General features: G+C 38.7%; 2 protein-coding genes and 1 pseudogene across 6 annotated transcripts; all 3 read right to left on the bottom strand.

Moving 5' to 3' along the window:
• Positions 1-27,250: 27,250 nt before the first annotated feature.
• Positions 27,251-34,691, bottom strand: LOC107808740 (cytochrome P450 71AU50-like; annotated as a pseudogene).
• Positions 34,692-36,411: 1,720 nt separating this feature from the next.
• On the bottom strand, positions 36,412-45,824 carry LOC107808741 (uncharacterized). 5 transcript variants are annotated; one of them, XM_016633308.2, is made up of 12 exons: positions 45,628-45,824; positions 45,183-45,282; positions 43,728-43,855; positions 43,504-43,654; positions 43,259-43,368; positions 42,423-42,506; positions 42,123-42,171; positions 41,921-42,012; positions 40,155-40,287; positions 38,928-39,948; positions 37,207-37,317; positions 36,412-37,106 (listed from the first exon to the last, which is right to left on the bottom strand). In XM_016633308.2, coding segments are annotated over exons 1-12 (2,583 nt in total). In that variant the 5' UTR covers positions 45,630-45,824; the 3' UTR covers positions 36,412-36,504. The 5 variants fall into 5 exon arrangements, with proteins under 5 accessions (XP_016488794.2, XP_016488792.2, XP_075084286.1 ...); XM_016633306.2 differs by having other exon boundaries at positions 37,207-37,320; positions 45,628-45,819; XM_075228185.1 differs by lacking the exon at positions 45,628-45,824 and adding an exon at positions 45,551-45,569 and having other exon boundaries at positions 37,207-37,320.
• Positions 45,825-50,677: 4,853 nt separating this feature from the next.
• LOC107808742 (membrane steroid-binding protein 2-like) lies at positions 50,678-53,596 on the bottom strand. Its single transcript, XM_016633309.2, has 2 exons — positions 53,164-53,596; positions 50,678-51,188 (listed from the first exon to the last, which is right to left on the bottom strand). Exons 1-2 carry the CDS (start codon positions 53,436-53,438, stop codon positions 50,855-50,857), a joined length of 609 nt encoding a protein of 202 aa, XP_016488795.1. The 5' UTR covers positions 53,439-53,596; the 3' UTR covers positions 50,678-50,854.
• Between the last annotated feature and the right edge of the window lie 18,493 nt (positions 53,597-72,089).

Genomic DNA, 72,089 nt, shown 5'->3' with positions numbered 1-72,089 from the left:
GGCTTGCACTTAATTTAGTTGGACCTTTTCTAGTTGAGTTATGGTAGTGGTCATTTCGGCAATGGATTGCACGTGGTCTTGCAATTCTTTGTGAAGGTGGATCATATTCAGATCACCTTGTGGAACATTGGCCCGGAATTGCCAAGCTGACGACATTTCCGCCATCTCATCTAAGATTTCACACACCTCTGCATAAGGCATAGTCATAAAGTTCCCACCGGCTAGTTGATTCACTACATATTGGTTGGTTTTGTTAATCCCACGATAAAAGGTTTGTTGTATCATATTTTCCGTCATATCGATGTTGGGACATTCCTTAACCATTGTTGTATAGCGCTCTGATATTTTGCGTAGTGTTTCATTCGGCTCTTGTTTAAATGCCAAGATCTCATCTCGAAGTATAATCATGTGCTCGGAAGAGAAAAACTAAGAAGTGAACTTGGCCGCCAACTCATCCCAAGTGTGAATTGAATGGTTCGGCAATCGTTCCAACCAATCTAAAGCTTTCCCCGTAGAGAGAAGGAAAAAAGCCTTAGCCTCAAAGCATCCTAGAAAATATTAGTTTGCTTGCTCCCCCAACATGTATCCACAAAGCCTTTCAAATGTTTGTAAGCATTTTGAGTTGGAGCATCGGTAAAGAAACCCCGTTGCTCAAGCAAATTGAGCATCACATTGGTGATTTGCAAGTTGTACGCCCTAATACCGGGAGGGACTATTGCACTAGCATAACCTTCGTTGGGAATATCCGGTGTGGAGCCGCTTGTGGTGGACGTGGTGGAGATGGGGGTGGAACGGGCATATTATCTTGTGGTCCCTGACCTCTTCGTTGTGGCACTTGAGGTACCTCATCTACTTGTTCCTCCTCGCCATCCAATTCCCCCAAAGGAAAATTTCCGAGCTCATTGTTCACCATGTTTGTACCTATAATTTCTTAAACAAATTACTAACACGGAAGGGAAAGAAGATATTCCAAAAAATACTCAAATATATAGCTAACACCGTTTTAACTCCCCGGCAACGGCACCAAAAATTGATCTACTCCCAATCCACACTCAACAATAAGTGGAAGAGGTCGTTGGAAGAATAGTATTTAACTATGAGTCGGGATCGATTTCCTCAGGGATATAACAATGGGTGTTAGAGTGTATACTTGATGCGTGAAGACGAAACAACTTAAATACACTTCCAATCAAAGTGGTTTGCAATTTACTTCTATAAACTACACTATCAATGCTCAATAAGAGAAATGAAACTAGCAATTGACTACTTATTTTTAGTTGTTTTCAAATAGGTAAAAAGCCTAGGGATGTAACCTTCACCTAGGTGTTCGCCTAATGGGTTAAGTACGTTAACACTTATTTTATTGATTGGGGTGTATAATAGCTCTCAACTCTAAGTTACCCACTCAATAACTCTCGGTAATAGAGTGATTTTGCCCAATTTGGCTTTCTCAAGCCCAAATAGGTATCAAGCTAAATAGTTGATATGAGCTCAAGTCGGATTTTACCTATCTCTAGTTCAAACCCTTTAATTAGGCTAATCAAATCCTTAAGTAGCCCAATTTCTTATTAGCCAAGTTTTTCTAGATTAGGACCCTCTTTCTCAAGTAAAGACCAAGTCAAAAAGGTATGAATCAATATTTGCAATCATTAATTCTAACATTAAATCATGAACAAGGCTAAATAACAAATACCCAATCATATACAAGCATTAAATTAAACCTATAAGGTTCATACACTAGGGTTGGGTCACAACCCTATTAAATGTCTAGCTACTCATAGTAGAAAATGAAGAAAACAAAGAAGAAATACTAATTAAACCCATAATATAAAATTAAAATGATAAATTATGATGTTTTGTCCTAAAATGGTCACTAATTTCCTAAAATAGTAAACTACAACGGCTACAGCTGAGAAAACTTCAAAACTTGACCTAAAAATGTGATTCCCGTCTATTTATAGTGGCTCAAAATTCGCTGACAAAAATATCCCTCGGGAGGTTCTACGGCCGCACAATTCCATGTGCGATCCGCACATTGCTTGAGTTTGCAGGGGAATGGATTCTGCAGCAGCACAATTTGGTCTGCGGCTACAATTCAGCTTTTGCGGCCGCACAATTTATGTGCGGTCCACACTTCAGGCAAGGCTTTAAATCTTGGTCATTTTGCACTCTCTCTGAACTTTTTGAATTCTTGTCTGTGAGGACCTTGTTCTGTGGCTGCACAAATTGTGTGCGGTCCGTACTTCTCTTCATTCCATCTCTGAGCGTCAGCAATAATTTTGCGGCCACAAGGAGAATTTTGCAGTCCGCACTTGCTTTTGCGGGCCGCACATTTGGTCTGTTGTGCCTCTTTTTGCCTTGTAAATCGGAACACTCCCTTTTGAGTTGGATTTCTTTATTTTAGCCCAAATCTCCAATATTCCTGCAATTTTTCCACTTTCATTAATTTTGGGAACATAAATTAATACTTTCGAACTAAAATAAAAGTAAAAAGGTACTAATAAGTGGTCAAAATCCACACTTATCAAGCATCCATGCTATACCACAGGAAAATAACTACATCACCATTATGCCCACACTGCAATGCTATAGAGGACATGGAACATATCTTCCTCCATTGCCCCAGGAATAACATCGTCTGGGATATACTACATATCAACTACAACCCACCTGACTTCCTTGAGTGGGTAAAAGCATTGTGTACATTCAAATTCTCAACCACCCTCCCAAAATAGATTCAAGTCCCATTGTCCATTATCACCCAAATTATCCTTTGGAACATATGGCTAAACCATAACAATAATATTTTCAATAAAACCTCTGTAACTATTAACAGCAACAAAATTTTTGTCCAAGGAACTGAATACCATTGCCTCACTAACCAAAGACCAAACTAGCAGCAGTTTAGCAAAATTCAAATTCAGTGGGAACCACCACCACCAAACATCTATAAGACAAATATAGATGGTGCACACAAAAATAACTCCAACTACGGAGGAGCAGGAGGAATCATTAGGGATTCCCTTGGCAACTGGATAGAAGAATTCTCCAGCCATATCATGGTAGTTACACCATTTCAAGCTGAAATTACAGCCCTACTCAAGGGATTGGAGCTTGCTTTTACTAAGAACCTATTTCCACTCATATTGGAAACTGATTGTCAGGTATTGTCCCTACTTATACAACCTTCTATGAATAATGCTTCTTACACAAATTTAATACATGATTGCAGGTTCCTCATCGCAGCCATGGACCATCCACCAGTCGGGCATATCTACCGTGAAGCCAACTCGGTAGCCAATGTTTTAGCAAATTATGGAAGTACATGGATACCAAACGAGACTACTGAACGTGAAGACTTATTTTGGGCCGCAGTGCCTTTCACAAAGACCTTTCGGAAACTGCATCGATAAGATCAGTTCCATGGTGTAATAACTCCCTTTATTTTCTGCTCAATAAAATTTCGTTGTTTTAGCCACACAAAAAAAAAAGACAACATTTAATTCTTCCTTTAATTGCAAAGGTAAATTAAAATCAAGCACTCCACGGATATATAAATCTAGTCAAAAGTACCCTAAGGTTCTCACTTAATGCGTTTCCATGTGAACTTTTGACATCCTCAATCCATTAACCGAATATGTCTTTTCTTTTATAACCACTTTTTGGCTTTGAATAAGTCTACATCATTCAGATCTTGTAGAAGTGGTAGCTTGTCTGGTTAAATTTTCAAATTTTTTTTATTCTTAAAAAATATTTTTTTTATCAAAAGTACTTTCAAGCTGTAACAACTTGTATTTGGTTAAATATTTGAGAAATGCTTTTGTTGGTATTAAAAATAGTAGTTTATATTGACCAACCTTTCAAGAAAGTTCTTTAAGCATAAAATTTCTAAAAAAAAAAAGACATGTACACGATTTAATTTACAACTATATTATTTACAAAGAAAATTGGTTTCAGTTATTTATTAGTAGAGATTTTAATTATGTTTTTCAAATTCATTTAATTAAATTATCTCATCTTTTGCTTGAGATTTGGTGAGACCTGCGGAAAGAAAAAGTTGGGAGATAATGGAGAAAAGCCATGCAATGAAGAAGGAGAAGGGGATTTCCTAATGGTTGATTTTTCTTTTGAATTAATAAGAGGTACTTTTGTAAATAAAAATCTGTTTATGGATTTATAGCTTCTCTCCCACAACACAACTACTACTGTCATTCTAACGTCCTATTTTTATTTTGGTCAAACACCTCAAATCATAAAAAAAAAAATAATAATAATAATAATAATAAATAAAGTATTTTATTTTAAAGAAAATTATTTTTACTTTCAAAAAAAGCTTGGGAAAGAGGCTATTAGTTTGAAATGCAACAAGTACTAGGCACCAGCTGCACACGCAATTGATGGACCAGCCTCTAAAGTAATAAAATAAAATTGTAATTAATTGATGCGGCTATGCAACGGAATGGATCAGATTCACCTGCTAGTTAGGGATGTGGCAAAGAAAATAATTAGCTATTCAGTCTACTATTTCTACCTTAATCTCATTAGAATTCATATGGTTTAGCTAAAATTAAGTCCACATGTCACTAAATTAACTTTTAGCTTTATGTTTAAATCAAATACATATCTTGCAAAATGATTATTTGGTGATAATATTAGAAAAGTTCCATATTGAGAGCTTGTTAATCATAGACAACCAATCGTTTGACTAGACGGATTAGGGTCTAAAAACAACGAGATTTCAAGATTAACCTACCACTTTTAACTTAATCATATACAGTCTTGAAAAACTACTACAAGTTCAATTCTTTTTCTTTCACACTGTTCAGATTTGGAGTAATAACGTACATCGGAAAATTATGGTTAGAGGAAACATTAAATTTAATTTCGTATGTGTATATTTTGTACCTTAATGTATATTCTTTTAGAATTAATATTTTATATTATATTACCAGAGCTTGTGGGATATATTGTGTTTGTTGTTATTGTACCAGAACAATCTTTTAATATTTTGATTGGTAAATGGAAAATGAATAAGAAAATTGAACTATTGTACAATGAGTGATTCATTTATTTTTAATTGCGGAGATCATGGTATAAATTGTGGATTCGGAAAATTCATATTTGATCTGTAAAGTCCCTAGAGGAGCTTACAATTTCCTATATGTAGTAGGAGCATTAGATTTATATGAATGATTTTTCCATAAAGGACTCAGAGATGAGGATATTCATCCTTAATCTTCCATTTATGACAGATTATGTACCCTAGATCATTTAGACTTATTAAACTAAGTGGGGTACTATGACCAATAAGATGGAAGATCCTCCTGTGGTTCGAATCATCCTGAATGAAGATGTAACGACCCGACCGGTCGTTTTGAGTATTTTAGCCTCGATTCCCTAATTTATGCTTTCTCTATGTTATATTGTGGTTACGTGACTCGCCGGAGTATTTGGTTTTGGTTTCGGGTGAGTTTCGGAGTGACATGAGACGTATAGTCCCTAAGTTGGAAGTTTAAGTCGTAGGAGTTTACTGTAGTTTGTCTTGTGTGAAGATGACTCCAGAATAGAGTTTTGACGGTTCCAATAGCTCCATGGGGTGAGTCTGGATTTAGGAGCGTATCCGGATGTTGATTTGGAGGTTCCTAGGTCGTTTCGGCGTGATTGGCTGAAGTTGAAAATTGGAAGAATTTGGGAAGTTTGACCGGGAGTAGACTTTATTGATATCGGGGTCGGATCCTGATTTCAGAAATTGGAATAGGTCCGTAATGTCATTTATGATTTGTGTGCAAAATTTGGTGTCAATCGGAGTTGTTTTGATATGAATCGGCGTTGGTTTCGGAATTCGGAAGTTCATAGTTTATAGGCTTGAATTGGGGTTGCGATTCGTAGATTTGTGTTGTTTGATGTGATTTGTGGCCTCGAGTAAATCCGTTATGTGTTTTAAAACTTGTTGGTATATTCGGACGGGGTCCCGGGGACCTCGGGTGTGAATCGGCTGGAAATCAGGTCATTTTTGGACTTAAGGAATTGTTGAAGTGCTGCTGTTCTGGTGTCTTCGCACCTGCGGAGGGTCTGGCCGCAGGTGCAGTCTCGCAGGTGCGCCTTGGTCATCGCATAAGCAGAATTTGAGAAGGGGGCCTGGGACAGGACCGCAGGTGCTGTCTCCTTCTCCGCAGAAGCGGGCACGCATGTGCGAGCCATGGTCCAAAAAAGCAAAATTTTGAGTCGGAAGTGTTTTCCGCACCTGCGATGGTTTTTTCGCAGGTGCGGCGTCGCAGATGCGAGGATCGCTAGGCAGAAAAAGGGAAATTTGAGGGTTTTACTTTATTTTCATTTTGGGACTTTGAGAGCTCGGATTGAGGCGAGATTTTGAGATATTTTCAGAGAAAGTGTTAGGGTAAGAATTCTTGACTCGTTTTTGTCTAAATCCCATGAATCTACTGTTAATTACGTCTTCTAATTTGTGTTTGGGAGTTTAAACTTGGGGGAAAAGGTGTAGAAGTTCTTAGACTAAATTCTTGAGTTTTGAAAGAAGAAATGAGATCGGATTTGAATAATTATTGTATGGCTGGACTCGATATCGAATGGGTGTTCGGATTTTATAATTTTTGTAGGGTTCCGATATGCGGGCCTGGGTCGACTTTTTGGGGCAATTTTTTAATTCCTTGCTAAAATCATAATTTCATTATTTAAATTACTTTTCTATAGTTATATTTATAGTATGAAATTATTTTGGCTAGATTCAAGCCGTTCAGAGTTGGAAAATCGAGGGAAAGGCCTTCTAGTTGATTGATTTAACGTGGTTTGAGGTAAGTGACTTGTCTAACCTTGTAGGGGAGGGGGGGAATTCTCCTTAGGATTTGGTATTATTGTGATAATTATGATATGTGGAGGCCGTGTACGTAAGGTGACGAGTGTGTGCACGGGCTAAATATTGAAATTTCAGTTTTAGCTACGTAGTTTCCTTTTCATGCCTTATTTGAGTTACTTTAGAAAGTTATAGTCATCATGTTTAGCCTAACTTCACATGTCTACTTGTCTTATCTTTTATTTACAATTTGTACTACATGTTTAGTTGATTTACTTGCTTCTTCTTAATTCCGTATTCATTATTTAACTGTGGAATATTTTACTTGAAATTGCTATCCTTGAAATATCTTAATATTGAGTTTGGTGTTGAGTTGCAAAGACCGTGGTTTCTACTGAGGCAAGTTATAAGTTGTGAAATATCATTTTACTTAGTTGTTATGTTTCGCATTCGTGTTATTGTTGAGGTGATTGTTTGGTTGTTTGCACGAGCTTTCTGTCGTGTTGTTGTTATTGTTTGCACGAGCTTTCTGTCGTGTTGTTGTTATTGTTTGCACGAGGTTTTTGTCGTGTTACTGTTGCTATTTGCACGAGGTACCTGTCGTGCCGTTGTTATTATTGATACGCATACGGTGGTATAAGGTCTGGGTATTGAAACGCATACGGTGAGATAAGATGGGCTTGATACGCGTGGCTAGTAGGGGAACTACTAGAAGTCATGTGGTATGATAAGGTGGGCTAAAATGCGGGGTGTTATTTCGGAAAAAATAATTTTTAAAACTAAATATAAAGGCACCCACGGTAATATAAGAAAATTTTGTGAGTTGCTTTTATGATTTGGGACTACGAGGTAGTACCTTAGGGAGTGCCCCTGTTGATCTTTTCTCTATTTATTGTATTTGTTTGGTTGTTGTTTCTTTAACATATAAAATCCTCGTCTTCCTTTCGTGTTGTATTGATTGCCTTAATTCCGTGTTGTTAACTTTCCGTAAATTCATTATTATTTCACTTCCTTTCCCATTATCATTATATCACTATGTCTTCTATCTTGTTTTTTATTATCTCCCGTAGGGCCTTGACCTGACCTCGTCACTACTCTACCGAGGTTAAGCTTGGCACTTACTGGGTACCGTTGTGGTGTACTCATACAACGCTTCTGCGCATGTTTTTTGTGCAGATCCAAGTACATCCTATCAGCCCCGGTATTAGCGCGCTGAGTTGCTTACTTTTGGAGACTTCAAGGTACACCTGCCCACGTCCGCAGGCCTCGGAGTCCCTGTCTACCATGTCCTTCCTTATTTCTTTAAATCTTTATAGACAGTGATGTATAGGATTGTTAGGTACTGTATCTAGATCTTGTGACTTATATCTCGCAAGATTTTGGGATTGTACGTATTGAGTTTTTGGTAGATTCTATTTCTGAAATTGTTGGGATGTTCAAGTTTTAATCTCTTATTTAATGTTTTCGCATATTGTTAGGCTTACCTAGTCTTAGACACTAGATGCCGTCACGATATCCACACCTTGCGGCGGTACTTGCACGACGCTCCGTCATTCCGTTGCCAAAAACCAGTTGCTGCCACGAGCGGTGTCGCCACCCGATATTGCCCACAACAACCGATGACATTCAACATGTACTGAGCTTAGCCCCATACGCATGGCACCTTGCAGCGCTACTTGCACTACGCTCTGTCGTTCCGTTGCCAAAAGCCATGAGCTTCTACGAGCGATGCCACCACCAGACATACTACGAGCACACACGAGTACTTGATGACACGCTTTGCGAACACCGGGGACGTAGCATGGACAAGCCGTGCATGCCCCCAATGCCCACGCCGCATGCCAGCGTCCCCCATGCATGCTCGCCTCAGCCTGGAAGCAAGCACCTTGAGGTGCCTTCAACACCTTTACCCCCCTTATATATGTCTTAAAAAAAATAAGTAACATGAGTAGACATGTTTTGGCCAAAGAATCATAATAGACATGTACAACACCAAATTGCACAAACCAAAGTACAACTTAGCTAATACATTCACAAATGACTTTTAAACATTGTAAATGATATTTTTTACGAAAAATAATGTTTTTTTGAAAAATACATAAAACAACTACTAAAAATAAGAAAAATATTATAAATATAGAAAAAATAATAGAGAAACTTTCCAATACATCTAGTAATAATATAACACATAAAAGAGTAAATATTTTTATAAAACAAAGTAACATAAAAACTATTTAAAATTATAAAAATGCATAAATATTAAAAAATGAATAGGTAAAAAATAGCTAAAACATATAATATTATTATAAAAACATATAGATGAGCAACCACCAATAACCATGATGCACTTCCATTGTGACAACCACCATAAGTGATTCCGATTTGAAATCACCGTCGCAAACCACCAAGCATCAACCAATCGTCGCCGGTCACTACCGCTCGAACCACCGCAACTTTCCACCACCGCCACCCACGACCACCAACATCATTGTGCTTGATATGTTGCTAAGCATTGGCTAGCACTAAACATGGTGCGACACCGAGCGACATGGTGCGACATGGTGCGACATGGAGCGACGTGGTATGACATGGTGCGACTTGGTGTGATGTCGTGCCATGGCCATGCCCTTCCATGTTCTGCGTCATGCTATGACCTTGCCACGCCCGACGTCGTACCATGGCCATACCTGACGTCGTGCCATGGCCCTGCCCTGCGTCATGCTATGACCTTGCCCTGCGTCGTGCCATGGCCTTGCCCTGCGTCGTGCCATGACCACGCCCTTCCATGTCTGACATCGTGCCATGGTCGCATCCGATGTCGGGCCATGGCTACGCCCTGCCACGTCTGACATCGTGCCATGGCCATGTCCGATGTCGGGCCATAGCCATACCCTGCCACGCCATGTCCTACCTCGTGCCATGGCCACGCCCTACAACGTCCGACGTCGTGCCATGGCCACGCCCTGCCATGCCCGACATTGTGCCATGGCCACGCCCTGTCTCATGCCATGGCATCCTGCCATGTCCGACGTCGATCCATGGACACGCCCTACCACGCCCGACTCTGTGCTATGGGCAGGTCCTGCCTCGTGCCATGGCGTCCTGCCATGCCCGACGTCGTAACATGGCCATGCCCTGCCACGCCCGACATCATGCCATGGCCGCGTCCGACATCGTGCCATGGCCATGCCCTGCCACGTCTGACATCATTTCAGGAGTTGTTAGAGTTGCTTAAGGACTATGATATCACTATTGGGCAGCTTAGCATATCTACCGGTAGCAGAGATGCCATTAGCCTTAGATGTTCAGGTCTTGGTCAACCAGTTTGTTAGATTGGATGTTTCTGAGCTGAGCCGAGCCGAGTTTTGGCTTGTGTGGTTTCTCGGTCTTCTCTTTATGACTGTATCATAGAGCGTTAATATGACGACCCCCGTCTACTTGTCCTCAAGGACACAGTTCAGCACGGTAATGCCTAGGAGGTTACTATTGGGGATGATGGTGTATTACAGATGTAGGGCAGGCTATGTATGCCCAATGTAGATGGCTTGTGTGAGTTGGTTCTCTAGGAGGCTCACAGTTCGCGGTACTCCATTCATCCAGGTGTCGCGAAGATGTATCAGGACTTGAGGCAACATTATTGGCGGAGGAGAATGAAGGAGTACATAGTGGAGTATGTAGCTCGGTGCCTAAACTATCAGCGGGTGAAGTATAAGCATCAGCGGCCTGGTGGATTGTTTCAGAGGTTAGAGATCCCAGAGTGGTAATGGGAGAGGATTACTATGGATTTTTTTGTTGGGCTCCCACGGACTTAGAGGAAGTTCGATGCGGTTTGGGTGGTTGTGGATAGGTTGACTAAGTTAGCTCATTTCATTCCAGTGATGACTACTTATTCTTCAGAGTAGCTAGCTTAGGTTTATATTCGCGAGATTGTTAGGCTTCATGGCGTGTCAGTATCTATCATATTTGGCCGGGGTACGCAGTTTACATTGCGGTTCTAGAGGGTCATATAACATGAGTTGGGCACGGGGGTGGAGTTGAGTACAGCATTTCACCCTCAGATGGACGGACAGTTCGAGCGCACTATTTAGATATTGGAGGATATGCTTCGTGCGTGTGTGATGGAGTTTAGGGATTCTTGGGATCAGTTCTTGCCGCTTGCGGAGTTTGCCTACAACAACATTAATCAGTCGAGCATTCAGATGGCCCCGTATGACGCTTTGTATGGTAGGCGGTTCCGGTCTCCGGTGGGTTGGTTCGAGTTGGGTGAAGCTAGGCTATTGGGTACAGACTTGGTTCAGGATGCTTTGGAAAAGGTTAAATTGATTCAGGATCGACTTCGTACCGCCCAATCCATACAGAAGAGTTATGTGAATCGGAAGGTTTTCGACGTTGTATTCATGGTTGGGGAGCGGGTCATGCTTCGAGTTTCTCCCATGAAGGGTGTTATGAGGTTCGGGAAGAAGGGCAAGCTGAGCCCTATGTATATTAGACCTTTTTATATTCTTGAGAGGGTTAGAGAGGTGGCTTACAGACTTGCACTACCACCTAGTCTAGCTGCAGTTCATCCAGTATTCCATGTTTCTATGCTCCTGAAGTATCACGGTGATCAGTCTCATGTGTTAGACTTCATCTCAGTACAGTTGGACAAGGATTTGTCTTATGTTGAGGAGTCGGTGGCCATTTTGGACAGGCAGGTTCGAAAGTTGAGATAGAAGAACATTGCTTTAGTGAAGGTTCAGTGGAGGGGTCAGCCAGTCGAGGAGGCGACTTGGGAGACCGAGCATAATATGTGTAGCCGTTATCCTCATCTTTTCTCCACTTTAGGTATGCCTCTATACTCGTTCGAGGACGAACGTTTGTTTTAAGAAGGGGAGGATGTTACCACCCGGGAGATCGTTTTGAGTATTTTAGCCCCGATTCCCTAATTTAAGCTTCCTATATATTATATTGTGGTTACGTGACTCTTTGGGGTGTTTGGTTTTGATTTCGGGTGAGTTTCAGAGTAAAATGAGACACATAGTCCCTAAGTTGGAAGTTTAAGTCGTAGAAGTTGACCGTAGTTTGACTTGTGTGAATATGACTCCGAAATGGAGTTTTGACAGTTCCAATAGCTCTGTAGGTTGAGTCTGGATTTAGGAGCGTGTCTGGATGTTGATTTGGAGGTTCCTAGGTCATTTTGGCGTGATTGGCGGAAGTTGGAAATTGGAGGAATTTGGGAAGTTTGACTGGGAGTAGACTTTATTGATATCGGGGTCAGATCCTGATTTTGGAAGTTGGAATAGGTACGTAATTTCATTTATGACTTGTGTGCAAAATTTGGTGTCAATCAGAGTTGTTTTGATATGAATCGGCGTCGGTTTCGGAATTCGGAAGTTCATAGTTCATAGGCTTGAACTGGGGTTGCGATTCGTAGATTTGTGTTGTTTGATGTGATTTGTGGCCTCGAGTAAATCCGTTATGTGTTTTGAAACTTGTTGATATATTCGGACGGGGTCTCGGGGGCCCCGGGTGTGAATCGGATGGAAATCGGATCATTTTTGGACTTAGGGAATTGTTAAAGTGTTGCTATTCTGGTGTCTTCGCACCTGTGGAGGGTCTGGCCGCTGGTGAACCTTGGTCAACGCAAAAGTAGAAGAGCCAACCCAGTCCTAGGTTTGTAGGTGCGAACTTTTTAGCGCAGGCGAGCTTTCGCAGGCACGGCCCTTTTCTCCGCAGAAGCAGAATTTGAGAAAGGGGCCTGGGATAGGACCGCAGGTGCGGTCTCCTTCTCAGCAGAAGCGGGCTCGCAGGTGCAAGCCATGATTCAAAGAAGTGGAATTTTGAGTCTTAAGTGTTTTCCACACCTGCGATTATTTTTTCACAGGTACAGCGTTGCAGAAGCGAACCTAGGGCAGCAAATGCGAGGATCGCTTGGCAGAAAAAGGGGAATTCGAGGGTTTTACTTCATTTTCATTTAGGGACTTTGAGAGTTGATTGAGGTGAGATTTTGAGAGATTTTTAGAGAAGTGTTAGGGTAAGTATTCTTGACTCGTGTTTGTCTAAATCCAATGAATTTATTGTTAATTACATCTTCTAATTTGTGGTTGGGAATTTAAAATTGGGGAGGAAGGTGTGGAAATTCTTAGACTAAATTCTTGAGTTTTGAAAGGCGAAATGGGATCGGATTTGAATAATTCTTGTATGGTTGGACTCGATATCGAATGAGTGTTCGGATTTTATAATTTTGGTCGGGTTCCGAGACGCGGCCTAGGTCGACTTTTTGGGGTAATTTTTCAATTCCTTGCTAAGATCATAATTTCATTATTTAAATTACTTTCCTATAGTTATATTTATAGTATGAAATTATTTTGGCTAGATTTGAGCCGTTTGGAGTTGAAAAATCGAGGGAAAGGCCTTCTAGTTGATTGATTTAGCGTGGTTTGAGGTAAGTGACTTGTATAACCTTGTGTGGGAGAAATTCCCCTTAGGATTTGGTATTGTTGTGATAATTGTGATATGTGGAAGCCGTGTACGCAAGGTGACGAGTGCGTACACAGTCTAAATGTTGAAATTTTAGTTTTAGCTACGTAGTTTCCTTTTCATGCTTTATTTGAGTTACTTTAGCAGGTTATAGTCATCATGTTTAGCCTAACTTCACATGTCTACTTGTCTTATCTCTTATTTGCAATTTGTACTACATGTTTAGTTGAATTACTTACTTCTTCTTAATTCCGTATTCATTATTTAACTGTGAAATTCTTTACTTGAAATTGTTATCCTTGAAATATCTTGATGTTGAATTTGGTGTTGAGTTGCAAAGGTCGTGGTTTCTACTTAGGCAAGGTATAAGTTGTGAAATGTCATTTTACTTAGTTGTTATGTTTGGCATTCGTGTTATTATTGAGGTGATTGTTTGGTTGTTTGTACGAGGTTTCTGCCGTGCTGTTATTATTGTTTGTACGAAGTTTCTGTCGTGTTGTTGTAGCTATTTGCACGAGGTTTGTGTCGTGCGGTATTTATACTCATGCGGTGGTATAAGGTCTGGATTTTGAAATGCATGCGGTGAGATAAGGTGGGCTTGATACGCATGGCTAGTAGGGATACTACTAGAAGCCATACGATGTGATAAGGTAGTCTAAAACATGGGGTGCTATTTCGAAAAAAATAATTTTTAAAACTAAATGTAAAGGCCCCCGCGGTGTTATAAGGAAATATTGTGGGTTACTTTTATGATTTGGGACTACAAGGCGGTATCTCGGGAGTGCCATGTTGATCTTTTATCTATTTGCTGTATTTGTTTGGTTGTTGTTTCCTTAAAATGTAAAATCCTTGTCTTCCTTTCGTGTTATATTGATTGCCTTGATTCCTGAAGTTAGGCTTGGCACTTACTGGATACTTTTGTGGGGTACTCATACTACGCTTCTGCACATATTTTTTGTGCAGATCCAGATACATCCTATCATCCCCGGTATTAGCGCGCTGAGTTTCTTGCTTTTGGAGATTTCAAGGTACACTTGCCCATGTCCGAAGACCTTGGAGTCCCCTTCTACCCTGTCCTTCCCTATTTCTTTATATTTTTATAGACAGTGATGTATATGATTGTTCGGTGTTGTATCTAGAGCTTGTGTCATATATCTCACCAGGTTTTGGGATTGTACGTATTGAGTTTTTGGTAGATTCTATTTATGAAATTATTGGGATGTTCAAATTTTAATCTCTTATTTAATATTTTCGCATATTGTTAGGCTTACCTAGTCTTAGAGACTAGGTGTCGTCACGATATCCTACGAAGGGAATTTGGGATCGTGATAGAAAAGTGGGCGAGCAAGATGACTCCCCCATAATTGACCCCTAAGCTCGGGGCATTGTGTTGCTAGGTGAAGCTGCCCGAATGTTGCATCCTAGATGGCGAAAGTCCAGTGTGGGAGCTAGATTGGTCCAATTTTGAGTTAAGTATTTCACCTGCGGTCTTAGTCGTTGAAACTTAATTATTCAAGAAGCATTGTAACAATGGTACAAGATGGTAACACTTGCTATTCTCATTTGATTGAAGTTTGCATGTTAATGTTGCATGAGGCTGACCCAGATATTAAACACATTTTCAAAGAAGAAAACCAATTTGTTGATGACTTGGCAAAGTATGAATTCTACAAACTGAAGTTTACTGAGAACTTGAAAGTCTACTTTTAACGAGGGAGAATTACACATAAATACAACTCACGCACATATATTACAACTAAATGGCCCATATTTAACTTGGCAAAGTTGTAGCCCAAAAATAATAGGCTAAGATTTAACATTCAACTCCAAATAGGTTCTTGAAATTTCTATTCAATATTTAAAAAAAACAATTCCCAAGTTTTTAATCTAATTTTTGAATCAGTAATTGTGACTCAAACATTAGTTCAACAAATCAAATCTATTTGGTGGCGAAAATTAGATTTTTAAGATAATCCACCATAGTCAAACACGCTTAAATAAGTGGATTTAAATTTTGAATATGGTTTTATGAGAAATTTGGAGCGGATGTTGTTTAGACTTGTTAGAAATAGTATAAAGAGGTTGTATACAAAATTTGAAGTCATTTAATAAAGATTTGGACTGGTCCACCATTGTTGGACAAGCTTAAATTAGTAGATTTAAATTTTAAATTTGGTTTTGTGAGAAATTTAGAGGGGGTGTTATTTAGACTTGATAGAAATAGTATAAGGAGGTTGTATATAAAATTTGAAATCATTTAACAGAGATTTGGACAGGTTTTGAACAAGAATTGCGACTGAAAATTGTGGAAGAAGTTCGTCTACAGACACTTGTATAAAGGTGTAAAAAAGTGTACAATAGTGTATAAGAGGCGTTTATACACCCATACACACAATTTTACAATATTATACATCATTATACAAAAACTGACTTCGTCTTCTTCCTTGCATCATTTATGAAATTTAACTCAAATTTTGCTCAAATCACTTCAAATTTAAATTTTGAACTCCTTTTGATGCGGAACAGCACCCAATCCAAACAACTAACAAACTTGATGTTTCATGTCTACATTGCACATAGGATGTAGAAGCAAATCAAGAAAAGATTAATTAATAGTTACTAACCTTTGATGAAACTCAGTGTCGAATTCAACTGGGCATTCATTTCTTTTTGAGAGATTACAAATTTTGTGACTAATTTTCCAGAAAGAAAATTATTACCTCAACTTCAAAAGAGCTTCAATGGAGTTTTCCAACTATAATATTCGATGTTCTTTACTCCAACAATGGTGATGTCATTTTCATTTTATTCCTAGAAGATTTTTGAAGATATATTCTCCGTAATATGATAAGTTCAAAATCTCTCAGATTAGCCACTATGTACATAAGTTATTTGAGCAGATGCTTTTTTTCATATTGTAGTCGGTGGTGGCTAAACCAAGTAAGAACCTCAAATAAGGGTTAAACCGGTTAAGGTTTTTCTCCCAATTATAGCGTAATTGCTCCTTTTAACAATCAACAAATGTACTACAACCTTTTGTTAATGAATGTAAAGTGGTTATATCCCAGAAAAAACAAGATGTGTAATAATTTATAGTTTTAATGGAGTATAAGATAATAATATTTTCTATAAAAAGAAAGGAGATGGGAGGCCTAATGTAATAACCCGACCGGTCATTTTAAGCTCTAGCGCGTCATTAGGCAGTTTGAGGCCATGAGCAGCTTCACTTCAAGTATTATGGCTTGTACATGTGGTCGGAATTGAGTTTCGGAAAAGTTCGGAGTTTCATTTGGAGAGAAAATTCTAATTCCAGAAGCTTTAAGTTGGAAGAGTTGGCTACCTCGGAATCGGGATTGGAAGGTTCCAACACATTCGTATGATGATTTTGGACTTGGGCGTATGTCCGGATCGAGTTTTGAATGACCCGGGAGCGTTTCAGCGCCTATTGTGGAAGTTGGCATTTTGGAAGAATTTCATAAATTTGAGTTGAGGTGCATTTCAATGTTATCAATGTCCGTTTGGTATTTCGAGTCTGGGAATATCTCTGTATGGTGATTCTGGAATTGGGAGTGCATCCGGAAGTGGATTTGGAGGTTCGTAGGTCATTTCGGGGTCATTTGGCGAAAGTTAGAAGTTTGAAGGTTTTTGAGAAGTTTGACCGGGAGCGGACTTTTTGATATCGGGGTCGGATACTGATTTGGAAGTTGGAGTAGGTCCGTAATGTCGAATGTGACTGGTGTGCAAACTTTGAGGTCAATCGGATGTGATTTGATAAGTTTCAGCATATAATGTAGAAGTTTGAAGTCCTAAAGTTCATGAAGCTTGAATTGGGGTGTGATTCATGATTTTGATGTTGTTTGATGTGATTTGAGACCTCGAGCAGGTCCGTGTTATGTTATGGGACTGGTTGGTATGATTGGACGGGGTCTCGGTGACCTCGGATATATTTCGGGGTGGTTACGGATCAATTTGAGCTGTTTTGGAACTGTTGTTACTGGTATCTGGTTTCCTTCTTCGTGAACGCGAAGGGAGTCACGCGTTCGCGAAGAGGAACTTTGAGGTTGCTGGGATTTGGCCTTCGCGAATGCGAGGCAGGGGACGCGAACGCGAGGAAGTAGCTGGGAAGGCCTTCGCGAACGTGGCCAAGGCCACGCGAACGCGAAGAAGAGAGAGGGAGCGGAGGCCTGAAGCCATTTAGCCTTCGCGAATGCGAAGCTTCAACCGCGAACGCGAAGCAGTAGGGCCTGGAGGCATCGCGAACGCGAAGAAGGGGCGATTGTGTTGGGCAGAATGTTTTAAAAAGCGGGATTTATCCCATTTCACTCATTTCTCTCTTGGTTGGGCGATTTTTGGAGCTTTTAAAGAGGAGATTTTCATCATCTATGTCAAGGTAAGTGATTCTCACCTATTGCAAGTTAAATACTTGGATTATATATAGATTTTAACATGGAAATTCATAGAAAATTAGTAAAAATTTGGGATTTTAGTAGAAAACCTAAAAATTTATATTTTTGGATTTGGACCACGAATTAGGGCATGGAATTGAGAACAAATCATATATTTGAGTTAATGATGTTATGGGTAATGGTTATCTTCAAAAAATTTCGGAATCCGGGCACGTGGGCCCGGGGGTGAAATTTAAGAATTCCTCAATTTGGGTTGGAAAATCTCTTTAATTAGCTAAAATGTGAACTCTTGAGCATGTATTGACTATTTTATATAATATTTGACTAGCTTCGATCGTTTGGCACCGAGTTGAGGATTTAAAGCACGATTTTGGACCGGAAAGTAAGCTTTGAGACGAAGTAAGTCTCCTGTCTAACTCTATGAGGGGGAAAAATACCCTTAGGTGTTGTATGTTGATGTGTGCTACTTGTTGTGGGGGGCTACGTACGCGCGAGATGATGAAAGCCCGTACGTAGCTACATTCATGTTATTATCCGGGTAGGCTTAGGTTCACATCATGATGTAGCTGCACTATTTGAGCATTTTCTCGCCTAGTAAATTCCTCTGTTTTACATTTCTACTTGAGACTAGACTTGCTATTGTAGAGACTTTACTCCTCTTACGGCATGTTTCCGTGATATATATACTTCATTAAAAGGTTTTTGTTAAAGATATTACAACTCACACGTTTATTCGTGAGTGTGGTCAAGGACCCGTCAAAGCTTTTTATTCTAATGGGATCGGACCGTTCTCCTCGGCAGGATTATGTATTTCACTCTTATGGGATCGGGCCGCTCGCCTCGGAAGGATTATGTATTTCACTCTTATGGGATCAGGCCGATCGCCTCGGCAGGATTTATATACCACACTCTCATGGGAGCGGGCCGTTCGCCTCGGCAGTTTAGCAGATGCATCTATGGTTCATGCTGTTCGACCCTCGGCAGTGCACAATTTAAATATTTATGTTGGATCGAGCCGTACGCCTTGGCATTTCTTATATCATATCCTCATGAAATCGTGCGTAATATTTGGCAAGAAGCCAGTGTATCTGTGAGTTTTTCCGATTTGAGTTATGACAATCTATCTGATGAGATCCACTATATCTATATATATGCTCCGGTTAAGGAGGGAATCTCTAATGGAGAGTTTGAGTTCCTCGGAAAGAGGGAGATATGTACCACGTGATTTATACTTGTTTATCTCACTTATTTACTCTGCCTCATATTTACTTACCTTTTTACTGTACTTGATATTGTTGGACCACTAGTGAATGTCGATGTCGATCCCTCGTCACTACTTTTTCGGGGTTAGGCTAGATACTTACTGGGTACACGTTGATTATGTACTCATACTACACTTGCTACATATTTTGTGCAGGTACATATATGCCTAGTGGCCTTGTGAGAGCAGAGGTGTGTATGCATGCGGGGACTTACGTGAGATGCATTCCATATTACGACCCGCAGCCGGCAGAGTCTCCTTCAGAGTATTTATATTTCGCTTATCTGAATTTGTATTCCGGACAGATGTTGTATTTTATCTTACATTCCTAGTTGATGCTCATGCACTTGTGACACCGGGCTTTGGGGTGATTATGGGTTATTTTGTATTAAAATTGTTAAGAATATTATTATTTACATTGTGAATTCTATCTTTTACTCTTTAATTGAAGGAGAATTCGATTTTAAAATACTAAAATGGATAATTAAGTTAAACTTTTATTGTTGGCTTGCCTGACATTGGTGTTAGGCGCCATCACGACCTTTAATGGATTTTGGGTCGTGACAACATGGTATCAGAGTACTAGGTTTATTTAGGTCTCACGAGTCATAATCAAGTCTAGTAGAGTTTTGCGGATCGGTATGGAGATGTCTGTACTTCTCTTCGAGAGGCTATGGGATTGTTAGGAGCACTTCCCTTCTTGATTCCTCATCGTGTGATTTGATTACTTTGAGGCTTATGCCTTCATTTCTTTCCTATTCAATCTTATGCGACGTGAAGCGCTTGTTATCAATTGGGAATCAAAGAATTTTAATGGTATTGTAGAGGTGGTGCAAGATGTGTCTCCCTGCGCATTCGAGCAAGATATTATTGTCTTTTTGCGGAAGGGTGTTCTGTCATTTCAGCTCAGTAGCTATATTTCTGATGGTTTTGAGGCTATGCGTAGGTTGCCATGATGTTTGTAAGTTGTTATCTCACAATAATGATGTAATGGTAAGATGTTTGTCTAGGTTTCGAGGCAGTAAATGACCTGAAAGGAGGTTTTACTCAGTGCATGATTCAGAGATTCAGTATTTTATTTCAGGTGGAGGAAAGGCAATCGGACTAAGAATGTTCAGATTTGGGTTGACAGAGTAACGAGACTTGGTATTTTCGAGCGTGGTGGAATTTTCATCGGTGATGTGGTGTCGTTGTCCTTGTTGAATGTGCTAAGTTCATCGGTACTATGATTTTCTTCAATTCGCCTTTGGGGCGGGGTATTGTGAAATGGTGCTGGGGAAGCGGGTGTCAGAAATCGCGGTGTGCAGTGGTTTAGAATAGAATCGGTGTTCCTAGTGTTGATGGCTCAAGAAAGATGATCTTCGGGGAGGTTTAAAGTTGGTAGCGATTTATTGATCCAGGTGCTATAGAGATGGATTTTTTATTTAAGGCAACAACTGGGCAGCGAAGGATGAGGAAGGACATTTGGGAGGCGTCTTGCGATGGTTAAATTTCTAGAAGGCCAGGTGTAAGAAACAGGAGTCGGGTAGTTGCTTAAAGGAGAGGGTTTGACCAAAGTGGCAGAGTAGCATATGGGTTCTGTGGTAGGATAGTTGCACGCCTTGGGGAAAGTTTAGAGAGATTTGGGATTTATGGTGGACAGTGACTGGGTCTACGGACTAATTTGGAATATTGGTTGCTATACTGAGGAATATTAGATACGACAGGAAGGAGTTGCTTGATATGTAGAGGGATGCAACATGACTTCGGATTGGAATGTATTGTCGCACCTATAGTTGATGTCAATGGGGAGTGAACGGACTTGCACAGCTGGTGGAGGAGCACGGGCTCAGAATGGTTTATTGATTTTGTAGCAATTGTACCCAGAGCAGCATCGTTGGAAGATATCGGCATAGAAATTTCCACAGGTGGGTTATCTACTGTGAGCAGGTTAGCGGTTGTGTGGTGTTGACGAAGCTTCTACGAAGAATTCTATTAGCTACCCGGTAAGAGGTCGAACATGTGAATTTGGCTAGGGATTCAGAGCGTTCATGAAATGGTTAACAAGAAGATTTCGAGGAATTTTGCGAGTCGACTGTGCGAGGTCATGTCAGTGAGAAAGAGGGAATTTTGGTAGGTTCCAGGGTCATGTAATGGTAGCTTCAAGCTAAGTGGGAGAGCCTCACTGCCTACGATTGGATTGCATGGTTGTCTACTTGTGAGGTTTCTGGTTATCGGCATATTGGTAGGTTATTACGACTAAGGAAAGAGAACACCAGTGGTGATTCGAGCAAAGGATCTGAGGAATATGTGTGCTACAATTGGCCTGATCGATTCATTTTCAGCCTTAGGGAAGACTCAGAGTTTATGCTTCGTGTAGATATAATGTGCGAGGAAAGTGATTCAGCCGGGTGCTTCTTTGAGAGAGTGATTCATGTGCTAGCAGAGCCTTGTAGTTGATTATAATTGGGACCAAGTCGGAGTGGGTGACTCTCAACAACGGTCCTAGTGGATTCAAAACTTTAAAGTGCGGTGTCTAAGGATTTCGAGTCCATAGTATGGTTAAGTATCGAGCATTTGCAGCGGATTATAAAAGGGGCTTGGAGTGTTCTATGTTATCTTCGGTCTGCGGTGTAGCATTGGAGGAATGGAAGAAAATGACTTCGGATTCATAAAGGAAATATCAGAATGGGTGTACCAGTTGAAGACGCGAATGTGCGCACAAGGAGGGTATGAGATTGTTTGTAGGTTTTGAGACAACGTGGTCTCGGGAAATAGGGTCCTTCCGGATGAGTGCAAATTGGGTTCGTCGTGTTTTGAATGGAGTTATTATTATTCCTAAGGCAAGTCCGGAGTAAACTAGGAGAAGTCGGATCGGTTAGCAATGGTTGAATCGGCATGAATGATGTGGCAATGATCAGTTCCTTCAACGTGTTAAGTTTTACTGGTGGTTGTGGCAGTACGTGTGAGGCTTGACGGCAACCGTAATTGACTTTACTTGGAGGCATTCAAGTTGTTATGGCCTGTTATGTGTAGATGGATCCCAGAAGGGTCATGGTGGTTTAAACCACTACTTGGGGTTGTATTTCCTGCTATTTGAGAATTTAGTTGTGTGTTGCATTGGTTCTTCTGAAATGAACTAAGTAAAAGGTTTCTATATGATGAAGTGTTTATTATATTAGTGGATCAGGGGTTATTATGGAATTCTGGTACTCTCACGTATTGGCATGTAGGTGCAGAGAGCGGCATGGGAAATTGGAAACTGAGGATCAAGGTTGTGGTTCGTTGTTGATAAGAATGTTACGAGCTTGGATGAGCATGAAAGAATTCAAATATTTAGAGTAAGCTTGTATTGTCTTTAGCGTCATCTGAGATCGATGTCTCGTGTAAGGGGCTTTGTGTATTGATTTGCAGATTCCCGATTTGCTTTACGGCATTGTATGGCCGACGGTATGGATGTGCAGACTTTGTTACCTGGTGCGGAAGGTCGTGGGAGCGTATCCCATGGGAAGATTATATAAGGGTGACATGTAGTCACTTGAGTGATTGAAGATTGAAACCAAGTGTAGAGATTATGGTGCTATCGCTAATGTGAGAGTTTAGGCCCGGAAGGCACTCTATTCATTTGGTTGCGAATTGTAGATGTTTGTTCCGGATTGACGACTGTTCTTGTGTGTCATGGGAAAAAGGGTTAGTGTGGATCCTTGAGAGGTTATTAGCCCAGTGCAGTACGGTCAGAATCAGCTTGAGGTCCGTGGATGGATCTAAAGGTGATATGGGCTTTATATCAGGCCAGATGTGTTCATTTCATCTTAGCCTTGTTTACGGAGGAATCTTTGGGTCTTGGAAGTTATTTCTGTCGTCAGCCATTCCGTGTAATCTCTATTGTGCCTTGTGGGTTGTGAGGCGGTTTGATTATTCACACTCGTGTTGAGATAGTGTTGTGAGAGCAGGATGGCTCTCGAGATACAGGTCATTTATTGCACCTTAGTTGTGCTTGAGTTTTATAGCGCGCGACGCTACCCGTCTCCCCAGGATTTGTATTATGCACTTGGCGTGCTTATGGTCGATCTTCAGGCATTTCGTGAGTATAAACGTTACAGCTCGATGTGTATTTTCTTTAGATTATTATGTGTGGATCGGGTGGCACGTTGCCACGGATATGTTGTTTGGATCGGGTGGCACGCCGCCACGGGTATCATGATTGGATCGGGTTGCACGCTGCAACAGTATCATGTGTGGATCGGGTTGCACGCCGCAATAGTGTGATATTGAGTACAGTTTCCCATATCTATTATTGTGTGTTTTTCTTCTCGTTTCCTGAGAAAGATTCATAACATCTTTTCAGTTGTTTAAATTAGTTGCATGGGTTGAGTAGATCTTTCCAGAGTTCGTTTCCTTATGTATCACATTCGAGTTGGTAGCTTGTTGGCACATTATGGCATCATATGAGACTTTTGGCAGTGTCTGAGGTGGCTTATTACCTGAGCAGCTTGTACTGGGTGAGATGAGATTATTGGATCTTCGATCAGTGCGATTAGATTTATATGAGGCATATTAAAGAGTAAATATTGTTATTCAGTCTAGAATGAGGTAATGGTTCTTATCGGGAGGAGAGACTCCATAAATTGTGATTCGGCCGGTGGTTATGAGTTCTACACATCTTCTCTATCGTGGTAGTATTGCGAGAGTTAAAGCAAGGCTTAATTGGTCATGAGGTACACTATGGCCTTCGGGTCAGTGGAAATTTTAGCTGTTGTACTTTGGAAAGATTGCCTTGGGCAAATGAATTACGCGGTGCATGGTAAGAATTTAGTAAGGGTATACAATCGTATTTGGTGCAGTGTGTAGTGATTGATACGGTATTTGTATGTTGAGAACAGACCTGGTAGAGAATTTCAGATATTGGAATTTGGCTCCAAGGCTAACTTGACTAAATAAAAGGAGAATCTTCAGATTTGCTCGAGCCAATGTGCTCAACTGGGTTGTGGTAGCACAGGTAGGTGCACGAGGTGTTAAACAGTGATTTCAGACAACTCCAGAGCAGTTCTTAGCACATTCGAGGACGAACGTATGTTTAAGTAAGAGAGAATGTAACGATCCGATCGGTCGTTTTGAGCTCTAGCACGTCGTTCGGCGGTTTGAGGCCATGAGCAGTTTCACTTCAGGTATTATGACTTGTACGTGTGGTCGGAATTGAGTTTTGGGAAAGTTCGGAGTTGAATTGGAGAGAAAATCCTAATTCCGAAAGCTTTAAGTTGGAAGAGTTGGCTACCTCGGAATCGGGATTGGAAGGTTCTAACAGGTTCGTATGATGATTTTGGACTTGAAAGTATGTCCGGATCGGGTTTTGGATGATCCCGGAGTGTTTCGGCGCCTATTGAGGAAGTTGGCATTTTGGAAGAATTTCATAAATTTGAGTTGAGGTGCATTTCAATGTTATCAATGTCCATTTGGGATTCTGAGTCTGGGAATAGCTCCGTATGGTAATTCTGGTATTGGGAGCTCATCCGGAAGTGGATTTGGAGGTCTGTAGGTCATTTCGGGGTCATTTGGCGAAAGTTAGAAGTTTGAAGGTTTTTGAGAAGTTTGACCGGGAGCGGACTTTTTGATATCGGGGTCGGATACCAATTCCGGAAGTTGGAGTAGGTCCGTAATGTCGAATGTGACTGGTGTGCAAAATTTGAGGTCAATCGGACGTAATCTGATAGGTTTCGGCATCGAATATAGAAGTTTGAAGTCCTAAAGTTCATGAAGCTTAAATTGGGGTGCGATTTATGATTTTGATGTTGTTTGATATGATTTGAGGCCTCGAGCAGGTCCGTGTTATATTATGGGACTGGTTGGTGTGATTGGACCGGTCCTGGGGACCTCGAGTATATTTCGGGGTGGTTTCGGATCAATTTAAGCGGTTTTGGAACTGCTGTTGCTAGTATCTGGTTTCCTTCTTCGCGAATGCGAAGGGAGTCACGCGTTCGCGAAGAGGAACTTTGAGGCTGCTGGGATTTGGCCTTCGCAAACATGAGGCAGGGGACGCGAACGCGAGGCAGTAGCTAGGAAGGCCTTCACGAACGCGGCCAAGGCTACGCGAACGCGAAAAAGAGAGAGGGAGCAGGTGCGTGGAGTCATTTAGCCTTCGCGAACGCGTATCAGTAGGGCCTGGAAGCATCGCGAACGCGAGACTTTGGTCGCGAACGCGAAGAAGGGGCGACTGTGCTGAGCAGAATGTTTTAAAAAGCGGGATTTAGCCCATTTCACTCATTTCTCTCTTGGTGGGGTAATATTTGGAGCTTTTGAAGAGGAGATTTTCATCATCTATGTCAAGGTAAATAATTCCCACCTATTACAAGTTAAATACTTGGATTATATATAGATTTTAACATGAAAATTCATTGAAGATTAGTGAAAATTTGGGATTTTGGTAGAAAACCATAAATTTATATTTTTGGATTTGGACCATGAATTAGGGCATGGAATTGAGAACAAATCATATATTTGAGTTCATGATGTTATGGGTAGTGGTTATCTTCGAAAATTTTCGGAATCCGGGCACGTGGGCCCTGGGGTAAAATTTAGGAATTCCTCAATTTGGGTTGGAAAATCACTTTAATTAGCTAAGATGTGAACTCTTGAGCATGTATTGACTATTTTATATAACATTTGACTAGCTTCGATCGTTTGGCACCGAGTTGAGGATTTAAAGCACGATTTTGGACCGAAAAGTAAGCTTTGAGACGAGGTAAGTTTCCTGTCTAACTTTGTGAGGGGGAAAATACCCCTAGGTGTTGTATGTTGATGTGTGCTACTTGTTGTGGGGGGCTACGTACGCGCGAGGTGATGAAAGCCCGTACGTAGCTACATTCATGTTATTATCCGGGTAGGCTTAGGTTCACATCATGATGTAGCTGCACTATTTGAGCATTTTCTCGCCTAGTAAATTCCTCTGTTTTATATTTCTACTTGAGACTAGACTTGCTATTGTAGATACTTCACAAGTTCATGATTAGTCACCGAATAACTTTACTCCTCTTATGGCATGTTTCCGTGATATATATACTTCATTGAAAGGTTTTTGTTAAGGAAATTACAATTCATACGTTTATTTGTGAGTGGGGTCAAGGACCCGTCAAAGCTTCTTATTCTAATGAGATCGGGTCGTTCATCTCGGTAGAATTATGTATTTCACTCTTATGGCCGATTGCCTCTGCAGGATTTATGTACCACACTCTCATGGGAACGAGTTGTTTGCCTCGGCAGTTTAATAGATGCATCTATGGTTTGTGTCGTTCGACCCTCGGCAGTGCACAGTTTAAATATTTATGTTGGATCGGGTCGTACGCCTCGGCATTTCCTAAATCATGTCCTCATGGAATCGTGCGTAATATTTGGCAAGAAACCAGTGTATCTCTGAGTTTTCCGATTTGAGTTATGACAATCTATCTGATGAGATCCACTATATTTATATATATATGCTCCGGTTAAAGAGGGAATTTCTAATAGAGAGCTTGAGTTCCTCGTAAAGAGGGGGATTTGTACCACGTGATTTATACTTGTTTATCTCATTTATTTACTCTGCCTCATATTTACTTACCTTTTTACTGTACCTGATGTTATTGGACCACTAGTGAGTGTCGATGTCGACCCCTCGTCACTACTCCTCCGTGGTTAGGCTAGATACTTACTGGGTACACGTTGATTATGTACTCATACTATACTTGCTGCACATTTTGTGCAGGTTCATATGTGACTAGTGGCCTTGTAAGAGCAGAGGCGTGTATGCATGTGGGGACTTACGTGAGCTGCATTCCATATTATGACCCGCAGCCGGCAGAGTCTCATTCAGAGTATTTATATTTCTCCTGTCCGAATTTGTATTCTAGACAGATGCTGTATTTTATCTTATATTCCTAGATGATGCTCATGCACTTGTGACACCGGGCTTTGGGGTAATTATGGGTTGTTCTGTATTGAAATTGTTAATAATATTATTATTTACACTGTGAATTCCATCTTTTACTCTTTAGTTGAAGGAGAATTCGATTTCAAAATACTAAAATGAATAATTAAGTTAAACTTTTATTGTTGGCTTGCCTGACAGTGGTGTTAGGCGTCATCACGACCTTTAATGGATTTTGGGTCGTGACACCTAAGGAGTCTTGTTAATTTTAATTGTATTTCCGATGATGCTTATACAAGGGTGTTTCCGAGACATGAGGTTTCTTCTCTCGAAACTATGTCAGATATTTATTTAAAAAATTGATCGAAGATAAAAACAAAAAGAAATTTTAAGTGCTAATTCGATTTAATAGTACATGCTTCAAAACATAAAATATACTGATCCATCACAATATGTTGTCATGTCTTGCTTTAAACGATAATGTTTCAAACATGTTTGCTTATATATTTCGAAGAATACATCTAAAATCGTGAACATAAGACAAAATCCCCCTCTTTTTTTGGTCTTCTCCTCGTATTATTCAGGCCAAAGAAAATGCAACTAATCTACTGTATATGCAATCTATATGTGGGAATGGCCATTAGATATTGAACTCTAGTTGTAACTAAACCAAATTTCTCATTCATGTTAAGATCTTTTGGCAACATATTATTTGGTAACTTCCAATCAAAGCAATGAACCAATTGTGCTATCAACAATCGGACAATGGTGAGGCCGAGCTGCAAACCAGGGCAACTTCTTCTACCAAAGCCAAATGGTAAAAGTTGAAAACTGTGTCCCTTGAGATCAATGTTGCACCCTAAAAACCTCTCTGGTATGAATTTTTCTGGCTCAGACCAAACATCTGGATCTCTTCCAATTGCCCAAACATTGACCAAAATTCGGGATCCTTTACGTATATGAAAACCATCAACCGTGCAATCTTTAATGGACTCATGAGGAATCAATAGTGGTACTACTGGATGGAGCCTAAAACCTTCTTTTATAACCATTTCTAAGTACTCCAGATTTTCTAAGTCTGATTCTTCAACCATCCTGTTTTTACCAACAACTTGTTCCAACTCGTTTTGGAGTTTTTTCATTACATTAGGGTGCCTTATAAGTTCTGATAAAATCCATTCAACCGTTGTTGATGAAGTATCCATTGAAGCCATAAGCAAGTCCTACATATATCGTTATTCTTTAGTTATAAACTCAAAACATACTGCTAATTGGAAACTTAAAGTTTTCACTATACAGTCCAAGAGAAGAGCAAAAAGAATATTGCATGGTACAATATAACTATTATCCTACGACTATTTTTATATAGTATCGGAAAGTCATAACTGCTCAGTCACGTAAAGGTTTTCAGTAGGAATTAGAGCAGTAGAGCTAGCATATCATAAAACAGTATACAACAATTACCAAATATCAATATCAATATCATTATTACATAGGCAAAACTATATAGTATAATTTTCTAACCTAAATTAGTGAAGCCATAGAAGAAAAATATCAAATTAGTCAGTTGAAATCATGAAATACTTGGGGAAGAATATTGTTTAATCAACTAAGCTTAAGCTACTAGTTTTGCAATACAGGATATATGATAAGACAACCTTTTTGTAATACTTTTAAATTCAACTTATTTTGTCATATTTTTTCAAAATACGTGCATTAAGGTAGGTTATTTACCTCACATCTCTAGAGTTGTGGTATTCTCTCGGTCCTTGCATGAATACGAAACGCTTTATGTACCGAAACGCATTTTAGATAAACTGAACTTTACTCATTATAATAAAGTCATTATAAACTTTACCCATGGAATCTAATACAGATCTACCCATCAAGGTGCCTTTATTATTATGGTGTGTAAAGTTTCATGAATTTTTTGCTATACCAGGTAAAGTTGAGTTAGTTTAATAAGACAAAAGTAGTTTTGTTACTATTGTCGACTTTGAATCTTAGCAAACAAAATCTCTCTCTAAAACAAAAATCTCTCCGTACACAATAACGTTTTTATCCACCAACAGTCACATAAACCCTCTCTTTGGAGAGTGGAATACACGCGTAGCCGAGATGGGGATGCTGGCCGACGATATCTCGGTGCTTCCGACTGGGAATCTTGCTCCACCCGCTATGGCGACCAACCCAAAAGAGGCTATTCATCAAAAAGTTGATTATGCAGCTACAGTTACGGCTCCTACAAAATCCAAAAGTAACAGATTGGCCGACCCAAATGTGAAAGCTAGAATCACCACCAATAATGGAATGCCAATGGTTATTTTCAAATCAAGCGACTATAATGGCGTGATGGCAGGAGAATGTAAATATACTATTATTGGAAAATTTCTGAGAACTCATCCTAACATAGAACGCATCAAATCAGTTTTAGCAGAGAAAGTATCGCTCAAAGGAGAGGTAACAATTGGGGTTTACGATTACCGTACAGTATTTATTGATGTTGCTAATGATGAAGATTGTAAAATAGATTGGTATAAATGATCGATTGAAAATTGTCATACCTGGTATTACGACGTTAAGCAGGTTTTGAGCCCAGCTGGAGTTCCCTTTCTATGAATATTGCAATTGACAACAGAACAAGGCCTAGAATGGCAAAGGTCAGAGTGGAAGGCAACCTCACCAAGCCTTTACTGCAATCTGTGTGGCTAGGCCAGGAGGATGAAACTAATCTACTAAAAGGAACTACTTAAAAGCTAGAATATGAGGGAGTACCAAAGTGCTGCAAACATTGCAGAATATTAGGCCACTCTCTAATTGAATGCAGAGTTTTTGACAGGGAAAGAAACAAAGAGAAAGAATCTAGGATTCATGAAGCTGCGCTAACCAACACAAAGGATGACAAACAGAAAAACAAGATAGACAAATAAGCAACAGAAGAAGATTTTTACGGAAATTAGCACCTCAACCATAGGAGAGGGAACTACAAAGGATATCAAAGCCAAGAAGGACAAAGAGTATGGCATGTCCCCAACACTAAGAGGAACAGACAAAAGAAAAAGGAAGAAGCAAAAGCAAAAGAACAGGAAGAAAATAAGAAGAAAGAAGAACAAGAAATAGAACAAGAAGCGAACTAGAACAACAAGGAAAGAACCATTACCAGGAAGAGAAAAAAGAGAAAAACTAAGATGCCACAAAAAAGAAGCAAAGTTCTGTTCAAACCTACTATGAGTCAAAGGAAGTGAATCATCAAGGGAACCTCGAGCAAGCTAAATAATCAGCAACGTCGCATAGAGATAACTATTGAAAACACTATAGAATAAATAGAAAGGGGTCAACCAGAGCAGAGCAATATGTAGGAGCATCACGACAAGGACTTAAACATTAGGATGCCTGCTAATAGCAGGATATCCAAAAATACTCACCCTGAAAATGCCGAAACAGAAGGAAATCAAACACATGAATCAGATAGAGTGCAGCCTACTACAATAGCACAACATAAAGAGGAAAGCAACAAAAAAAAGCTATTGAAAGTGATGAACATAGTGACAGTTCTAAGCACAACAATCAGGAGCTTGAGTAGGATGAGATGTATGACAGAAGGGAACAAAGCAATGAAGACAATTACACAACTGAGAAAAAGTATCAAGAATGCATCAGTTTTCAAACTAGTAGTATTGATACATAGTAGAAAAATCAAGAACCTATGCACATGACTGTTGATTTGTACTGTGAGGGAATACAAAATAAACAAAAATAAGGATAGGATTCACAGCAAGAAGTGTCAGCCCCTTTTATATCAAAGCAGAATTTTGAAAAGGCTAGCAAAGAAACATCCCAAGAAGAAGAAAAAGAATTTGATAATGATGATTGGCCACTCAATGGAAGAGGCAGAATCAGACAGAGGAAGAGTGGAAGAAAGAACAAAGAAAAAACCCCACCTCCTTATAGAGGGAACGTAGAAAAATGGATAATTAAACTCTCAAATTATCCATGATTAGTACGATATTTTGGAATATTAGAGGAGTGACATCCAAAAAGGTAATTCATAAATTAAAAATATTGATCAACATCAACAAATGTGAATATGTGGCTATCTTTGAACTTTTCATTGATAGTAGCAAAATTGAAGGCTACAAAAAGTTCTTGGGATTCTTGCATTGTGTGGCCAATGACAATGGCCAAATATGATATTTTTAGAATTGTCAAGCTGTGGTTGTTACCAATGAAGAGCAGCAGATTACTTTAAGCATAAATGACTATAATGTAGATGAAAATATTCATGTTACAGTAGTTTATGCAAAGTAAACTACTATAGAGAAAAGATTTATGGGAAAGTATTGAAAACATTAGTAGAGTAATCAGTGGTCTATGGTGCATTGGAGATTTTAATGGTATTATGTCCAGATCACTCAATCAATTTCAACACAACCCTGATTTCACTCTTTTTTATTTGAATCACAGAGGCCCTCAAATAAATCATCTGGCATATGCAGACGATATAGTGATCTTCAGTGGTGGAAATAACAAATCAGTCAGGTTGATCATGAAACAAATTCGCAATTATAAGAAGTCTTCTAGTCAAAAAGTCAACAAAGTAAGAGCTATTTCCTTACTGATCCTAAAGCGAGAGCTCACAGAATTAATAGAATGGGGGAGGCTACATGATTCATGGATAAGTCTTTCCCTTCAATTATCATGGATGTTCTCTATACGTGGGGAGAAAGAAAATTATTTACTTTGATGCGATGGTGATTAAAATTGTCAAGAGACTCAACGGTTGGCAAAGTAAAATATTAACTTATGGTGAATGAATGGTTCTCATCAAAAGCATCATTCAATCTTTGCCTACTTACACATTGTCTGCCATGAGTCCACCTAAAGGTACTCTTGACCTGATTGAAAAATATTTTGGAAGCTTCTTCTGGGGTACTTCAGCGAATAAAAGAAAATATCATTGGAGTGTCTGGAAGAACCTTTGTCTTCCCAAGGATGAAGGTGGATTTGGCATAAGATCGATGTACGACATTAGCAACACTTTCACCATGAAAAGATGGTGGAGAGTTAGAACCAACAATCCTCTCTGGGCCTCCTACTTAAGATCTAAATATTGTATTAGGTCTCATTCGGTGAAGAAAAAATGGGCCTCAGGGGACTCGCATGTTTGGAAATATTTGACGCAAATTAGAGAAAAAGTTGAGAAAAATATTCGATGATTTATCAATGAGGGTAACAGTAGTTTTTGGTGGGAATTGGTCGGGGACAGGTGCACTTGCTGATCATTTTGCCCACAAAAGACACACTAAGTCTATCGTTGTAAAGGATTTCTTCAGAGATGATCAGTGGAACATAGAGAAACTTAGAGTCACTCTCAATGATCAAACAGACGCACATATTTGTGCTATAGACAATGGAGATCAGAATAAAGAAGACTATGCTATCTAGGAAGCTTCAGCCAATGGTCTATACACCAACAAAAGTGCTTGGCAGCTAATAAGGAGCAGAAAATAAAAAAAATGAATCTCTGGAGAACATGTGCTCATTAGTATCCCCTTCAAATTATCCTTCCTAACCTGGAGACTATATCTTGGTAAGTTACCTTTTGATGTTATTATTGCTAACTTTGGTAATCATAAAGTGCCCAGGTGTGCAATAACCCAAAAGGAGACACGATGCAACATATCTTTATTGAAGGAGATACTAGTAAACACCTCTGGAATATTTTTGGGGCTCCTCTAGAAATCAAACATGAAAAATGGCCCATTAGAAGAATCTTCAAGAATTGGCGGGAAGTGAAGTCGAGGAATAAACTTCACAACTTCATCATACATGCATTAACTTTGGTCATAAGTTGGGTCATATGGAGTAGTTGGTGTTCATGTAGATATGGGGATCAAAGGAATTTCTACATTAGGAAAATGGAACAGCAGGTGAGTTGGAACATTCAATCAGCTATTACAATGGCTTTCCCAAGATGCAAAGTGACATGGCCATGGTTTATATTCTATGAAAAGGTAGAAATTTGAAGACCCACAACTATTATAAGCCAAGTCACATGGCAAAAACCACTAGAAAGGAAGATTAAAGTGAACACGGATGGAAGTTTTATTATGGGAACAGGAAGTGCAGGAATAGTAGGCGTAGTCAGGGATGAACAAGGAGATCTTTTGATGGCTTTCTCTATACCAGTTCAGAGTAATAGTAATAATATGACAGAAGCTTTGGCCGCAAAAAAAGGAGTACAATGGTGTACTCAAGAAGGCCATAATGACTTCTATCTGGAGATTGATTCACATATAGTAGCCAACATGCTCGCAATGAGAGACACAAACAATCTCATGCTTAAGAAAATCATTTAAGACACTTCTCGGATCATTAAACAAAGTCATGTTCATGTTACCCACTGCTACAGAGAAGCCAACCTAGTGGCTGACATGCTACCCAAGAATGCAGCCTCTAGTGGAAACAGTGATTTTTTTCTATACATTCCAGCAGTTCCCAAGAAATGTAAAGGGCCCTTTTCTACTAGACAAGTGGCAACTATCTAGTTTTAGAATTAGGTATGAAAAATCCTATTTCTTTGTAAGTTAATTTTCGTTTAGTCTGACATGAGAAGGAAGATGTATAATTTTTTATTTTAATCCTCTCATGTTTTTTGAAGACTGACTTGGTCGGTCCTTTTCATTTTTCTGAAGGTCAGGTACATGTCCCCTCCATTGTACTTGCTCTGTTTTTTGTTGGAATAGACATGGTAGGAGTCTCTCCAAACCCCAACACCTCAGGAGGTGAAAACCTGGTTTAAATATATATAAAAAGTAGTTTTGATACTTTATTATAATAGTGGGTAAAATTCTTTTAAGGTAAGCAATTATATGACTTTATTGTTAGTGTCCAGTACAAGTGAAACTAACCCTAACTTCAGACAGACAAAGAAAGGGCATTTAGAGTGAACATTACCAGCAAAACTGCTTTGACATGGCGACGATCAAACTCGAACTCAGCTTCTTCAGATTGCATAATGCCCATCAGTGTATCAACAATATCCTTAGCTTGCTTCAGCTCATTAGTGGATTGTTGAACATGTTCATCGATAACTCTCTCCAAAAATTCATCAAAAAGATTAGCTAATTCTTTCATACGACGAGTCAATCCTTGGAGAAAAGGAATGTAATCACCAAGTTTTGGCATCGCTATTATACGCATTGTCTCTTGAACCAGAGCCTTGAAACCTTTCTCGCCAAGATCCTCGTCCATGTACTTCTTCCCAAATACCATCATGCACGCCATGTTCGCGCTAAGAGATCCAATTTTATCACTAAGATTAACCACAACATCGCCATCAGAAGCAGCAGCCTGTTTGAGGAAATTCACAAGAATTCCAACTTCTTGTTTCCTCATAGGCTGAAAAGAATGGATCTTGACATTGCTAAGCAATTGTAGAGTTCACAATTTACGCATATTTCGCCAATAAGGTCCGTACTTGCTAGAGACCAGATTTCTCTGATTATAGAAAATGTATTGAGAAACTTCACTGTATGGTCTACTAGCAAAAACCAGATCATTGTTCTGCAGCATAAGGAGAGGAAGCAACAACGACAGGAACAAGACCAAATCGCATGGACATTATGGGACCATGTTTTTTGGCTATTTTATAAAGATCGTGGTGAAGATTCTTGCCTACCATGTGAAGATTCCCAATAAGTGGAAGTCCTCTTGGCCCTGGAAGAAGTTTCTTCTTCTTCCTCATTAATTCTTGAAGAAAATAAGTAAGCAGTGCAACTACTGCAAGAGCTAGCCAAATAGAAGCAATGCAATTGCCACAACTTTTCCTAGCTACTAGTAATATAGTATTGAAACTGTGCTACTTCTACTCTTCAAACACCTTTGGACTAAAGTGTGTGTATATATATATATATATATATATATATATATATATATATATATATATATATATATATATATGAAGGGGAGCCTTGGCGTAATTGGTAAAGTTGTTGCCATGTGATCAGGAAATTACGGGTTCAAGTCGTGGAAACAACCTCTTGCAGAATTGCAGGATAAGGCCGCATACAATAGACCCTTGTGATCCGGCCCTTCCTTAGATCCCGCGCATAACGGAAGCTTAGTGCACCAAGCTGCCCTATATATATATATATATATATATCCGGCCCTTCCCCGGATCTCGCACATAACGGGAGCTCGTGCGTGTGTGTATATATATACATATATTGATCTTAAACTAAAGTCAGAAGTAGCACTGTAGCAAAATAATGTTGCAATAGACCAATTTCTAGTAGTGATATAAGACAGATAAATTAAAGCAGATGGAGTATTTCATTAGCACTACCTAATTGCAAAGTAGTGAAATATCTGCGCCTTAATAAGTTTTATTAGGTACAAACTATCCCTAATCCCTAGCATGGTGGTTCGGCTATCTATTGGAGTTAGGCAATAGTTAATGAAGTCAGATATATATTAAATTTAAAGATTAAACTAATTGGAGCAAATAGTAGTTTTATCTTCCTGTTTTTCGTCTTAGACGTCCAAAACCGTATTATTGAACCTCTTTTGCGCTTCTTATCATGTTTAAATTAAATGAGTAACAATAATTCTGTTATACTTTTACAAGGTCAAGTGAGAAGTAAATTCAATTCTAAGATGAGGAATTAGTTCGGAAATTATCTATCTAGACTATAGGATGAAAGCAAAAAAGAAAAAAGTTGTAAAATTTTTGAAGAATTTGTAGATTTCAATGATCTTTTTTATATCTTTAATCTTCTAAAATATAATTTCCATTCCATTTTTATCGTTTTCATAAAAATTTAAATATACATTTATTTTTGTTACATATAGTACAAGTTATGGATGCCAACCTAATCCATTTTCTTACTAGAAACTAAAGTAAGCATGTTACAGATTTCTTAATGCAATGTTTTAGTTCGTGAATTGGCTTTGCTAGCTAAATGCCTAATTATCATAGGACACTTTTATTTTGGCGTTTAGGATATGTTAGGAAAAATGAAACCGTATAGCCGCTTTCAAAATAATAGCCAAAAAATATATATATTTTTTGTATATATATATTTGTATGTTATATACAAAAATTACAAGTTTTATACACTTTTTCGGCTACTGAATGTAAATAATTTCTGCCACGGGCCGTTAAATTTATGCACCAATTTTAATCAGTCATAGATGTAGCAAACTACATTTAGGTCCAAATGAATTAGGAAAATGTGCATCATACTAACCCAAAACGAACAAGTTTGTCCAACAATGTGGAAAAAAACAAGATAGGGGCAAAGACTAGAGAATGTTGAGAATTATTCTGCTCTAATTCATGGCTTATTAGAAGTAGAGAATGCCCTGGTGACATATTCATGGATAAGAAAACATTACAACTAGTTTGATAATTGAGTAATGTCGCTTTTTCTGCCCGAAACAAGGACTCACTTAGATATGAGCTTTTATTCTTATCCTTGATCAGAAATTTCTCTATAAAAAATATTAAGTTTGAAGAACGGGAGTAAGGAGTCGTTGACCTAGAGGATTTGCAACATCCTACCACCCGATTAGAACCCAAAACAGCCAAGATCAAATGTAGTAAGTAATTAGTAACATATTTATACTTTTCCGCACACTACATAGCAATAACGTAATTACGACAGTTTCGTTTTGCATAGTGACAGACAGTTTACATCCCAAACACCCTGGCAAATACATCGCCGGACCTGGACCCCTGGAATGTTAGATTTCCATTCCCAGCATAGTATCCGTTGAGACCTAATCTGTCATTTCTCTGAAGTTCCGCCATCCTGCCAACCTCATTTCTACATTGGAACTCATCCAAAACATTATGCTGGTAGCCATTAGAACTGTGGCCATTCGCAAGCTTCTGCTGGGAAAAGTGTGTGTACAGAGATTGATCAACGTTTTGCCGTTGATCCACCAGCCTTGATGAAAAGCCACGTAAATCATTTAGGCCAGCATACTCATCTGCACCGTGAAACCTCTGATCCAGATGTGCAGATGGAGTTTGTGAAGCAAGAACACGTGAGAATTTCCCTTCTTGATCAGCATAATTTTGTTGCATCAGAAGCCAGAGCCTTGCCTCATCTTCCAAAGCTCTCCTCTGAGACCCAACTTCCAGGCCTGAGATACTTAAACCATTTGTTGGCTTGCCTTTACCACAACTTAATATGGCAGGGTCAACAAAATCAGCCTCACCTACAGTTCTAGTGCTTCTCGTTGATGGGGGGTGAATCAAATTTGATGAACTATTTACTAATTGACTTCCTGCATAGATAGAACTAACAGTAAGAACCTATTATCAATTTTTTTTGGAAACAGAAGAAGCTTGCCATTAAAATATCCAACAACGGGACAGGAGAGTTACCAGAGAGAGTATGAGGGAATCCTCCAATTTCATCAGACAACGGAAAACCAGGAGGCAGGTCCCTTGAGGGTATTGAGAACCCGGGTGGAGCCAGACCTTTTGGTCTTGAGACTGCTAAGACAGTTCGACAGATTCAGTTTGAAATTAAATGGGCCCAAACTTAGTAATGATGTAATGCTTTCATATTAAAATGCTTAGCAGTAACATGGTACAGGAAGTTAGTTGGTTCCATCACAAAACTCAATTAACTCATGAAAACGCACATGCACATATAAAGTCCTATGTAATTCCTTCTTGGAGCACATTTTGCGGCCTAACATACCATTTCCTCCCTAGAGATCAATACCAGGCAGAGCTAGAACTTTTTAATATTCCTGCTAGTGCTGTCAACAGTTTTAAACAACAACAACCCAGTATAATCCCACTAGTAGGGTCTGGGGAGGGTAGTGTGTACGCAGACCTTACCCCTACACTGGGGTAGAGAGGCTGTTTCCGATAGACCCTCGGCTCCCTCCCTCCAAGAACTCCCCACCTTGCTCTTGGGGTGACTCGAACTCACAACCTCTTGGTTGGAAGTGGAGAGTGCTTACCACTAGAGCAACTCAATCTTGTCTGTCAAGAGTTTTAACTTGTTGAATTATAAAGCGGCAATCAAGCATTAGGTGAAATGCTTGTCAGAAAACATACCAAAGCAAATTAAATTTTAATGCCAGAAGAATAATGCTCAAGCAGCAGTAAGGTTAGAAACTAGTTTAACCCTGGTTTAAAATAACTGTAATGATGGACGGGAATTGAGATGTGCCAGAGTGGTCCCCCACCTCCCACCCCCACCCAAACTGCCACTTCTGGGCTGTTCAACTCTGTCCCGACAAAAGATTTCACACACCCTCCCCTGTATTCCTCACCAGACACCTAGCCCACCCTGCCCCTGCCCCTGCCCCTGCCCCTTGGCATCTTTTTTATTGTATTGTACACTTAACTCTGCCAAAGAAGAAGTAAAGGCACCACCTTTGTTTCTTTGTTTCTCTGAATTGAACTTGGATCCTTTTGGCTCAATCTAGAGAATTGGCAGGGGGGAAGGAATTTTATGGTCTATAGTGGTATAATATGCTTGAAGATAGAGAAGCAACCAACAAAGGTAGATGATGGAGATTTAGTAAGCAACAGTAGCGCATGAGGAAGGACTTGAGAAGACACAGCCTGAGAATAGTCGTACAACTGTGAGCCTTGGTTCATAATTTACAGCCAAAACATTTCCTTTTGGCCCAGCTATAAGTTGCCTTACAATTTGGTCGAAAGGAACCATGGTTCATGTCTCTTCTGTATTGTATCAAAGAGGTCAGATATAGGGCCCCTCTTTCTTTTTAGGTGACTATGTTTGATATAACACATTATACTCAGACTAAATCTGAGTATAATTTATTTATTAAAAAAAAAACTCCCAGTCCCGCTCTACAGCTGTAGTAAAAACCATTATTCTACAGCTCCGCAAGTCACTCCCTTACCCTGCTAGCAGGTCCACAGCCTTTGCAGCCCCATTTCCATCGCCGTTAAATAAAATCTTGTCTAGTGGGTACAGGAAAAGACATCATACAATAGTAAACAACATAGGATATAGCACTTGAAAGGAAAAGGAAGACAGGCCCATGAATGACAAACTTAGGCAGCAAAAATCAACTATCTTAGGCATCAAATAAAGAAAAATTTCTGTTAACACTTACTCTGATACTGAGACTCATGCATATGCTGCTCTTTCCTTTCTCTGAAGTCATGAAGGATGGATGACTGATTTGACATCAGACTGATATTACTAGAAGAAGAATCCAAATCAGCCCTTTGACTTGAAAAACCATCTTGCTTCATAAATGAGAACCCTTGACCGCTGTGCAAAGAACTCCAGGAACCACGCTGCCCATTAGGTTCATTACACAGGCCAGTTAAGCTGTGACGCGAGGTCAGGGAATTTTCACATGAACCAAAGTCGATAGCTAAAATGTTTGAAATTATACTGTTCTTCACGGGATTGAATGCAGAACTTTCATCAAAATTATTCAAGCTACCATTTTCAGTCCTTCGTAAGTGCTCCACTATTTCTTCATTGGAGAATGAGTTAGAACCTCTATAAATTGTATCAGACTTCACGGAACTTTGAAATTTCAGGTCATGTAATCCATCATTTAGTGTGGAATTTACACATGAAAGTGGCAGCAAAGCTTCTTCTGCTTGTTTATGTAATGATCGATGCTCCATGCCATTGATACTCGGACTACATGCCCTATGCAAGAGCGAATTGCCACCATAATCCTCTGTACATTTAGCAGTGCGGGATGACATAAGAAATGGCTCTTGACAAATACTATTCAAATCCTTCGATCGTTGACCATCAAAAGATGTGGAGTCTTCCCTGAATGGTTCATCTGAAATTTCTGTAGAGTTTTGATCCCTTCGCAGATGATTGACAGGCTGGTTAGGAGACGGAACTTCAAATAACACTCTATCAGAATATGTTTCTTGAGCATGATTATCTTTGTTAATTGGTATGGAAGATAGATTGGAACACAAATCCAAAATTCTACTATCCTCACTACTATTTCCATCTTTCTCTGAACGAGAACTATTAGACAATCCAACATCTACGAAAGTTGTCCTTCCGTTTGGTTCACCAGCACCTCCATCCTTATCACTAGAAGGGACTACACGAGCCATATAGCTACGGTGATCCACTGTATCATTAGTTGCACCCTAAAAACGCAAAAAGGATCTGGTGAGAATGTTTTCAGTTCAAGCCAGAAATCAAGAAATGGTAGCTTCCAAAAATATCAGAGCTTACAACAGAAAAAATATAGCATCTTCTGCACTGAAAATTAGGGAAGTGATTGCCTTGGATACTTTGCTACAGAAATATACTACCAACAAGCATAATAAAACACTAAAGATTTTACACTTACTGCACTTCGAATGGTAGAATTCTCTGTAGAAGTAAAGCTAGTATTGGACAATTCATCAATTGGAGGTGGCAAGACATTTCCTGAGCGTTTCATTGCACTACTAGTGGCACCAACAATTTGTTGAACCCTACTTCTGAATAAACGCCAAAGCGCAAAACCGCCGGTTAGCATACACTCTTAGAGAAATTTATCAACCAATTAAGACAGTGTATAATCGACCCTTTATCTATGCAAGTAAAAGGCCAATAAACAGAAACAGTACAAGAACCTGTGAGGTCCAACAAAAAGAAGCATATAAAGAGATTCAGTCAGAGATGTCATGCAAGATCTCCATTTACTATAACGTCCAATTAGCAAGAGAACTTGTCACTTTCCAAGACGAGACAGTAATATATTCTGAAAAAATGAGAAAAATACAAACTGCCACCTCACTATTATTCCATAGTAGTAAAATCTTTCCATGAATGCACCCCAAAATGCAACATAATTCATCATTTCTAACAGGAAGATAGTAGATTCATTCACATAACAAGAGCCAAGAGGCACCACTTCTGTCACTATATGTTAGCAGGTTTGTCTTGGTAAACATTAATTTGAAACTTCAATGCTATGTAACAAGTTCTGAATATTTGGTAAACTTTAAGGTGCTTGTATCAACAAACTAAACCTACAGCAGAAGTAAAAAAATCAGATTGCAGAAACACAAATAAACAATTCAGTTCTAGAGCTGGAACCAAGATGCATATAAATAACAAACAGCTGTACAACCAAGCTTAACATGATATTCCCAGATTAAGATAGTTCTCTCTATGGAAGATGAATTGGTAACATTTGAATAACCATAGCTAGAGAATTTTTTGATAACCTCTAACCATAGCTAGAGAACATCAAGAACATGATGGTTTCGAGCCCCTATGAATTGCCAAATCAGGTTTACATACTTCTATCATATTAGGACAAAATAAAGCTCTAGAAACGGAGAACACTTGAAGGAATAATCAAGCAGATCAATAAAGGCAAATTGATGCAACATTTTGTGACTAGGCGGTCAAATATAAACCAGTTAGATGTAGCTATTTGCTGCTTGAGTTTCCTCATTTATCTCCATGATAAACATTCAGGAAGTTGTAATTGTCTAGAATAATCTTCCACAAATAGTAGTTGTACAAGATAATATCTACTTAAGATAAAACAGGAGTATCTATCTTGTCAAAGAATGTCAAAGTCAGTAGCTAGGAAACAGAGTTTCCGAATGAAAATTTTGCAGGAAAATGATTGGATTTAGACATATAAATTTTATACTGCCAATCTGAGACACGATGTTTCTTTATGTGCTATTCTTCAGCCCATCTGAAGAACTTACTCAGAAAAAAACTATAGCTAGTTAAAGTTCATTACATGTGATCCAGTTATATGCCGCTCTCTGTCAACTTTAGTTTGATACAAGAGTGGGTTGCCCTAGTGGTGAGCACCCTCCACTTCCAACCAAGAGGTTGTGAGTTCGAGTCACCCCAAGAGCAAGGTGGGGAGTTCTTGGAGGGAGGGAGCCGAGGGTCTATCGGAAACAGCCTCTCTACCCAAGGGTAGGGGTAAGGTCTGCGTACAAACTACCCTCCCCAGACCCCACTAGTGGGATTATACTGGGTTGTTGTTGTTGTCAACTTTAGTTTGAGGATCATAAGCACTTCAATCAGTCACAGAAACCCAACAGAGATAGCATGTCTCAAACTGGAGATACACAGGGTAAATATTTGCATGGCCAATACCTTGTATGAATTGCAGCTACCTCATCTTTACCAAAACTATCTTCATCAGCGCCAAGGCTATGCAAATATAGACAAGAAGGATTACTGCAAGGCTGGACAAAAGAAGCACATGTCAACATTTCTATGACATTGGTTGCTTTTATATTCTTCCACAAAGGGCATAACAGAAAGAGCGGAGATTACAAAACACCATGTTCAGTACCGTGTTTCTCAACCAAGCATGACAATATTTTGCAGTCCCAAACGATGCTCTGCAAGGGCAATTTTACTTTGTCACTAAATCAAAATCAAAAAATCAACTAAGCCTCAACCCAAACCAATTGGAGGCGGATATATGAATCCTTTGTATCTATTTCTCTCTATTTGGGCTATCTTCATTCCAACACTAAACAATTTATCTTTTATATAACAAATTAGAGGTTCTCCAAATTACAATTTTCACATTTGTCACTAAATATAAATGATGATAGTGTTTGACCAAGAGAAAGCGTTAGGCCCTTACCTCAAATACCTTCCTTCCAGGACAAAACCGTGTACAAATTGAATACACTGTATGGCCTCTTCCTCTTTAGAGTACGTAATATATCTGCAAGGAAGAAAATGACAAAGAAAAAATCAAACAAAAAACTTGACAGCAAATCACGCACACTCTACAAATAGACAAAGTCCAGTGAAAAGGATTTTGTCATTTCATCATCATCTAATAACACCTACAATTCAACACTTGCAAACTTCCATAAATACTGGACACATTACAGGCAGACATCGAATCAAACCTTCCATTTTCCCCCACATGCAGTTTCTGCTGCAAAATATTTTATTGATATCTCTCACAATCAATTCTTTTTTTAAGTATTGACAGCTCTTACAATCTATCATGTACAACATTTTAGCCTCTCTACTACTACTAAATTTTGAAGGAAAGAAACTACCACTAAATTCAAACTGTACGGTTCTGCAACATCCTAACTGAAAATGATAGAAGTATCAGATAAAGGTGAATGTGATAATGCTTCTACCTGGGAGAAATTCAACAGCAAAATCACAATTTTTTTGGGATAAGGTAACAGAAAATTCAGTCATTAGACGCCTTCATAGATAAAAATAGAGATATTCATATGATAACCTCAATTTTTCATTTGTCGTAGTTCCAGTAATAATCAACAAACCTAACATCACTGTTGTCACAAACTAGCTCTTTTCTGAATGTAACTTGAAACAAGTAGGGAAGTTGCACCAAACCAAAAAATAAAATAAAAAATAAACAAACACAAGCAAATCCAACAGTTACAATACAAATAACATAGAACCAAGATGATAGACATATGTCAAACTCACACACTACAGGTATCATTGGTTAATAGCTGGATTGAACCACCGGCCGTCCGAGATAGAGAAATTTTAGAAATTTTCCCATATTGCCCAAAATATTCCTTCCGCTGTAAGAGCTGCCCAAAAAATATAAGAGTATTGCTTAATGCTAGAGAATTAAAGATAATGAAACCTTCTTCGAGCACATGGTCAAGAAGAATTCTACAAGTGATATTTAAAAGTAGCAAATGTATAACATAATAGCTCCATACATCTTCATCTGCAAGACTAAGAGGCAGCCCAGTCACATATGCCATTTTACGCTGAATGACCCGAACATTTGTAAGATCCTTCCTGACTTCGTTAGCTTTTGGCTTTGCCTTTGGTGGTTTACTTTTCCGATTTGAATTGTTGTTCTCTGCCCTGTTTTTATAATTGTCTGTTAGATTCTGTCTCCAACACTTTGAGAAGTAAATTAGTCAATCAGGGGAATAACCTTTCAAAATTTGCTTGCATTGCCACAACTTTATCCTTTTCATATTTAGTTCGACATGCAGGACATCGTCCCTCGGATGCCTCTTTCTCTGCTATGTCCATTATGTGATGCCAACACCAAACACACACCTGTATTGAATTGAGGTTAAAAACCCACCAAAAAAAAAATCAATTGACAAACCTGAAACTTTATAAATTTGGTATTCCTTCCTAAAAGAAGTTAATCAATAACAATATCACGAGAGAAGTTGAAGAAGTAGTCTCATTTAAGTTCCCAGTATTTCTTTGAATATAGAAGATGACATCTCCAGAACTATCTGGAAGAATTGAAACCAACTAGGAGACCTGATTCAAGCACAAATTAAGTACCGCCCCTTCAAAAATGAACTCTGCTAGCTATCATATAATTAAATGTTCTCTTGCTTACTTAGCTGAAACTTTTATAACTGGGTTACTATTGAAATATGAAAGCATTGTTTGCACTCCGCAGCAGGGAATAACTGTATGCCCATCTTAGTTACAATATACCTAACTGTCCTTCATTGAAGCTTTTACTCAATCAGAATTTGAGAGAATCAATGCGCAAAAACGATATACACTGGTGCGTACATAAAATAGATCACACAAGTAAATTTCCAATCCACTACTCAACAATAGAGCAGATCTACTATCCCGTTATCAGAAATATCATAAGAAGAACTTTAAAATTTCATGAAGTACTTCCCACAAAATTAACTTTTTAAGATTATGTAACTTGACTAAAGATAGAAAGTGTTGTGAAAGCAGTATGAAGAAAGTACCACTCACTCAAAAGCAGCATAGAAGAGGATGAACATAAGCCTTTAAATAACATCATAAGGTCTTTGATGGTATGCTACTACATCTATTTCTGAAACTTCTTGATGAAGATAGAACATGCAATGGAGAAAACAACTCTCACGGTAAGTGGGATCACCCTTAAGTTGACCAGGATAAAATGTGGTGTAAATTGAGAATGACATTTTACAAACTGGCACAGAAGGCAGTCTGGTAAATGGCCATCAACCCATCTAAATCAATTCGACATTAGCCAAATTGTGAAAGTATTTGAGGCAGTAGTTTGAAAGACTACTAAACCAATTCACCCATTCAAATAAGTTGTACTCCCTAATAAAGAAATGAGAGAACTACTTGAAAAGTACATAACCAACCTTTATCTACAATTCTTTAAGATACATCAAATTTCTAAAGCAGAGTCAAAAACTATCAGCAAAAAATTTCATAAAGCCTAACATTATTGAATGTCAAAAAACATAGTAATTGGAATTAAAACAAGGAATAAAAAAATCACGAAGATGAAATTCAGCTGCTCCTAAGGTTAATTTTAAGTGACGTTCAATTCCAAGTAGCATTATCTATCAAAAGACAGGAACTTAAAAGGGGAATATTCCCTTGAAAATATTTATAAAAAAAAGACCTGATAACCACATTTGCAAGGCTTAAATTGCTGATCGGTCCAGTCCATTTCTTCGGCACAAAGAGGACACCTTTTCTCTTCTTCATTGCTCATCATTGTCCTGTCAATCAATTAAATTTTCACTCCTTCATTAAAAGCTCAACAAAAACACATTAACAACACGCACCTTAAATTCTCCTCCTATATACCAAACATACGTACAAAGACGATAAAAAAACAAATGTAAATTCTTCTAAACCCTAACCAGCAGATAAACATACAGGAAAAAATCCACATTCCAATTCCCTACACTTGAAATAAACGAGAAAACACACATTCAAATAAATAGAATTTCCAAATTCCGAAAATGCGGTTTAAGAAAATCACACAGATAAAAAGATGCGGCATTTTCCCACGAACACAAACGAAAAGATAACAAAAGCGGTGCGTATATATATGCACATACATTTTGGCGTCGAATGAAAAGCAAATGCAGGTGGTTTGAAGCAAAAAGGAAAGAAGAAATTCGAATGGAGATTAGGGTTTTTAGATAAAAAGTTTCGGCTAGTGAGAGAAAATATTTATATATATAGGAAAATGTATATATATAATTGTGTGGGGGAAAGAAAAAGAACCAAAGGAGAAAAAGAGAAAAAAAGGAACTTTTCTTTTTCAGAAATAAAAAAGGAACTTAAAATGAATTATTTTGATGGGAAAGAAGAGAGAGAAAGAGACGCGAAAAAACAACAGGGAGAGAGGTGGGGCACAAAGGATTGAAAACCACAGGATTTCAGACTTGCATTTATGGATGGATTTTATTTGTTTGTTTGTTTAATGATTCCTCCTTTATATATTTTTCGTTTTTTTTTTCTAGAACACTAAAACAAAATAAAATTTCTTATTGTAAGAAAGAAAAAGGCGATTTTTCCCATGAATTGATTTAGCAAACCGACACGTGTGTGAACAAATAAAGTCAAACTTGAATGTTACTGTTCAAGTTAACGTGTGTATAACTTAATTATTTTATTGTGCATTTACTTTATGTTCGATTTAATTTATAAAGAGGAGGAATGTCAATTTATCAATCTGGCAACTGTTTGTTTAGTGCTCTAAAGTTTTTTTTTATTTTTTGTAAGGGGAAATCGGCAGCCGCTATAATCTCTGTCACAATCTCTGCACTCTATGGTGAGCATTTTGTCCGCACTAGTTAAATCTTTCTATGTGTAATAGGCTGCAAACTACACATAGGATGTAAACTGCACTAGATAAACCCTGTGCGACAGGCTCAACCCAGACAGGCTCAACCCAGAAGGCATTGAGGGAAAACCAACCGGGCAACTTAAAGGGTTTTTTTTTATTCTTGGTATTAAGAATTTTTTATTTATTTTTTTGGTCCAAAGTATTAAGAAGTTTCTAGTGTATTGTTATACGTTTAGAAGGCGTTGGGTTATGATTTTGGTATAATCATGGAATAGTCAAAGATTTAAAAAATAGTTAGGAGTCAAAGGATTGTATCATATTTTATCAGGTTAAGTACATCTTGTCACTTGTTTGATTGATTTTGATTTTAAAAAATGATGCCAAACCATGTTCGCTTTTAAATGATAATAGTAGTAGATGCTAGCATGTTATAAGTTGACTATTAAAAGCTTTCTCTTTTTCCCCTTTTATTTTCTGTTCAAAGGCAATGTTTATAACTTATAAGAATTAACAAGTTAAACAAGTAATGGCTACGATCTAAATTCATGAGTCGTAACTAGCACCTAACGAGCTACTACTAGCTAAGATTTCGGCTTAAATCAAAGTTAAAGTGCAATATCATAATAATACATAGAACAAAATCATAACATGGATATATCTAAACCACTCACAATATAACAAAAGTCTCAAAATATAATGCAAGGTTTAAACATATCATAATCCCCACCTAACGAGCTACTGCCTGCTAAGATATCGGCTTAAATCAATGTTAAAACGCAATATCATAATACATAGAACAAAATCATAACATGGATATATCTAAACCACTCATAAGTACAAAGGATCAAGGGACGCAGTCCGCAAATAAAATATAATGAAAGATAGTCTGAACCCACTACGACATATGTGGTTAACTTGCCTCAATTGGAATCAGAACTAAGTGTGGATATTAACCACTTATTAGTGTTTTCTTGCTATAGGTTTTAGTCCGAAAATACTAATTTTATCCTCTAATCTAATGAAAATAGTTAAATTGTAGGTGTGTTGGAAAATATAAGTTCAACGAAGAGAAATGACACAAAAAGGAGATATTCTAGCCAAATTCAGTAAAGAGGAGAAGTGCCGAGAAAAGTGCAGTCCGCAAAATTACAACGGCGGCCACAAAAGAAATTGCGGTCCGCAAAAGAAGGAATACGACCGCAAAGGAAGAACTGAAGCTTCAGGAAATTTTGGCAAAAGTGCGGTCCGCAAAAGAAATGTGCGGTAGCACTTGGTCCGCAAAACAGGTTCGCACTGACAAATTTGAAAGATCAGAGAATGAGCAACTGAACAATTCTGAAGCCTCCTCAAATGTGGTCCGCAGAACCTGAAGTACGGCCACAAAAATTGATATGCGACTGCAAAAGCTAAAGTGCGACAACAAAACTTTCCTACTAAAAGCACAAGCAATGTCAATCCAGCAAAGTGCGGACCGCAAAAGCTAATGTGCAACCGCATAACCCTCTGAAGGGCATTTTTGTCAGAGATTTCGGGAGCCCTCAAAATAGAACTTTATAACTTTTTTAGAGAATATTTTCACTGTAGCGGCTACGAGTTAGTTACTTTTGGCTATTTTGAGCAAGTTTGAAATACAGTTGGAGAAGATCATCTACTTTTTCTTTTATTTTTGATTTTGAGTCTTTCATTTCTTCTTTCATCTTTCCATGTCTTTTACTATGAGTAGCTAGACTTTTATCTAGGATATTGATCCAACCCTAGTGTGTAAATCTTATGTGTTATTAATATTATGCTTGTTATTGATTGGGTTAGTTTTATTTAGCGTTGTTTATGCTTTAAAGTTAGAATTGATGGTTGCAAATATTGATTCATGCTTTTTTTACCTTGTTCTTACTTGAAAGAGAGGAACTTAGTCTAAAAAAACTTAGCTAACAAGAAAGTGAACTAGTTGAGTTATTGATTAGTTTAATTAACGGATTTGAACTAGAGATAGTGATAATCCCATTTGGGCTCATATTGAAATGCACTTATAACTACCCATTTGAACTTGAGAAAGATAAATTGGGAATAATCACTCCTTAACCGCGAGGTATCGAGTTAGTACTTGAGTATTGAGAGTCATAACAACATCGATCTACCAAACAAACGTAAATTGACTTTACCCATTAGGCTTATGCCTAGGTTAAGATTACAACTCTAAGTTTTTTTTCAATTGTTAAAACTTCAAAAATATTTTGTTTATTACTTGTTTGCTAGCTTAGTTCACAAATCATACTAGTTTAATTAGTGAAGTTGATACAACACTCTTGTTTGAAAGATAAATTGAATTATATCAAGTTGATCACTTAAATGTTTACATTAACACCCATATTAAACTCCTTGAGGTTCGACCCCGACTCGCGCTGGGTAATTATTATTGTAACGATCATTTCATATCCCTTACTTGGGGTGTGACTTGGACGTGATCAAATACCACCTTGACTGTAACAATCCGACCGGTCGTTTTGAGCTCAGTTTTAGAATTTTCTAAGTGTGATATGAAGTGGACTTTGGTGTTATCGATTTTCGCTTGGAATTTTGAGTCTTGTAATAAGTTCGTATTGTGATTTGTGACTTGTACGTAAAATTTGGCGTCATTCTGCAATGTTTAAGTATGATTCGGATGCGTTCGGCGAAGTTTGAATGTTTGAAAGTTAAAAAAAGAATTTGATCGGTGATTCATGGTATTGATATTATTCGTGGCGTTTCGAGCCTTTTTATAAATTTGGATAGTGTATTAGGACTAGTTGGTATGATTGGATGGGATCCCGGGGGCCTCGGGTGTGTTTTGGGATGGTTTCAGATCATTTCTCTATGTGTTGCAGCTTTTGTTTTCTGGTGTGTTTGGTATGCATCACGATCGCGGATGAAGGGTCGCGATCGCGAAGGTTAAGTGGACTGGTGAAGACTTTATTCTTCACGATCACGGAGCTTGAGCAGGATGTTCTTCGCGTTCGTGTGGGAGGAGTCACAGACGCGATGGGTTATTGAGGATGTCCTGTTGTGGGAGAGTTGTTCTACGCGATCGCGAGAGGTGTGTCGCGATCGCGGAAGAGGAAGTTGTTAAGGCTGAAAGTTTTGCCTTCGCGTTCACGTACACTTGGATGATTGTGCATCGCAATCGCGAGGGTGAGCTAAATAGCCACTCTTTGAAGTGGAAATAAAATTTTATACAGGTTGTTAAACTCTACTAGCTGAAGTTTGACACTTGTAAAGGTAAAACTTCAGCATAGTAATCGAAACCAAATTTTGACAAGACTTCAGGACGAATGAAGGCATCGTCAGGCGTTAGAGTCGGAGTCAAGATTGAATCAAGGAAGCTGATGACGAGTCCTACTCCAAGTACTGCTGCGGAATTGAAATCCTTTATTTCAAGAGCTACTTCTGCTCCAAATTCTGTGCTTTCTAGTTTCTGCCCATGCTTTTTTCCTTTTACCTTCAACCATGTCATGGTTACGTTCTTCCATAAACATAAAGTGCAATATTATGTTCTTAGTTTCCAATTCTTTTTTGATAAGAAATAGTTTATGATTTGTATGAGCTTTTTGCTCGTGAGCTCGTGCTTAGCACCAACGTTTGATCTGGTGGCGCCGGAGACGTGCCGCTGAAACAGCCGCCAGGAGTGGCGGAGCTTTCATCTCTGAGTTGCTCGGAAAAAGCGCATCCCCCATTAACGATTCAGAAGAGCTTTTTGGTGTTTAGGAGAAGATACATTTGGAATATGAGTTTAAGAGTACCTCCTATGTACCTTCAGATATACTATGTATATATTTCAAATGTTGAGCTAATGGTGGATTTTCACGTCTATAATATTTGAACTCCTGTACATAATGTTGGAGTTTCACCTATAAGGAATTTTTTAACTCCACACATTATTGGAGTTACAGTTGTAAATATTTCAAACTTCATCACACGTTCTTCCATGTTTTAACTAAGGGTATTTTTTTCCAAAAAACTTTCCGTGTCAAAAGAGTAATTATATGCTAATCACTTTTTTAAATACCGACTAAACTCTAATAGCCAGGGTTAAAAGTGGCTATTTCCCTTTTTTTTCAACTATACTATTTAAAAGCTTATACCTACAGATGGATTAAAACTGCGGCTCGAGTTCCAATTGTATAGCTCCTTTTGCCACCACGATGAGGAAAAAAAACCAGAAAAAAGCAAGCACCTGCCTCTTTAACACATTTAAAAATGGAAATGTAGTGTTCGATCCAGGAAATAAGACTTTTGCAGGACAATATTGTAACTATATTTCAGAGGATCATAAAACTCCTGGATATGAGGTGATCAATTCTTTAAAATGATTCACTATCTCAAGACATTAGAACTACGCAAAACATATAAGTACATAGTTTAAATGGAGGTCCACTATAGAATGGAGAATGCATGAACTACTTACATCACATTTTTTCCTGAATTAAATACTGTACAGATAGAGCGGCTAGGATCTGCAGTCATAGATGGCCAGCTTTATGTACTCCATTTACTTCAACACTTCTATCCTCCTGCATTATATCCCCTTTCGTTGCTTTCAGCACTTCTTCTCTCCCGCTAGCATTTTCATCTTCTTCCTTCTTGGTTAGTGTTTTCTTCGGAACAAGCTGCCCCACCCTGGCATACTTCTCAATAAATTTATCTTCCCAGTCTTGCAGAATTTCAAGCTCAGCATCGCTAAGGCCTTCAAGGTTCCCATTAATATCCTGAGGTTTGAATGATAACTGAGCCAAGGCTCGGCTAGCATCTCTTCCAGCAAACATTGCATATGGACCACCAGCACCATAGAACATCCTATTTGCAACAAGCAAAATAACTAAGTAGGTTCTACAAAAAAACAAGCGCAAAAGCAGCCTGTAAACAGTCTATCATTCATATCTAGTGCTATCAAAGATGAAGTTCCAAAGAAGTGCAGCAATGCATCTGGTTAAAAAAATGAGTATTACACTCAAAGAATGCTATGACGATAATTGGAACCAACTGATATATAGATGCACGTCAGAAAGCAGAAATTTCTCTAAGCTATATATTTCAGAAGAATCACCTTGACCCCTTTACTAATTATTCTTTCTCCTCAATGTTTGACGATCTAGTGTTCGAAACTATCAACAGATCCCCCAACTCCAAGCTATTTTACACACATTGGGGTGGGTCTTCACCAAAGGGGCTGGCCTAGCACTTAATGAAGTAGGTGAAACCTTGAAGACCACAATTCAAATCCCAAAGAAAACAAAAAAAGATAGGTTCTTTCTTTTTATCTGCATAAGCCTGTGGGCAGAGTTACCAGTTACCTAGTGGAATACTCGAGCTGCACGCGAGCTAACTCGGACCAGTGCTAATACAATTTTTTTAAAAACACGTTGGCTGGTTTCCAATACGAAAGTTGCAGAATTTTTAATCATCCTAGTTGCATATTCTATACTTGCTAACTAAGACCCAGCAAACTCCTTCTACTGCGAAAAGAACAATGCACAAAGCCTTTTCTGGGGTTTGCTGCAACAACACTTTGAGATAACCTCATTAAATTAAATCAGTAGAAACAGATCACTTAAAGGTTTCTTTCCTTTTTTCCACAGGTAAATGTGACTTGAAGATATCTATGCCATATGCCACACGAATTTTACCAAGGTAAAGTGTTATTAGCGGATGCCCCATAACTAAGGAAATTGGCGGAATACATCAACGACCCTTAAACTTGCCAAAAAATTTCATTTAGATACTTTATCTAAGGGTTTGACTTATTGAACACATAATCTATGCTCAAACCCCAGCTACTGAGCACGTTTCTGACCATTAACCAAAAGATGTTGCCGTGTGAGGTTCATACCTAATCAACCAACCAACTTCTACCACCTCACTGAATACCCGCACAACCCAGACCCACCAACCCCACATCACCCACATCCAAAAAATTGACTTTGCTCCGATGAAATGGCAGTGGTCAGCTACTAGTTTTGTTTTTTAATTTTATAGGTGCTAGCCAGCTACTAGTTAAGGGACTGCTACATGTACATATATGAGCCACTAGACACTCAAAAAACAAAAAAGAACACAGTTACGAAGAGATTGTGTTGAATTCTACATGGTAAGAGCCCATGTAATAGGAATTGAATGTGCTTTAGGCTAATTATAGTTGGTAATTGGTTGAATTGCCTCGTGACAAAAGACCTATTGCGTTGACATCCAAAGAGATGTTTCAATTATAGCACAAATGATTACTATCAAGTGCGGTATTGCAGTTACACGCAAAATACCTTGTCCTAGTTTTCAGCTTGATGCAAATAATACTTTCTTACACGGTCTCTTGATGATGAATTATACTCCCAGGTTGCCTGTTTTTCACCCATTTTGGTTTGCAAATTAATTTTGATGTGCTTTAGCAAGTCTTAACCCAATGGTATGCAAAGCTATGAACATATTTTGCTTTCTAACGGTTACTCTTCATTGAAAAATGACTACTCTCTCTTATAAAGAAGAATAACCAGGGTGAAGAGTTGTTAGCAGCTGGAAATGATCTCTATGCAATAGAATCTATGCAGTCTTTGTTACGGTCACCAGTTCAAAATCAAAGATTTAGGTCGCTTGCACTATTTTCTGGGTCATGAAATCCTACACGAGGCAGAACTACCGTTTGTTCCCAAATCGAGTCTAGCCCTAGCGCTGATCATCAAATTCAAAAGCCAGGACAAAATCTAATCAAAGTAAATAAGCGAAAATCCAACAAATTTTTAGTGTGTGTGTGTGTATAGAGAGAGAGAGAGACACTAACTTGGAGCTCGAGACGTCGTAGATTTGTCCTCTGATAGCCATCAATAATGGCTCTTGTGAGTCGGAGCCATTATAAGCTTTAAGCTCCTCTTCCGTCAAGTCGCCGAGGTAGAGAGGCTCTCTTTTGACGGGGACAAAGTCATCGGCAGAGATGAACATACCACAAACCACTTTGTAAGTAACCACCATCATTGCTACAATGGTGAAGAACGCCGTCGACGATAACCCCGTGTACTCCAAGATCGTCTCCGTCATTGCCGTCCATACACTCGCCATTCTTTCTCTTTAGTTTGGTGGAGAAAAGAGGTTACGAGCTCCGGTTAGAGTTGTGCTCTTTGATGCTTTCAGTGCTACCTACCAACCCTTGAAAAGAAAAGAAGCTACTTACCAAACTGAAAGAAGATGGTGGGAAATAACCGAAACATCCAACAACAACAACAAAAACCTAATGAATTGCCACAAGCGGTCCGGAGAGGTGAGACATATGAAAAAACCCAAAACCAAACATTATCTTTTGCCTTTAGACTCAAAGTCGTACATATTCTTTCACATATAGCACTAATAATTCATTTAATTTAACAAAATAATACACTTTTAATCATAACACTGAGAAAAAACCCAAAAACATACATTATCTTTGATTTTAGACTTAAAGTCATACATATTCTTCCATATGGAGCACTAATAGTCCATTTACTTTAACAAAGTGGTATACTTTTAGTCATAACACTAAATACATTTTAATTTTTAACAGAAATCTAAGATCTGACAAAATATCTGTTCCATTTATTTTCTTGTTTACCGAAAGAAATAAAGATGACACATTTATCTAGATAGCAAATAGTAAATATACATAGAATTTATTTACTATTTATCTATTTACTATTTATTTACTATACGTAAAATATAAATTTACTAAGAAATGTTAAACACCGTTAATTTTTATTTGCAATGATTGTTATCTAGATAACCTCAAATGTTATCTAGATTTTTTTATTATATACATAAAATTTATTTTTATTTTATGTATATTTACTATACGTTGACTCCCTTAAAATAAAAAAATCTAATAAATATATATTTATTTTATGTCAACGTATAGTAAATATTATGTATATAATAAAAAATCTAGATAACATTTGAGGTTATCTAGCTAAAAATTATTGCAAATAAAAATTAATGGTGTTTAACAATTCTTAGTAAAATGTATATTTTACGTATATTTATTTTATGTCAACGTATAGTAAATATTATGTATATAATAAAAAATCCAGATAACATTTGAGGTTATCTAGATAAAAATCATTGCAAATAAAAATTAACGGTGTTTAACATTTCTTAGTAAAATATATATTTTATGTATAGTAAATAGATAAATAGTAAATAAATTTTATGTATATTTACTATTTGCTATCTAGATAAATTTGTCATCTTTATTTCTTTCGGTAAACAAGAAAATAAATGGAATAGATATTTTGTCAGATCTTAGATTTCTGTTAAAAATTAAAATGTATTTAGTGTTATGACTAAAAGTGCACCACTTTGTTAAAGTAAATGGACTATTAGTGCTCTATGTGGAAGAATATGTATGACTTTGAGTCTAAAATCAAAGATAATGTATGTTTTTGGGCTTTTTCTCAGTGTTATGACTAAAAGTGCACCACTTTGTTAAAGTAAATGGACTATTAGTGCTCAATGTGAAAGAATATGTATGACTTTGAGTCTAAAGCCAAAGATAATATATGGTTTTGAGCTTTTCCTCGGGTGAGATGTACGCCCCTACCCTAAAAGTCAGAGAGGCTATTTCTGAAAGACTCCCGGCTAAACAAAAAATAAAAAGAATAAGTATTATATTTAAGGGTTACTTTAGTCATTTTTATGTACATATACATCCTATATATATCTGCTTGTATTTGTTGCACATCATGCAGTGTATACCTTTTCAGAAGTCTAAGTCCTCTCTGGGTCTTTGTCCCATTTGCTCCAAACTTTTATTCCTCTATTCTCAACTGTGTAATGGGTTCCCCTACATCTGGACAATCAATCTTCTTCCCTTCTCCCATTATCTCATTCTGCTATTTCTGTCTCTAACATTAAAAATCTCGTACCTACAGTTCTTGACTACACAAATTATATGCTATGGAGAGAGCTTTTCTTGCCCGTCTTCAAAGGCCATGGTGTTTATGGTTTCATTGATGGAAGTATCCCTCGTCTTGAGCCTTCTATTTCTCATGATGACGACACCTCTATTGTCAATCTTGCTTTCAAACAATGGGTTCAACTTGACTCTATTATTCTCTCATGGATTCAAGCAACCATCTCTCAAGAGATTCTTCAGGCTATAATCAAGCCAAACCATACTCTTACTGCTAGAGATGTTTATCTTCAAATCGACCGCCTTTTTCGTGACCAAGTTAGTTCCAGAACTCTTCAACAAAAAGTCCAATTTCATAACCTTAAGAAATGTGTTCTTTCAATTAATAACTACGTCCACTGTCTCAAGTCCATTGCGGATGCGTTAACATCCATTGGTAATTCTATCCTTGAATATGTTCTTATTTTTGGGTAATTCGAAATTAGTTTGGAAGAATGAATTTCATGTTTGAAGCTTTAAGTTGGCGGAGTTGATCAAGTTTGACTTTTAAGTTTTTGATCGCAGATTAGAGTTTTTATGGTTCCGTTAGGTCCGGATGGTTATTTTGGACTTGGGCGTATGCCCGGATTTTCACTCGGAGGTTTCTAGAAGGTTTTGGCCCTATTTGGAGAAAGTTGAAAATTTGAAGATTTGGAATGTTTATAAGTTTAACCGAGAGTTGGCTTTGATGATAGCGGGTTCGAATTGTTATTACGGGAATTGAAATAGCTTCGTTATATCATTTGGGACTTGTATGCAAAATTTGAGGTCATTCTGGGTTGACTTGATATGGTTCGGCATGAGTTTTGAAAGTTGAAAGTTAAAAAGTTCTTCAAGTTGGATTTTGAGATACGATTCATCGTTTGATGTTGATATGTGTGATTTGAGGCTTCGAGTAGGTTAGTGTTATATTTTGGAACTTTTTGATATATTTGGACGGGTTCCCGAGTGTCTCGAGTGAATTTCGAACGTGGTTCGGTTCATTTTTGCTTCATGTTGCATAGCTGAAGGGGGTCTGGTGCTGGTTTTTCCGCATATGCGGAAGAATGGATGCAGATGCGAGTCTGCAGATACAGGCAAGTGGTCGCAAAAACGGAAAAAGGTTGGGTGAGGAAAGATCGCAGAAGCGGAATTGTGAGCGCATCTACGGAAGTGTATGAGCAGTTGTCTGGAGCGCAGAAGCGAGGACGTGTGCAGGAGTGGATGATGGTTCGCACCTGCGATGTCGCAAAAGCGGATATGGCTCTGCAGGTGTGAGAGGTCTAGATTTCATTGTATTTTTGCAGGAGCAGATCTTTTGTCGTAGAAGCGATGCTGCAGAAGCGGCAACTGGTTCCCAAAAGTGGAATCTCTGGGCAGAAGCTTATAAATTCGAGGGTTGGTTCATTTTGTCATATTTTGAGTTGGGAAGCTCGGATTTGGAAAATTTTGGAGGCAATTTTCACCACATAGATTGGGGTAAGTTTTCTATACTCGGCTTTGATTATATTTCGTGAATCTATCTTCGATTTTTTCATTTGAATTATGAATTTTAAAGAGAAAATTGAGGGTTTTTGTCTAAATTACCCTAAAGTGAATTCTTGAGTTTTGAACACCGATTCGGAGTCGGATTTGAGTGAAACTAGTATGGTTGGACTCATAATTGAATGGGTTATCGGATTTAGTGAGTTTTGTCGATTTTCGAGGTGCGGATCGGGGTTTGACATTTTGGTTGACTTTTGACTTTTGATTAAAGATTCAACCTTTATCGATTAGGTTTGTTTCCTTTGGCATTATTTGATGTTCTTGAGTTGCTTTTGGCTAGTTTCGAGCTGTTCAGAGGTCGGTACGTGCGGGATGGCATTTCTAGAATATCGTTTGACTTGCTCGATATTGGATTTGGCTTGTTCGAGGTAAGTAACACTTCTAAACTTGGTGTTGAGGGTATAAATGCCTGAAATACGTGTTATTTGGTTGGTGTTGAGGTGACACACATGCTAGGTGATGGGAGTGTGGGTGTGCACCGCGGAAATTGTGTCTTGATTGATTCTGTGGTACTGTGTAGTTATCTAATCTGGTTTCTATCCATGAAATTCCTACATGTTAGAGTAATTGAGTTGTGATCCATGTTAGAAATCATGCTTAGGCTATATACTTATTCTGTTGGGACCCATTGAGGTCATTTCTGCTGTTGAGTTATTTGCTTAAATTGCAATTGGATACTCAGTCATATTCATTTATTTGCATATCATATCTCAGTCTCTGTTATCATTTGTTGTCATATCATGTTATCATTGTTTGGGCCGATTGACATGAGATTTGTGAGCTTGAGAGACTGGAGAGATTGGGCTTGAGGGCTGAATTGTGAGTGATATTTATGGGATCGGGATACACGCCGCAGCAGGTTTTATTGATTCATTATGGGATCGGGTTGCATGCCATAACAGGTTTTATTGGTTCATGATGGGATCGGACTACATGCCGCGGCAGACCATGTTGGCTTATATCAACGCTTGGGCAGGATCCGCCCCTCCAGAGTATGACATACCAGCAATGAGCGCAGGTACCGTACAGTGCTGAGTGACTGAGTGCTGAGTGATTGAGCATGATGAGTAGGAGTGCAAGACAGTGATATTGAGTACTCTAAGAGTGAGTACATGAGTTTATCACTATGGTGCTTACATTTAACATGCATACTTGGAATGTAGGCATAGAGATGCACTTCCTCATGCTATACAGTATTGTGACATTCATGACTTCTCATGCACATTGACATGTAGCATAAAGATGTACTTTCTTCATGCTATCTTATAATGAATTATCTTATTTATTGTTGAAAGCTTTTGGGAAAAATCATAGTTCTTCTGATATACTCATATTTTTGGTGATTTCGGTGAAAAATTTGGGTTTTACTATTATACCGGAAAAGGATGCCTATTTTTCGTAACCGTGAACAAGTTGAGTATCATATCTTTGAGTTATTACTTGTCCTGTTTTTATTATATTGTTACGAGTTATTCTTGGCTATTGGTGTTGGACTCTGACCTTTGTCCAAGCTCGTCACTGCTTTCAACCTAAGGTTAGGTTTGTTCCTTATTGAGTACATGGGGTCGGTTGTACTTATACTACTTTTGCACTTTACGATAAGATTTTGGAGCTGATGTTGCTGCGTTTGGCGGAAGCTAGCATTGAAGATGTACTTGTGTTCCGATTATAGCTGCCTCTTATTCTTGGTAGCTTTAGATTTATAAATTTATTTATGTATAACATATGATGTATTTATTTCATACCTTCTTTGTAAACTCTCAATCTTAGAAGCTCATGATTTGTACTTTCATTCCCTGGGATTCTTGTATAAAAGATCAGTTATATCATTAATTATTTTCTCAGAAAATCTTATTTGAATTAGATTAGTATTAATATGCTTATCTAGCGGGTTGGGTTAAGTTCCTCATGACTAATTGAATTTTTGGGTCGTGACAAGTTGATATCAGAGCTCTAGGTTCATAGGTTCTACGAGTCATGAGCAAGTGTCTAGTAGAATCTTGCGGATCGATATGATGACGTCCATACCTTTCTTCAAGAGGCTACAAGGCATATAGGATAAACTTCCCATCTTTCTTTCCTGATCGTGCGGTATTGATTCAGCTTGAAGTGTATCTCTTTGAATTCCTTCCACTCACTCGTATGCGTATATGAGCGTTTGGTATTAGCTGTGCATCGATGGCTTGCGATTCCATGGATGAGGTGCGAGATGTATTTTTTGTGTTTTGGTGATGGGCCAGTCTGGAGGACTTGAAACTAAATTTTGACCGCATCTTAGGCTCGGTAGTTTTAGTTGTGTGAGCATGTGCTTTTGGACTTATATGTCCAGTAGTGTCCCTATGAGTGGAATTTATGGCTTGGTGAGTGGTTGGATAGATATATGAAGAGTATGATGTGATTGTGGGATGTGTTCAGATGGTTTGAATGTGACAAGAAGAGTTTGCTTGAGATATGGAAAGGACTATTCAGTGCTTGATTTCTATCTTGATGTGTTGTATAGTCTCGAGTTATGAGTGTGTTGAGGGATCTTTCATATTGTCCAATTATGGGATGAAGCAGATTCCTATATTTTGTTGATGAGTTCAGACTCGGAAAGATTTAGGGATTGCATGATGGTTGTGGACATGGTAGGGCGTAGTGAAATGCCAAGTTGAGGCTAAGCAGGTAGGTTATCTCCTGCGGGATGGTCCACGGATGTGTGGTTCTTATGATGTTATATGGAGAGTTTCTTTCTACCAGTGGATTATATGTGTTGTGATTTGAGTTTGGATAGGTTGAGAAAGTTGACTTGACTGTCACGAGAATGAGTACGAACCTAGCAGATGATATGAGGTATTTTATGGTTTGTGTTGCATGAACTTATGAAGGATTTAATTGAATTTAAGTGTGGGATTATGGCAGGGATCTTTCAATTAATGCCTACATCCACTATCTCAAGTCTATTGCAGATGCGTTAACATCCATTGGTAAACCTATCCTTGAATCTGATTTTGTTTTATAAAGACTTTCCGGTTTACCTTCCGAATATATGTTTGTAAGTACTTCTATATCCACTCGCATACCTCTTCCTACCTTTGTTGAAGCCTGTTCCCTTCTTTTTCTTCATGAATCACAGTTGAGCAATATCTCTCGCCCATCTACAGATAATTTTACTTATGCCTTTGTGGCTAAGCAACAATCTTCTCCCTCTTATGGTCGTGGACGCGGTAGGCACAACAATGGTGGCCTCTTTTTCAATGGTGGGCGTGGCAGAGATTGAAACAATCAAGGATATGCAAAATCTTTTACTAATATGCCTCAACAATACTCGCCTCGTCCCCGGCTTCCTTCTATTTTAGGTCCCCCTCCCTTTTCTTATCCCGCTCAATTCCTTCCAACTTCTCAAAACACTCTTCATTGCCAGCTTTTCTATCAACCTCACCACACTGCCCGTGATTGCCCATCTTTGAGTCCTAAGTCTTTTGTGTCAGATATTAATTCTAATTGTTCAATTTTGTCTTATGCTTCGCCTCGTGATAATTCTTGGTATATGGATACTGGAGCTTCCTCTCACATGACTCCAAGTGCATCCAACATATCATATGTCCATCCATACAGTGGTAATGATTGTGTAAATATGGGTAACGACACTCAACTCCCTATCTCTTATACCGGGCATGGTATTCTATCTACACCTCAGCCTATTTTTTTTCTCTTAATGATATTTTAATTGTTCCTCATCTTTCTACCAATTTACTAAGTGTTCGTAAATTTGTATGAGATAATAACTGCTCCATTGAATTTGACCCTTTTGGTTTTGATATTAAGGACGCCAAGACGAAGAGTCCTCTTTTTCGCTGCAATAGTTCAGTCCTTCTTTACACTCTCTCGTCACCCTCTGGTGGTCTGCTTGATACATCTCACTCTGCTTTTTCTACCATTCGTGTCTCTCCAAATCTTTGGCATCGTCTAGGACATCCAAGCTCGGGAATTTTAGATAGATTAGTTAGGGTCAATAACTTGTCTTGTTTTACGTTCTAAGGCTTAGATAATTTATGTAGTTCTTATCAACAAGTTACCATTTATGGATTCTTCTTTTTCTTCTTCTCCATTTGAATTAATACATATTGATATTTGGACTTCTCTTGTTCCCTCCTTTACTAGTTTTAGATATTATATTTTGTTTTATGATTTCACAAACTTTTCATGGGTTTTCCTCTAAAGCATAAATCTAAGACTTTTATAATATTCAAGCAATTTTATGACAATGTATTGACTCAATTTTTGACAAAAATTAAAGCTCTACAATGTGATGGGGTTGCTGAGTTTGTAAAGCTTGAAGCATTTCGCTCCTTTCTTAACAATAATGGTATCTTGTTTCGCATTTCATGTCCTCACACTCACCAACAAAATGGTAAAGCTGAACGCATGCATCACATCATCTTAAATATGGTCCATTCTCTATTATTTCAAGTCTCACTTTTATCACAGTTTTGGGTTGATGCACTACATACTATTGTTCACCTCTCAAACATTCTTCCTTCTTCTAAACTTAATTTTAGGACACCGTTCGAAATTCTCTTTGGCAAGATTGCTACATACTATCACTTACGTGTCTTTGGTTGTTCTTGTTACCCAAACTTACGTGATTATTCACCGCATAAATTGAGTCCTCGATCCAAACACTACATATTTCTCAGTTACCCCGCTAACTATAAGGGATATAGGTGCTTCAATCCTTTACGTAACAAGGTGTATATCTCCAGACATGTTACATTCGATGAGGACTCTTTTCCTCAACCTCATCTTCTCTTCCTATCCTCTCTTGAATCTAGTTCGATTAATCTTTTTATGCCTCCTTCAACCACCTCCCCCTTCTTCAATGTCTCCAATTTCTAAGCCTGGAAATATTCATCATTCAAGGCTGTCACGACATATTCTACTTCATCACGTCCAAAATTCTAGTGTTATAGATGCCAATCTAATTTCAAATACACCTCCTACTCTCTTACACAAGCCAGATTGTACTATTTTTCAAAACCAATCTCCTAATTTCTCTCCACTTCAACTATCACGTTATCAACCAACTTCAAGTAAAATACAATCTCAAATGTTTCCTCCTCCTCAATCCTCCACGTCAGTCCTCAATCATGACTTATCTGTATCATCTTAATCACCTCATTTTGAGCAAACAAATATGGATGCTGCCAACTCATCTCAACCAATAGACCAACACTCTCTTTTTTCAATTGAATTTCCTAATATTGTACAATCACATCTTAGTATTTCCATCTCTTCTCAATCTGCTGAAAATTCTTCTCCACTTCGGCATCTTACTTGTTCTATTTCTTAAACTGAATTTCTAGTCTTATCTTCTTTTAACCTTAAAACACATCCCATGATTACTCGTACACAAATAGGTTCCCTTAAGATTCGTGTTCTTCCTTCATTGCTTTCTCATACTTCTTCTCTTCCTTCTGAATCATCTTCTTTCACAGAAGCGTTGAAGTGTTCTCATTGGATACGAGCAATGGCTAAAGAGTATAATTCACTCATGGCTAATAACATATGGGAGTTAGTCCCTCGCCCTTTTAATGTTAATGTTATTGGTTGTCATTGAGTTTATAGAGTTAAACAAAAATCTGGCGGATCTCATGAACGTCGTAAAGCTCGTCTTGTGTTTGAAGGTTATAATCAACAACAAGGACTAGATTATGATCAAACATTTAGTCCTATGGTGAAACCAATCACCATTCATACAGTTCTTGCTCTACCTGCATTTAGACGATGACCCGTCCATCAATTAGACGTTAAGAATGCCTTTTTAATGAACAGGTATACATGAAGCAACCTTGTGGCTTTGTTCATCCACAATTTCCCCACCATATTTGTCGGTTGAACAAAGCTCTTTATGGCTTAAAACAAGCCCCCAGGGCATGGTTTCAGTGGTTCACCTCTGTTATTCTAAGTCATGGTTTTAAACTAGCTTTTCTGATTCCTCCCTATTTGTTTACAAGAAAAACTCAGATATTGTTATTCTTCTTCTTTATGTTGAGGACATCCTTCTTACTACTTCTTCTGCTTCTTTGCTTTAATCTTTAATTCATACTCTCAAGTATGAATTTTCGATGAATGATTTGGGTCTGGTTAACTTTTTTCTTGGTGGTTCTGTCAGCACGTGCAATGGGGCTTATTTTCTTTGTCAATCCAAGTACATTAAAGACCTCCTTGGTCAAGATAATTTACTATTCTCAAAACCAGTTTCAACTCCTCTTTCTCTTAAATCGTCTCTCTATTCAGATAGATCTTCTGTACTTTCTTATCCCACACTTTATAGATTCAGCATGGCTAGGGAGTTGGAGTCAGACACTACATATCAGTAGGTAGTTGCGATTGCACGGAGGTTGGAGGGTATGCGAGACTATGATAGAGATTATAGGGAGGCCTAGAGGCCTTGTGGCATAGGGGGATTTAGTAATTGTTACACCGCAGCTACAACTCGTCATGGTAGGGTCTATGTGAGTCGTCCAGTTCATTCCACACTTCTAGCTTCTAGTGGTGATCCGGTTGTATCGAGGTCCCAGGTTGTATACTTTGCTCAGCCACTTTCTAGTGCACCTCATGTGTAGGGTGCCTTCAGGGGGCAGTCCAGCCGACCAAGCCCGACCCAGTCCCAGCCGCCACGTCTACCGAGAGCTTATTTTGAGTGTGGTAGTACCCATCACATGGTCAGAGGCTGCCCCAGACTCAGTAGGGGTGTACATTCCTAGACTACTCAGGCTCTACGGATTCAGTGAGGTACGCAGACTTCTCAGACCATGATTGCTACCCTAGTTGCCGCTCCATCCACTCATCCAGCTAGGGGTGGGAGACGGGCGGGTAGAGGTCGCCCTAGAGGGGGAGGATAGGCCAGATTCTATGCTCTTCTGAGTAGAACAGAGGCAGTTGCTTCATACTGGGTCATTACAAGTATGGTTTCGATTTGCCATAGAGATGCATTAGTCTTATTTGATCCAAGATCAACTTATTCACATGTGTCATCTTACTTTGCTCCGTATTTGGATATATCGCGTGATTCATTGTGTTCTCCTGTTTATGTGTCTACACCTGCGGGAGATTCTATTGTTGTGGATCGTGTCTATCGGTCGTGTCTAGTTGTTATTGGTGGTTTCGAGACCAGAGTTGATTTATTATTACTTAGTATGGTAGACTTTGATGTTATCTTGGGCATGGACTGGTTGTCGCCTTATCATGCTATTCTTGATTGTCACGCCAAGACTGTGATGCTGGCTGTGCCAGGTTTACCATAGTTAGAGTGGAGGGGTGCATTTGATTTTGTTCCTAGCATGGTTATATTATTTCTAAAGGCTCAGCAGATGGTTGAGAAGGGGTGTAATGCTTATCTAGCATTTGTGCGGGATGTCAGTGTTGATACTCCTACTGCTGAGTCAGTTCCGGTAGTGAGAGACTTTCCAAATGTATTTCCAGCAGATCTTTCAGGTATGCCTCCCGACAGGAATATCAATTTCGGTATTGACTTATTGCTGGGAACTCAGCCCATTTCTATTCCACCATATCATATGGCCCCAGTAGATCTAAAGTAGTTAAATGAGCAATTACAAGAGTTATTTGATAAGGGATTCATTCGGCCTAGTGTGTCGCCGTGGGGTGCTCTGGTCCTGTTTGTGAAGAAGAATTATGGATCTATGCGCATGTGTATTGATTATCGTCAATTGAAAAAGGTTACTTTGAAGAACAGGTATCCATTACCACGCATTTATGACCTATTTGATCAGCTATAAGGTGCCAAAGTGTTCTCCAAGTTTGATTTGTAGTCAGGTTTTCATCAGTTTAAGATTCGGGATCCGGATATTTCGAAGATTGCTTTTAGGACTCGGTATGGTCACTACGAGTTCCTTTTGGTGTCATTTGGGCTGACCAACGCCCCAACAACATTTATGCACTTGATGAACAGTGTATTCTAGCCTTATCTCGATTCATTTGTCGTTGTGTTTATTGACGACATCTTAGTATACTCCTACAGTCGGGAAGATCATGAGAAACATATGAGGATCGTGCTCCAGACCTTAAGTGAGAAGAAGTTATATGGAAAGTTTTCAAAGTGTGAATTCTGGTTTGATTCAGTGGCATTTTGGGGTTATATGGTGTTGAGTGAAGGGATCAAGGTAGATCCGAAGAAGATTGAGGTGGTGCAGAGTTAGCCCAGATCGTCTTTAGCTACTGAGATTCGGAGTTTCCTTGGTTTGGCCGGGTATTATCATCATTTCGTAAAGGGCTTCTCATCTATTGCTGCACCTATGACCAGATTGACCCAGAAGGGTGCTCCTTTCAAATGGACCGAGGAGTGTGAGGTGAGCTTTCAAGACGGTATTGTGATGCATCACGTGTTGGCCTTGGCGCGATGTTGATGCAAGACGGTAGGGTGATTGCCTACGCATCGTGATAGTTGAAGACTCATGATAAGAATTATCCAGTCCATGATTTGGAGTTGGCAGCCATTGTTCATGCATTGAAGATCTGGCGGTGTTATTCGTATGGTGTTCCTTGTGAGGTCTTTACCGACCACCGGAGTCTACAACATCTGTTCAAACAGAAGGACCTTAACATGCGGCAACGGAGGTGGTTAGAGTTACTTAAGGACTATGATATCACCATTTTATATCATCCCGGGAAGGCCAATGTGGTGGCCGATGCCTTGAGTCAAAAGGCGGAGAGTTTGGGTAGTTTAGCATATCTATCGGTAGCACAAAGGCCATTAGCATTAGAGGTTCAGGCCTTAGCCAATCAGTTTGTTATATTGGATATTTCGGAGCCCATTTGAGTTCTTGCCTGCGTGGTTTCCCGGTCTTCTCTATATGACCGTATCAGAGAGCGTCAATATGATGATCCCCATCTGTTTGTTCTCAAGGACATGGTTCAGCATGGCAATGCGAAGGAGGTTACTATTGAGGATGATGGTGTTTTTCTGATGCGGGGCCGATTATGTGTGCCCAATGTGGATGGTTTGCGTGAGATGATTCTTCAGGAGGCCCACAGTTCGCGGTACTCCATTCATCCGGGTGTCGCTAAGATGTATTAAGACTTGAGGCAACACTATTGGTGGAGAAGGTTTAAGAAGGACATAGTGGAGTATGTAGCTCGGTGCCTAAATTGTCAGCAGGTGAAGTATGAGTAGCAATGACCGGGTGGTTTGCTTCAGCGGATTAAGATTCCTAAGTGCAAATGGGAGCGCGTCACCATGGACTTTGTTGTTGGGCTCCCACAGACTCAGAGGAAGTTTGATGTAGTATGGGTAATTGTGGACAGGTTGACCAAGTCGGCTTATCACATTCCGGTAGTGACTACCTATTCTTCAGAGCAGCTGGCTCAGGTTTATATCCACAAGATTGTTCTACTTCATGGCGTACTAGTATCTATCATCTCTGACCGGGGTACGTAGTTTACCCCGTATTTCTGGAAGGTTGTACAGCGTGAGCTAGGTACACGGGTTGAGTTGACTGCATCATTTCATTCTCAGACGGACAGACAGTTCGAGCGCACTCTTCAGATATTTGAGGATATGTTTCGTGCCAGTGTTTTGGATTTAGGAGGCGCTTGGGATCAGTTCTTGCCACTTGCGGAGTTTGCCTATAACAACAACTACCTGTCGAGTATCCAGATGGCTCTGTATGAGGCTCTATATGGGAGACGGTGCAGTTCTCCAGTTGGCTGGTTTGAGCCAGGGGAGGCTAGGTTATTAGGCACGAATCTGGTTTGAGATGCTTTGGAGAAGGTCAAGATGATCCAGGATCAGCTTCGTACAGCTCAATCGAGATAGAAGAGCTTTGCGGATCGGAAGGTTTTTCGATGTTTCATTCATGGTTGGAGAGCGAGTCTTGCTCCGGGTTTCACCCATGAAAGGTGTGATGAAGTTCGGGAAGAAGGGCAAGTGGAGCCCTAGGTATATTGGGCCATTTGAGGTACTTCAAAGGATTGGAGAGGTGCCTTACAAGCTTGCCTTGCCACCTAGTTTGTCGAGTTTGCATCCGGTGTTTCATGTTTCTATGCTTCCGGAAGTATTATGGTGTTCCGTCTTATGTTCTAAACTTCAGCATAGTCCAGTTGGACAAGGATTTGACTTACATTGAGGAGCCAGTGGCTATCTTGGACCGGCAGGTCTGAAAGTTGAGATCAAAGGATATTGCTTTAGTGAAGGTTCATTGGAGGGAGGGGTCATCCGGTCGAGGAGGCTAACTAGGAGACCGAGCACGACATGCGGAGTCATTATCCTCATCTATTCACCACTTCAGGTACCTTCTTATGCACGTTCGAGGACAAACGTTTGTTTTAAGATGGGGAGAATATAACGACCCGATCGGTCGCTCTGTGTACATGCGCCCCGTTACCCCTTTTATTGCCTCACACTTGTGTGTTTATGTATTTATGACTTGCAGGTTGATTAGTTTCGTTCCGGAAAGTTTTCGGGTTGATTTGGACCCTTGATTCTAGACTTAGAAGTTTAAATTTGAAAATGTTGACCAAACTTTGACTTATGTGAAAATGACCACAAAAATCTATTTTTATGACTCCGCGGAGTTCGTATCGTGATTTTGGACATGGGCGTATGCCTAGAATTGATTTTGGAAGTTCGTAGGTTGATTTACCAAAATTTGGCAATTTTAAGTTGAAAAGTTTGACCGTAGGTTGACTTTTAGCTATTTAGCTCGGAATTTGATTTTGGAACTTGGAATAGGTCTGTTATGGCATTTAGAACTTGTTTGTAAAATTTGGCACCATTCGGAACTGATTTGATAGGATTCAAACGCTTAGTTGAAGTTTTAGAAGTTCTTGAAAATCTCTTTGAAAGTCATGCATTTTAGAGTTCATTTTGTAGTTTTAGATGTTATTTTTGTGTTTTAATCGCGCGAGCGAGTTTGTATGATATTGTTATACTTGTGTGGATGTTTGGTTTGGAGCTTCGATGGCTCGGGTGAGTTTCACACGCTTAGCGGAGTGTTGTTAGAATTGAATTGCTGATTTTTCTGCACAGGTCCTCAGATCTCGTATTTGCGAGATTCTTGATCGCAATCGCTAAGGAGGCCAAGTCTGCTGGGTTTGCAATTGCGAACCCAGGTTTCGCATTTGCAAAGGTTTTATGGGATGGGCTAGGTTCGCAATTTGATGATCTTGTCGCAATTTCAAGGGCAACAGGGTTCGCAAATGCGATCCCATCTTCGCATTTGCAAAGAGTTTCCCGAAGCCTTCAGTGCCGCAATTGCGAGGCTTTATTCGTAATTGCAAGGGTTCGCAATTGTGAACCCATGTCGCAATTGCAACATCTGCAACTGATCAAATAGCCGGAATACGGGATTTTTGAGTTCATTCTCTCATTTTTGAACCCTAGACTCGGCAGGAAGCGATTTGGAGAGGGGATTTTCACCTACAAACCTCGGGTAAGTGATTCTAATCTATTTCTAAGCATATACCATCAACATATCTTAGATTTAACATCAAAATCATGTGAATCAAAGTAGAAATTGGTGAAACTTTGCTAAGGTTTTGAAAAATAAAAAATTGAGTTGTGAGAGTCTATTTGGACTCAGATTTTGAAACTAATCACATATATGAACTTGTGGGTTCATGGGTATACGGAATCTACCATTGGACCAGGTTTTAATCGGGCGGGCCCCGGGTTGACTTTTGTTGACTTTTTGGGAAAAGTGTAAAAATCTTAACTTTATCTATTGCAATTGAATTCCCTAGCATTGTTTGATGATATTGAGTCAATTTTGGTTAGATTTGAGCCGTGTGGAGGCGAATTTTAAGGAAAAAGCTATTTCCAAGTTTTGAATTGGCCTAGTTGAGGTAATTGTCTTGCCTAACTTCGTGTAGGGGAACTACCCCTTAGGATTGGTATTGTTTGATTTAATTGTGCTAAGTGAAATCCGAGTACGCAAGGTGGCGAGTGGTTATACAGGTTGTACGTAGTATTTGACCGGTTTAGGCTACTTAGACTATTTCCATGCTTTAATTAAAATGCCATATTATGTTCTAAATTCTCATAGTCAAATTATCCTTAATTGTGTTAGACCATCCCTAAATGCCTTAGTTGACTTGCTTAGTATTTGTTCTACATCCTACTTGCTAAATTGCTCTCATGCTTTAGTTGAACTTGTTGTCCCCTTTATCGTTACATGTTATCTCTTCATTGTTAATTATCATTGTTTGAAGTAATTGTTCGTGTTACCCTGTTACTTGTTAACTTCCATTATTTGAGACTCATTGTTGCATATTATTTCCTTTATCGTGAGTTAGTATTATCTAATATCATGGTTATACATTATTTTTTCATTGTTGAGTTACTTGGTGTTGAAGTTCTGAAAGTCGTTAATACGTTCAGGCGATGTTGGTTATTGTTGAAACATCTATCTTATTGAGCATTTTTCATCCATTATTGTTGTTGATATTCTTGTATACATTGTGGTGGAGCCACGAGCTATTGTTGTTGTTCGCAAGTTGTAATATATGGGCACTTGTAATGCGAGTTGCTATTGTGACATGATATTGATGCGTTTGCTGCGGTATAATTCTTAGGTTGATGTGCATGTGACGCTATAAGGTGGGACTTATGTGCGTGATTGCTTGTAGAGGAACTACGTGAAGCCACGCGGCGTCATAAGGTGGGCTAAAATGCGTGTAGCTATTTCGAAAAAAATGTTTTCAAAACTTATTTTCAAATGTAAGGATCACGCGAAGGTATAAGGAAGGATTGTGATTGAAATTGAGAAATGTGAATATGAGGCGGTACCTCGGTTGTGATTCTTGATTATACGAGACCGTACCTCGGTTTGATTTCATTATACATGAGGCGATACCTCATTGTGTTTCTTGCTGTTTGTTTCATGTTGCAAAGTGTTGTGGAAGGAATATTTCTTGTTGCTTCATTCTTTATTATTCTAGCTGTTGTAGTTCGTACATGATCATTGTAGCACTTTAGTAGCTTCTTTTATGCTATTTCTATTGTTAACTTCTGGTACTAGTTCTTGCTATTATCTTGTTCTGTATAAGTTATTCTTTACTTTCCGTTACTTATCTGTATTACATTTTTATACTGTCTATTTTATATCCTAGTAGGTTTCTTGAACTGGCCTCATCACTACTCTATTGAGGTTAGGCTTGATACTTATTGGGTACTGTTGTGGTATACTCATACTATGCTTCTGCACATCCTTTTGTGCAGATTCAGGTACATCCGCTCGTGGCGGTCGATAGAAATTTCCTGCTAGCTGGTAGAGATACTTATATTAAATGGATGTGTGGTCAATCTTTTATAATTTCTTTGTCATGTATACCTATGGACTACTTTACCGACAAGATCGAATTGCAAGTTCCATTGCATAGTGCATCTAAGAGAGGTTTTTATTGTATTAATCTAGGTAGGCATAAATTTTATTGGGATGATGATGTCCATATGCTTTATAAGGGAGTATTTACACCTATTAGGATTAATTGGGTTAAATGGACACATGGTCACTATCTTATTTTATTCCTACTATTTTTTCAAATTAGTGGATGTCATTTACTAGTACGTGTTTTCTTTTTCTTGCAAGGTCGAAATTTGAGGACGACTTTTATTCAAGAATAGGGGAATGATAGCATCCTAGGAAGCTCAAATCTATTCAAAGACAAGGATGAAGCTTTGGAATCTCAAAGAGACACTTTAACAAGATGTCAAGCTAAAGAGTTGCAAAACAAGGTCATTAGACTTCAAGTGAAAATAATGAAGTTGTTAATTGGGAGCAAGGGCTCAAGGATTAAGGATGTGAATTGGCTATGTGTTACAATTGTTTTATGGCCCAAATTTATGTCCAAGAAGAGGAGTATTATATCACAAGAGACATCCTTTGAAGAAGGTCCTAATCAGTCCACTTTTGGACCATTTTGGCACCTAAAATGTGTCCAAACTTGCAGCCCAATTAGTCCTACATGAAGTCACGTTTTTAAAATATAAAAAGGACTTACTTGATATCAAAGAAGAGTACAATAGTTGTGCTAGAAGTTGAGTGCAAGTTGGTGCCAAGTTGTTTGCAAATTTCTTTCAAGAATTTCAAGATTTCCAAGATTGGTTTTGGACTTTCAAGATCCTATCCTAAGGTAGTTGGACTTTTTGTCCAAAGTAGTTAGGACTTTCTTTCTTTTCCAAGATTTCTAAGATTTTCAAAATTGGTTTTGGACTTTCAAGATCCTATCCTAAGGTAATTGGACTTTTTGTCCAAAGTAGTTAGGACTTTCTTTCTTTGTTTTTGTGGTAGAATTTCGTGACTCCCTCTCTATATAAAGGGGTGTCTTCTTTGTTTTTAGGGTAGATTATGATAGACAATATCAACAAAAATTATGAGATTTTTCTTGCACTCTTGTGTGTGGCTGCTCTTGGATTTATTCTTCAACCTTCAAGAATCTACTTAAGGTGGTAAGATTAAACCCTTTTCAAAAATCTTAGATCACTTCTAAGGCAATTAGTTCTTCGTTAACTAATTGTTGTTGCTAGAATTCAAGTTCAAGAATAGACTTCTTGAATTCAAGAAAATCTTTCTTTAATTCAATATATCCTTAATTTCTGTCTTCATTTTTGTTTCCCTATTTTCTTTTAGCTTCTGCACGTTTCTTGATTTTCTTATTTTTCTTTAGTAAATTCTTGAATCCCCTATCGTGTTGTTATCATTTCCTATGTTGGACTCTGACCTTTGTCCCAGCTCGTCACTACTTTTAACCTAAAATTAGGTTTGTTACTTATTGAGTACATGAGGTCGGTTGTACTCATACTACACTTTTGCACCTTGCGTGCAGATGTTGGATGCTAATGTTGTTGTGTACGGCGGGAGCTAAATTTGAAGTTATACCGGCGTTCCAGTTACAGTTGCCTCGTGTTCATGGTAGTTCTATACTTATGAAATCTGTTTATGTACATTCGGATAGATGATGCATTTATTTCATACTAGCTTTGTAAACCCTAAATCTTAGAAGCTCATGACTTGTACTACCAATCCTTGGGGAGTTGTATAAAATTCAGTTATCTCATCTTTGATTCACTTCAGTGTTATTATATTATGCTATTTTGTTAATTGGCTTAACTAGCGGGTTGGGTTAGGTGCCATCACAACGGTTTTGATTTTGGGTCTTGACAAGCTGGTATCAGAGCTCTAGGTTCATAGGTTCTATAAGTTATGAGCAAGTGTCTAGTAGAATCTTATAGATCGGTATGATGACATCCATACCTATCTTCGAGAGGC

Source organism: Nicotiana tabacum, chromosome 13 (assembly GCF_000715075.1).
Source record: "Nicotiana tabacum cultivar K326 chromosome 13, ASM71507v2, whole genome shotgun sequence".
Classification (NCBI taxonomy): Eukaryota; Viridiplantae; Streptophyta; class Magnoliopsida; order Solanales; family Solanaceae; genus Nicotiana; species Nicotiana tabacum.
The sequence above is the reverse complement of the archived record's forward strand: the minus strand, read 5'-3'. Positions and strand labels throughout refer to the sequence as shown.

Bases quoted from the DNA above. Each gene is read 5' to 3' on its own strand.
- LOC107808741 (XM_075228183.1), bottom strand. From the start codon at position 45,498: ATGTGTGTTTTCTCGTTTATTTCAAGTGTAGGGAATTGGAATGTGGAT. The intron at 43,856-45,182 runs GTCTTTTTTTTA...AATTCAATACAG, and splicing joins CTTGCAAATGTGGTTATCAG to GTGTGTGTTTGGTGTTGGCA. The intron at 43,369-43,503 runs GTATGGAGCTAT...TTTTTTGGGCAG, and splicing joins TTAGTCTTGCAGATGAAGAT to CTCTTACAGCGGAAGGAATA.
- LOC107808742 (XM_016633309.2), bottom strand. From the start codon at position 53,438: ATGGCGAGTGTATGGACGGCAATGACGGAGACGATCTTGGAGTACACG. The intron at 51,189-53,163 runs GTTAGTGTCTCT...TGTTGCAAATAG, and splicing joins TACGACGTCTCGAGCTCCAA to GATGTTCTATGGTGCTGGTG.